The 72,089-nt window shown below is 33.0% G+C and overlaps 3 protein-coding genes across 4 annotated transcripts; 2 read left to right on the forward strand and 1 right to left on the reverse strand.

Annotated features, from left to right (window-relative positions):
- Nucleotides 1–5,667: 5,667 nt before the first annotated feature.
- LOC134711522 (serum paraoxonase/arylesterase 1-like) lies at nucleotides 5,668–14,397 on the reverse strand. 2 transcript variants are annotated; one of them, XM_063572154.1, is made up of 9 exons: nucleotides 14,261–14,397; nucleotides 12,962–13,032; nucleotides 12,310–12,365; nucleotides 11,718–11,904; nucleotides 10,409–10,532; nucleotides 9,510–9,710; nucleotides 8,589–8,670; nucleotides 7,650–7,781; nucleotides 5,668–6,902 (listed from the first exon to the last, which is right to left on the reverse strand). In XM_063572154.1, exons 3-9 carry the CDS (start codon nucleotides 12,346–12,348, stop codon nucleotides 6,732–6,734), a joined length of 936 nt encoding a protein of 311 aa, XP_063428224.1. In that variant the 5' UTR covers nucleotides 12,349–12,365; nucleotides 12,962–13,032; nucleotides 14,261–14,397; the 3' UTR covers nucleotides 5,668–6,731. The 2 variants fall into 2 exon arrangements, with proteins under 2 accessions (XP_063428224.1, XP_063428223.1); XM_063572153.1 differs by lacking the exon at nucleotides 14,261–14,397 and adding an exon at nucleotides 13,584–13,694.
- LOC134710797 (E3 ubiquitin-protein ligase RNF8-like) lies at nucleotides 14,008–28,012 on the forward strand. Its single transcript, XM_063571196.1, has 5 exons — nucleotides 14,008–14,091; nucleotides 24,209–24,601; nucleotides 25,244–25,448; nucleotides 26,142–26,516; nucleotides 27,434–28,012. Exons 1-5 carry the CDS (start codon nucleotides 14,008–14,010, stop codon nucleotides 27,472–27,474), a joined length of 1,098 nt encoding a protein of 365 aa, XP_063427266.1. The 3' UTR covers nucleotides 27,475–28,012.
- A 7,105-nt stretch (nucleotides 28,013–35,117) lies between these two features.
- On the forward strand, nucleotides 35,118–48,158 carry LOC134710798 (collagen alpha-1(XII) chain-like). The gene is made up of 7 exons (XM_063571197.1): nucleotides 35,118–35,220; nucleotides 35,631–35,666; nucleotides 37,983–38,024; nucleotides 38,969–39,526; nucleotides 40,750–40,797; nucleotides 45,387–45,413; nucleotides 48,109–48,158. Exons 1-7 carry the CDS (start codon nucleotides 35,154–35,156, stop codon nucleotides 48,156–48,158), a joined length of 828 nt encoding a protein of 275 aa, XP_063427267.1. The 5' UTR covers nucleotides 35,118–35,153.
- The last annotated feature ends 23,931 nt before the right edge of the window (nucleotides 48,159–72,089 follow it).

The raw sequence follows: 72,089 nt of genomic DNA on the forward strand, positions 1-72,089 counted from the left end.
GAAATGTTTTAACTATTGAAAATGATATGCGTTACATAACCATAGCATTGGTCACTATGACGTATTCGGTTAAATATTGTAGGCACTGCTAACTTCGTCAAGGAAATAGAAGAAAAATGCAGTTACGATAATAGATAAAAGTTGTGTAATTAATTACAACTTCGGTACTTAGTTCATATGCTTGACTAAAGCCATTGTTGGTTTGCTCCTACATTTTAATGTCTTTTCATTATCCTTTTGGATCTTTTTTTATTGGAAGGGGAGTCTTTTGTGTATAAATCATTTAATTTTGGTGCCTGTTTCGTTCCGCCGAATGGCTATATGTACTTCAGCAATATAAAATGTACTTATTAGATAAAAATATAAGCCAATTAATCGTAAGAAAAAATTGCCGAAATAATTAACCGGCGGACGGTCAATTTAATTTGACGTGCCTATTAATACAATTAAATGCACAGAGATTAAGAAATTAATATATGTATTTATGAGGACAGAAAATAACTATAATCTATTCCATGGTTGTATTTGTTGAATTGTTTACAAAACATAATGATCCAGAAAGAAGCATTACAAGTAAACTCATCATAGATACCAGGACTAAATTTTGTACATACGCCAAACGCGCGTTTCGTCTACAAAATACTCATCAGTGACGCTAGAATCCAAAAAAGTTAAAAAGGCCAAATAAAGTACGAAGTTGAAGAGTATTGCGGAACAAAATTCATAAAAGTTTTGTCAAATCCAGCTAAGGTATTCTATGCCAGATGTAGAAAAGACTTAGTATTTCAAAAATTCATTCTTGTATGAATGTTGACACGAAAAATACCATATATATATATATAATATATATATATATATATATATGTACCATCTCATTCAGACATTATTGGTGTATACATCACCGGTTTTACTAGATTCTTAATTTTAGGACTATAAAGTCGTACAGGTGTTTCGAAAATGTCTACAAAAGTGTGTAATCTGTGTCGTTAAAAGTTATACTGAAAGTGAAATGCTATATTGTAGGCACTTTTGTCAACTAGTAACTAAATTCATATGTTACCCTCCGGTCAGTGCACTTTCTATAGTTAATAATTGTTCTTATTGATCCAGTAAATGACCTGCGTAATTATATTAGAACTGGTCCCTACTTAACTTTTACGTTTTGCATATAGTTATCTTCATATCCGATTATGATGCATAGCATTTAGGAATTATGCCAATAAGTTGAAGGGAAATTCTATTTCTTGATCGATTGAGCTTTTGTTTCGAAGTACATAATCTGTGTGATACATGCAGGGTTCATGATCCCTGCAACTATGTCTCCTTGGTACACACATCTTATTTTGAAAGGAACACAGTTCCTACACGAAACTTCGGATTAAACGTCCTGATTCCGGTCGGACATGACAGCCTTTATGGCTAAACGGCTAAACGGTTCCTTGCCCAAAACAAAGTTTTTACTATCGGATCGGGAAAAGTCCATATACCTATACACTAGTCAAACAACTCTGTATTCTTCGAAAAAACAATGACTATAATGTTTAATCACTGTATCATTAAAATATGGTTAAGAGATTAAAATTCGCATATATATATATATACGATCTTATCTGTACATGTCACAAAATCTTCTTTCTTCCTAAGCACTGGATTTTTATTAGAATGTTATATGTTCACTTGGACTGTCCACTAAACAAAGGATGAGAAAGCAATTCTCCTGTAATGGACATTTGATGCACTATTGTTGGAAAACGCACTCTGGAATCCCTCTAATGTCAGGGCTTCTTTTGTAGCTGTTGTGATGTGGTTCCACTCTTGTATAGTCCGAAAGAAGTACGAGTACTCTCTGGTTTGCTGGTGGTTGGTATCGACGTTATTTGCCTCTAGTACGTCGATCGCTTGAGCGTAAGATGTAACTATGCTCTATTAATTTACTTTTTTTGATTGAGTTAACCCTGCCAACTGATATTTTATCGTGTGTTTTTTTATGTTGTGATGTTATTCTGTTGTTTCGGAAAAAAGGAGAAGGTTTGTTACCATTAACGTTTAATCCCGCTGCAAATGTTTGCACTGTCCTAAGTCAGGAATCTGATGGACAGTAGTTGTCGTTTGTTTATACGTGTTTCTCGTTTTTCGTTTTTTTTTTTTATAGATAAGACCGTTGGTTTTCCCGTTTGAATGGGTTTACAATATTAATTTTGGGGTCCTTTATAGCTTGTTGTTCGGTGTGAGCCAAGGCTCCGTGTTGCAGGCCGTACATTGACCTATAATGGTTTACTTTTTTAAATTGTTATTTGGATGGAGAGTTGTCTCATTGGCACTCACACCACATCTTCCTATGTCTATCTAGCCCATACTAGATTTTTTAAAGCATGACGAGTCGATGGTTAATTAGTCCGGAAGCTAGTAGTTTCAATCCTAATGCTTGATCATAGTTGTACACATCCTGGTGTTTTGTCAGTGAAGTTGAATGTTAAACACTCAGCGGTCTTCCTTTGTACTTGTTCTCGTCGAGTTATGTACTCAGTGGTAGGAGGGTCCAATGCCGCACTTGTGCCGCATATTCTTAAGTTGGTCTGACTAGAGAGATAAAGTAATCCGAATGATTTGGATGCTTTTTTGGTAGTGACTTCAACATGATGTTTCCATTGTAAGTCCTCGCTGAAATTTATACCTAGATATTTGCTGTATAGTGCAGTTTCGAGAGTGTGGCCGTCTAATTTGTAGTATTTTTTTTTTTATTTAATGCTGGTCCTAATGAAGTGACAGGGCATATTTTAGGTTTGAATTTCATCTGGCTTCCCATTCTTCTAGTTCTGAAAGGTCCTTTTGTAATTTGGCTTCGTCCTGGGAATTCTTTATGTGATGGAATAGTTTGATAGTTGTCGACGAATAGTTTGAATGTTTCTGGTAAGTCATTAATGAATTATAAGTGACCTAGCACATAACTTGTGGAACCCCTGATAGTACGTCTCCCAGTGAAGACTTTCAGCCTTAAACTACCACTTGTTGTTTTGGGTTTTCTAAGAAATATTTTTTTCATTTTAGGTTTTCGTCTCTAATGCCATAGTGGTTCGGTTTATTAAGGAATCTGCAGTGTTGGACTTGTAAAAGACTTTGCACGATTACGTCCACTTGATATTTCGCTTATTTCAGTTATTTGGAAATTCCTTCGATTGTTGAAATCAGTTGTGTCTCTCACGATCTACGAGCTCTTAACCCATGCTGGTTGTCTTTCAAGATATTATTCTGTTCCAAAAATGTGACGATTGAGGTGCACATGATTTGTTCGAGAACTTCGCATGAAATAGAAGTAAGTGAAACTGGCCGTTTGTCAATGGAGGCAAGTTTGATAAAGATAGAAAAGAATAGGATCTATTTCAATTGCTGCTTCTTTTAGTATAAGTGCTGGTATGTTATCATGGCAGGTCCTGTAAATTTGTGTTGTTTTAAGGTTTTCTTATTTCTGTAATTTGAGCTTCACTGATGAGTCTTGTGCAGACGAAACGCGCTGCCGGCGTATTAAATTATAATCCTGGTACCTTTGATAAGTCTTTACAACACTGGGTCGATGCCAATGCTGGTGGACGTTTCGTCCTCGAAGGTATCACCAGCCCAGTAGTCAGCACTTCGGTGTTGACATGAATATCAATTATATGGTACTTTATATAAATTTCCTGTTTACAAAACGTTTTTTTCGAAAACAAAGGATTTCCATTTTCCAGGAATACATTACCTTTCCTGTATTTGGCACAACTTTGTGAAATTTTGGGTCCTCAATGTCCTTCAACTTTGGACTTGTTTGGCTTTATAACTATTTTGATCTGAGCGTCGCTGATGAGGGTTATGCAGACGAAACGCGCGTCTGGCATATTAGATTATAATCCTGGTACCTTTGATAACTATTTATTCCCCATGGTGGGATATGGGCTTGGTCCTTTGTCTTGTATGCTGCTCATGTCTTCTTTGGTAGACTGATTAAAATTGCAGCATTTTTGAGAGCTTTCGCTAGGCAAAAATCAATCATTGTTGGTGAGGGCAGAAACACTTGATGATTATTGTATTTGGAGAAGCGCTTATGATTTTCTTTAAAATAACTGCCGACAAAATCTTGAATTTACTCTCCATGAGCTATTCTGTCTCTTTTCAGGTGTTGGCTTTCAGTCTTTTAAAATTTGCTGGTACGTTAAGCTTTATAGTGAGCTCTTTGTTTTCTTCTCCGGCAGTGTCCTTCTTGTCTGTGTGTTTATCCATGCATGTGTGCATCTGCTCATTGTAAGTTTTGTTGGAACGTCTTTTTCGATTTGATTTTTTCAAGATTGATTTAATTGCTTTCCACATCAGTGCTTCCGATGTCTGGTCATTTGATTGATAGAAGTGTTCACCGAAGGCATTAAGGGAAATTTTAATTGCTTTCTTGTTAACCTTTTTCCGCAAAAAAACAATCTATATTTGTGTTGGCATAACTCGATTTGGTTGTATGTTTGTGTCATACAGTACTATATCATGATCACCTCGTGGTCAAATAGGAGGAAGTGGCTTCCCTAGGTTTTTGTTAATGACCCGGATTTGTTTTTGTCTATCGATTTATGAGTTTTGAACATCGGTATACTACAGTTGCCTTATTGCAACGTATCATAAAGGAAGGATGACTTGTAAGTATAAGGTCGAGTGTGATTTGGAGACTCTTTTCGAATTTTACCATTTGTTCTTATGCCATATCCACATTGAATTATCTTTTATACCTGTCACGCACAATTACCAAGGGTCACATACGGAAACCAAAACTGATCTTTAGGGCATCAAGGCTTTAGGGCATCAACACGAGTTCAAAGTCATATGGAGTTTGACCAGATTTAGGACATGAACTTACTAACCAATTTACATATAAAAATTTCATACCTGTCTTGTAAATAAACTGTGGATCAGACCAAATCCGTAATACTTTACCTGCTGTTTGGAGCATGAAAATGAGGTCAAGTTTAAGACCATCAGAAATGTGTCAGGATACAGATGGACATATACTAACAATAAAAAATCTCATATACTTGTCTTGCATATAATATATACTAAGGAATATACCCAATCCTCACACAGAAAGGACTTATGAGCATGAGATCCCAGGTCAAAGGAATGGAGGAGATTCAGATGGACTTTTACTTTCATCAAATTTGATTAATTTCCCCTGCAAAGCATTATCCTGTAAAGTAAATCAGACTATTGTAGTGTGAAGGAAATCATAGTCATATGAGGATAACTGAATTATATTCAAATCATGCAATATGTTTCAGTTAACTCTTTGACAATCAAAGCTTTCACCCAATAAGAATGAAAATAATTAAATCTTTTATTTTCTTTAATATGCATTCCTAAATAACTTTCATTATGTGACATAAAAAATAATGTTTAAATAATGTGATTTAAGAAATATGAATTCACTAACATAACAATCTCTGATTATTGCTTTAATAACACAAAACTACTAAAAATCTAAAAAAAATACACAAAGCAAAACAATTACCTTTGTCATGGCAACTTTTCTACTTGTCAAAAACAATCTGTAAGAACTTTAATCAAAAAGTAGTGTAAAAACTCATTAAAAAAAATATAACTATAAATCAATTAAAAAAAACTAGAAATGTATTACTATACAAATAAAAAAGCACCATATATAAGAAAAAGAAAGTTAAGAAAATAATGCCACAAAAGTTGGATACATCTATGGTAGGCAATGGTTACAATTGGGTCACCTTGTCTAGAGACACAGCTGGTGGACTATGGATTAAGCAAAATAAAATATTTATTGCAAACTGCATCCATGTCTTATGTTTTTCATAATTTGACTTTTATTAAATTCTGATTGAAATTCTGAGCTGTATGTAATACAATATTTGAATCTGCCTAAAATCAAACTTATCACTTTTTCATGTTCAGTAAGCCTCAAAATCTTGGTCAAATCCCCAAAACCTTCATAGTTTTAACATTTACCAACTTTTCTAGCATTGCCAAAAAATGTAATCTTCTGGTAGCCTATTTTTATAAATTTATTTTTGCAGTCAATCACCAGAATAGGGCTTCTTTGAACATACAAAAGCCACCCACTGAATCTATTGATCCATATAGGGGCCTAAAAACAAAAAAAAAGTACCCAACCCTTAAAAATGGGGTCTGTAAAGTGAGGGTAAATGTTTAATTCAAAAATGAAAAACCATATACATGTACATAAAAGTAAAATTCGTTCTCATTGTTCATAAAATAAAAGGCAAACTAGTAAATAACAAAATTATACTTAATTATATATAAGGTGTCAAAACTTTTAGGAATTTTGGTTCTCAATGCTCTTCAACTTCGTACTTTATTTGGCATTTTTTTGGATTTGAGGGTCACTGATGAGTCTTTTGTAGATGAAACACGGGTCTAACATATATACTAAATTTAGACCTGGTATCTATGATGAGTTTATACAGTATTAAAATGGCAGCTGGTGTTCTTAAAAAACATCAGCTAGGATTTCCAAATACTCACTTAGGAATGGGATATACTGAAACGAAGTAAAATAAAAAGACAATCAAAGTTTGATTAACTTGTGTCCTACACTTCATTCTATGGTTTTGCAAATAATATATGTTGCAGTATGAAAAGGGATTACTTCTTAGATTATATTCATTTTTCACACACTGAAACTAAATTTCATTCATGTCAGAATTGCATGCATAAATAGTGCATCACACTCAATCAATCCAACGTACTTCACAAAACATTAACTTGTGGAGCACTGTTCCTACTAACATGGCGTCCTTATACAAGGAGGCCACTGATGATCCATACAACGTATGACCATCATCAGCGAAAACTTCTGTCATCTTGGTCACGGCACCATCTTTCATGTGAAGTTTAATTACCTGGAATAAATAAATCATTACTTGGATTATTCAGTATTGTGTATATTAGGCATCAATATAAAAAATCAAAGCTAAGGTTCAAATCCTCATTTAAGGACAATACCTCTTATAAGGAGTCATCTGACAGTTACTGTATTTGGCTAAATATAGATAAAATATTTGGATGATTCTGAAATACCAGTAATGGTTTTGCATGATTGTAACCAAGAAAGTGATTAAACAGTGAATTCATAGAATTTTCAAATGATTGAAATATACTCGTATTGATTGTCCCCAAGATTAATGGTTTGTCATTTTCATTTGTAAATTTATAGATTGGTTTATGTAATATTGGTGTTTCTGTTTAATGCATTACTTATCTAAACTCATGGCAACTAAGAGCTGGGGTTGAAGTCATAAAACTTTGCTATGTGCTTGCATCACAAAAATCAAGCTCAAAACATGAAATTCAGCATTTTGATTGGTTGATTTTGAAGTATGAGTGAAATAAACTGACTCGAACATTTTGACTTTGAAGCGTTGTAAAGATGCTTGACTATTAAACTGCATGTTGTATTTAAGTATTTTGTTTTCTTTGGTTATAATGTCTGATTGACATTTACATTACTTCCTCCTTATTTCATACCACTGTACTTCCTGAACATAAAAGGCTATTTAGATGTGTTCTGATTTTCCATGTTGTTTCGTGCAAGAGATTTCCAGGTATTTAAAAAGTATTTCATTGGATTTCAACACACTTAACATTACCTGTGAGGGAGCTGGTGTTTCTGGGTTATCCATATGTCCCATAACTTGCCATATTATTGGATGAGTGCCAAATAGAACATTGCCATCTTTATCTAAAGTTGGATTGTCAATTGCTGTTTTTACATTAAATTCCTGAAAACAAAATATTTATTATATATTCCAGAAATAAAGCAAATGTGGACACATAAAATTGATTCACATTCATTATCTAAATGTCTTTTTAGACAAGAATAAATGACAGAGGGAACACCATGCCCAACTCATAGTTTAAACTGTTGTGACTGTAACAATATACCTTAAACCAAAACTCAAACATGATACTGTAGGAACAGAAGGATACACAGACAGGTGTTTGGAATTTTAAAACTTTCATTTGGTCTTTCCCCCATCCACCTAACCATGTGTTTTTAAAAGTTAAAATGCCCTGTGAACACGAACAGCATCTATTCATTTAACTTACATTTTTTATGGATATCTTTTCCTACAGAAAAATGACTTCTTGTGAATCCTTGAAAATGAAATTTTTCAAAACTACGTAAAAAATTCATCTATATTTAAAATGTTGTCCAACTCAAGGTGACAAACAGTCTACAATATCATTAGATTCATTTAAGTCATTGATCATGTGACCAATCTAAAAAGTTTGATTTCTGATTTTTGGTGTTTTAACGCCACTTTTAAGCATGGCATTTAGGCTATTTCGTGGTAATCAATTTTTATTGGTGGAGGAAGCCATGATGTCTGGAAAAAACAATCAACCTTTGATAGAAAAGCTGACAATCCTAGTCAATTAAAATTGGAGTCAAGTGCACCCACATGAGTGGGGTTTGACCTCACAATCTCAGTGTTGACTGGCTAGTGATTACAGTAGTAACTACTTAGACCACTCTACCACCGAGCTTCCCCCCCCCCCCCCCAAATCTGAAAATAATATAGTACCTGGTATCTACTTAGTGTTCCATTCTTCTGTCTTGTAAAAGTATGAAATTTCTGAGGGACTGTTTCTCCTGTATACAAATACCTAAAAGAAAAACAAATTTGGAAAATACAATATTTTATGTCATGTTTGAAGAGACTTAAATTTTCTAAAAAAAGGAGAAAAGTACCAAGAAATTAGGTTTTATTAAAAATTAAAAAAAAAAGTTTTCAAGTTTAATCATTTTGAATCATAAAAGAAACAATTGAAAATGCATCTTTTCTGGATATATCAGTTTGACGTTGTGAAAATAACATTTTATGTCAGCAACGTCATAACCTCCACTGTTACTGTTTCTTATACTCTTAATTTATGCAGTTACATCACTTGATTATACCAATCTATTATCCAGTAAAACTACAGTCAAACCTGCTCAAGAGACAACCTGTATAAAGCAAAAACATGTGTTATAATACCATTAATTTTAGCTCCCTCTGTAGTGTATTTCATATAATCTAACCTCACTCACAGTACTTGTATTAAAAGACCAGTTGTCTTATGAAACATTTTTTTTGCTTTCCCTTAAGGTGATACCAAATACTTTAGACTAAAATTAATTTGGCTCGTTGAGTTTTGACAAAATTTTGACAAAACATTAACTTGATCCTTTAATATAAAATATAAAAATTTCAAAAAACATGAACCACACACTTTAATAATAAATGTTCACTGGATACATAGCAGTTTGACAAACACTAATTCTAATCAATCAGTAGCTAATAATGTTTCCTTTATAACAATAAATTGTGATCAATACATTCAGATGATTTTTACAGAGTTATCTCCCTGTAGTAGTATGTCACACCTTTAGAGATTTCTTCAAACAGATTTAACTGTATATATACATGTATTATCATCAAAATTTAAAACAATGTACTTCTTACTTTTGATCATGTGATAACACCAGACCATTTATGGTAACAAATCCATCATCTTGTTTGTGGTATGCTTTCCCGTCATAATACATCAGATTTGCATAGGCTAATGGTATGACTGCCTCTAATAATTTAAAAAGTCCACTCTTATAGTAGGCAAAATTTGTGAAGTAAAAACTTTTTTCACTGTCCATTGCTACATCATTTACCCTGAAACAAAATTTAAATAAAATTGAGAATAGAAATGGGGAATGTGTCAAAAAGACATCAACCTGACCAAAGAGCAGATAATCGCTGAAGTCCACCAGCTGGGTCTTCAATACAGCAGGAGGCGTGCTTCAGCTTGCCACTAAACAAAAATATATAATAGTTCAGTGAAAGGATATATACCATAATCTAGTGTATACATTTAAATTGAAATATAATTCACAGCAACTTGAAGTTTGGATATTTTAATGTAGCATAAGGGCATCACCAATCAAATTCGAAATCATGACTTCATTTCTATAAAGTTTTGAAGTAAATAGGTATATTTGCATAAAAAGTTGCATTTATTCAGCACTTACAGGAAAATTGAATCTCCAGCATTATAACAACATGGTTTCCTATTTTATTGTGGTGAATAAAAGCAAATTTAACCCTATTACCTTCTTACACAATCTTTGAAGGGATGGCAGTAAGGATTTTCTATTAATATTTTGATAACGCAAACAAATTGTTTTACTAGTCCATCAGTCATACTGATGACAAAGTTTTGATTGCCTGAGGTCCAAACATAGGGCCAGTGGATTTTTTAACCCCTCAGACACTTGTCACTGTAAGTAATGCCCTTATCCCTAATAATAATAATTGTAACTGAATATAATACTTGAACTGTTTTTATCTTAAAAGCGGTAAAAAATACTTACATATGTATAGTTGTGTCTCTGTAAGTGTGAACATGCTTCAGCTGTTTATCTTTAGCTATGAACAGGAATTTTTCTATAGTATCTCCTGCTGATCCATGATTAACCACCATAACTGTCACTTTATCTTCAAACACATAAATGATGTAAATATTTTCAGGTTGATCTTGACATATAACTTCAGATCATATGTTTTTATACGTCATATATGAATTTGTAATATGCATGCTTTTGTTTAATAATGAAAATTGTGACATCACAATGCATTCTTAATAGTAGGAAAAATCATGAGACGATGATATATATTAAGCACACAAGTCTATCACTAAAGTTTTTATGTTGACATCATAATGTCCATTCTTTTTTTATGTTGTGTTGATGGGTTTGTTTATCGTTGATGCTTACGACACCTTCTACTATTTATATAAAAAGATAAACATGAACCATTCAAATTGTAATGTATTAGTAACTTCCAGTTTTTCTTTTAACATTGTACATGTTGTATATTTGGATGGCTGTTTGAGTTCCCTATATGTTAAACTCTTTTTAATAAAGTCAGCATCAAAATCAAATCCAACTACTAGTCCGAAAAAAACAATGTCATTTTTCTTATGTGTCCAAACAAAGTTTGCAAATACTTCACCAATCTGAATTTTTTTTAACCAATTTGTCTTATAACTTATTCTAACAAGAATGTGTTCCCAGTATATGGATGCCCAACTAGCACTCTCATTTTCTATGTTCAGCAGACTGTGAAATTGGGGTCACAACTCTTTAGTCTTATTTGGCATCAAAGTTAGAAAGATTATATCATAAGGAACATGTCAGTGTACTAAGTTTCAAGTTGATTGGACTTCAAAAACAACCTTGACCAACAACTTTAACCTGAAGAGGGACAAACGAACGTACGGACGGACAAATGAACAGACAGACAGACAAACGTACAGACCAGAAAACATAATGCCCCTCTATTATCGTAGGTGGGGCATAAAAATTGCCTTTAATGATAGTATGTGATAAGTATTACCACAAGATAAAATAGTACTTAACATCTTACTACCAAATCTCAGTAACAAACATTTTATGTATCAATGCACATGGACCTATTGGTATTTTACAATGATGACACCTCAGCAAAATTATGTTAACATTTGACAGTAGGTATGAATGATAAACACTTGACTTTTGTGACAATGAAAAGCCTAAGACTATTTTCAATAGGTTCCCCTTTGAAAAGTCTAGTACTAGTAATTGAATTAGACCCTACCACTAGATCAAATGCAATGTAACTGAAGATGTTTGCAAAATCTACCTTTGTCTTTCCACAAACTAATGCCATGAGGACCAAAATCAGACTGGTTGAACTGGTCTCCTACAATTTTTAGTTCTTCTATGCCTTTATCTGGTTGATTAAAATCAAACAAATAAATTCTTCCTTTTCCATTGTGCTTCTTACGGTGTTCAGAAACTGTAGAGGAAGCTCCTGGCATAACAAGGCCCTAAAAAAAACCAGCAGTATTATTAATGAAGAGCGAGTATTTCAAACTAAAGTAGCAATTTCTATAGCAGATATCACCTGTGCACTTTATTGTTGGACCACGTACTATCATGAATGAAAAGTTTTATTGAGTAACGCAATTGCTTGAGGAATAACATGTAATGTGCAGTTAGCCAATCAGAATAAAGTATTATAATGAAACATACATCTAATGTAATTATTACAATATAAGGTATAAATATACAAAGGGAGTGAGTTTTACTCATGTTAATCTGGAATGAGTCCACTTCATTTTGTTTCTGTACCTAGTTATGCTATTGGCACCAAGTATTGTCTCCATGTCTCATCTCCAATTCCTGTAATTATGTGAAACAAGGGCAATAACTCAGGGTAATACTATACTTACTGATGTAATAAATGTTAAACCATTAGGTAATGTTTCCATGTCTTCATATCCAATTCCTGTATTCAAATATATAATAAATAGAAAATTATTAAAGCTGTTTTTAATGGAGCAAAATACCCAATTTCAGGGTACAGAGTAATAGGAAAGAAGTTTTTGATGATTTTGATCATAATATTAGATAACTGTATTGTAATTTAATTTTGCAGACACAAGTTTTCTTTAATGTGTAACTAAAAGTGTTTTGATTCTTAGCTCAATGAACAAAATTCCAAACAAGATCAATCATAAAAGTATATATATATATCCCATTAATTAGCAGTGTAACATGTTTTGATAAGTTAAGATACACAATTTTGATAAAATTAAAGGATGCTGGAGTTGGTACAGACTGTCAAATAACTACATGTTTGTACATGTATGTACTATTTTTACACACCTACTGAAAATCCTTTAAAACTTATTAAGTGCACATCAATGTCTTTGACAGAAGTTTGATGAATGAAGGTCCTATTTAGAAGTTAGACCAAAGTTTTTAAACAAAATCTATGATTCCTATGAAGACTTCAATTTACCAAAATACACAGGAACTTGCATGTAGGCCATACCTTTTTGTTGAAGCAAGTTTTTTTTTTAAATTTGATAAATACATTACCTTCTCCAGGAACAATTCTACAGGGTCCGGGTGTATGGTTATACACATGTTTAAAAAGCTCAAGTTTATTTCTGAAAAAAACAAAAGAAAAAAATATATTTATGAGAATGTTAGTTATGTTTAAACACTGGAAAATAAATTATGTACATATGTTTATTATACACACTGTTCATGTACCTTGTCTGTTGTTAAAAAAAAACTATATCTAATGATTTCTCATGCTATCTGTATCATGATTTCGCTTTGTGGAGATATAAATGGCATCCCTCACCCCATCCCTGGAGAATTTAAGCTTTAGCTTAATTGTTTTACTAAACTACTATTTCAACAAAAGCACTTGTTTTTTATAACCAAGAAGGTTGACTATCCATTGATAATTGAATGCTTCTTTTCATGATTAAATTGGTGTGCAAATTGCATTTATTGAAGCCAAATTTTGGTCTTAAAACTATTTAGGCACACAATCAACATTATTTCAATCCTATTAAATTGTACAAATATGTGAAAAGGGAGACAACAAACACAGTGTGAAGGAACAGATATATACCATAGCAATCTGATAAACAATGTGGTCAGATTTGACCATTACCTAAGCAGATTTTGTACGTTTTTAAAATCTTACAGAAATTTTACAATAAACTGAATTATCAGTAACCCAATAACAGCCGCAATTGCTTTCTTGATCATTGTTTAACGGCCAGCAAAGAAGTTCAGTCATGGGACTTTTAATAGGTCACGGGGATTAAAAGTGAAATGGCGGGAAATAAAACGTATAGAAACACAAAGTAATGTATTAGCTTTGTAAAAAGCATGTTGACTTTAGAACCTATCAAATATATTCGGAACAGAAGTGCACAGCTAGAAACGTAGTTTTAGAAGTTCAGTTATAAAAAAGAGTTACAACTTTTCAGCGAATAATTTTAAAAAAGCTATATTTATAACTCTTGTTATTATTAAAACGTATGAAAAACAAAATTTCATTTACAACGCAGCAAGCTGTTATAAATAAAAAAGAATAGATAATGTATTAAAATGTCTCTCCTGGCATGCAGATCAAAAACAGTCCAGGACTGGACAAGATTTCTAAAATATGTGAAGCTGTTAACAGCCATGATGTTTTGAAGCTGTCAGTAACAGTCATGATGTTTGTGTCATTTTGGTCTTTTGTGGATAGTTGTCTCATTGGCAATCATACCACATCTTCTTTTTTTTTTTTATATGAAAAGGTCCTGTAAACTATTTCATAAAGAAGCAGCATCAAAGCTAAAAAGATTTCTTTCCATATGAGGTAGTTCTTACCTGTGATACTTCCAAATTGTAACTGTATCTAAAATTATATTATGGTGTTTAATGTGAAATAAATTTTGTAAACATAAAGCCGGAGCCAACTTATTACTCTTTTGTAATTTCTGTCAAAGTTTTTTACTTGTTTCTCTGCCGGTACAAAAATGCCAAGCTAAAGGGCAAAAATCAAAATTACTAACCTTAATGAAGGTATAGACATGGTAAGTATATTCTATCTGGGTTTTCTTACTGAGCTATCGATCCAATTTTCATGAAAACATCAAAGTGTTCGATCAGGCTTAATGTTCAGAAGAGAATTGGATCCTATGATGATCTAACCAGATTGAATAGACTTACCAATTTCCATAGTAACCAGTGAGAAATTCGTTACTATTGACTTGAATGAAAACAGAGATATGTCTCTGGTGAAAACATCTCCAACGAAAGTAATAAAAACATACATATATATATCTTAATAATTTTATAAGTGGATACGACAGTAAACGTATAATAATACACATTGCCACAGGCCCGGCAAACATGAGCCAGAAGAATACATTTGAACCAATTATCTCATGCAGGAAAAGATGAACTGACTCCCTTAGAACGAATGGAATATCAGTAAAGAACATGTCTACGAATATATATAATGTTTAAAGAATCGATGGCCGTGAGTGATGGTCAACAGTAATAAAGGCGAAGACACTGATATAAATATGGATAACAATTAATAATGCATAAAAATGTACTTAAATTGGGAATACAAGTGGTGAATTTAAAGACTACGTTACCATGTTTGCGGTATACTTACAGAAGCGTCGGTTATGATCGTGTTCGGATAACGGGAAAATGTGAATAGCAAGCGAATAAGCAGTACCAAGTGACTTAGTCGAGGAAAAATTATGTCTATAAATAGTGTCTGAAATTAAGGAAAGTTAGGAACGCACAATCGACTAACCAAGAAAGAAACAAAGAAAAGCCAACATTCGTATTATATGCAGAGCTGAACCCAACGACAGTCATGCATGCCTGTAAAAAAGGGATATTGGTGTATTTATTCATACAAGCACAGTGCACTGTAAGACCGGTTTAATAAATTTAATAGGATGATAAGGGATGCTACATTACAGTTTCAGACTTTAAAATATCAAAATATTAAAGACTAGTTTAGGCAAAACAAACTACCGAAACACACAGACTGAGAGAAAAAAGTGAAGCATAAACACATTAGAGATATCTCGCTTTAAAATAAAAGGTTTAACTTGCAGAGATGTTAGACAGTGTCTATATTAAATAATATATAGTATTGAACGAAGTTTACAGAGATTTTGAAAAAAAAATGGCATACTTAATCGAAATATTAAGGGTAATTAAGGCGGTGTTGTTATTGTCTGCTTGCTCCACAATATCTAATCCCCTGATATGTTGAGTGGTACATATTCGGATTCTTTATTGGTTCAATTTACTATGGAAGACAAAAAAATGGACTACATAATCAAATACCTTCTGCATAAGAGAGGCGAAAGATACCAAAGGGACATTTAAACTTTGTTAGTCTTGTATTATTTTTAATTCTAGTTTCTTGTGTACAATTTGAAGTTTAGTACATGGCATTGTCATTAAACTAGTATATATATTTTTTTAGGGGCCAGCTGGAGGACACCTCGGGGTGCGGGATTTTCTCGCTGTATTGAAGACCTGTTGGTGACCTTCTGATTTTTTCTGTTCCATGCATGGTCGGGTGTTGTCTCTTTGACGCATTCCCCATTTTCATTCTCAATTTTATCATAAGTAGAAAATAAAAATGAAAGAGACAAACAGACAAACAACAGTGCACTAAACACAACGTAGAAAACTAAAGACTGAACAATACAAACCCCCAACAAAACTGGGGATGATCTCGTGTTCTCCGAAAGGATAAGAAGATTCTGCTCTACGTGTGGCACCCGTCGTGATGCTCTTTTTAGTACAAACCCGCCACAGTAATAATTATAACTCAGAGTGTCAAATTCGGTGAAAAAGGGGATGGGATTTTAGTTACGAAAGCAACATGGAAACAAGGATACTTTCAAACAATGTCTGAAATACAAAAGGGTTATACCATGCCCAACACAAAAAAACTCAAATGATTAATATGCACAAAAAAACTTCACCCGGTTCTCATGACAATGGTGACATTGCTTAAATTCCTATATGAATTATCAAATAAATTAAAAACGTCCAATACAACTCATACATGAGGTCATATATCGGCATAAGAATACATGACACTCGAGTGGACCATTTCCGATACAAGTTATCAACAGAAGTACATGATAGAATTAGCACGGCTGATTGTTTTAGATAACAGTACAGTTTATTGATGTTCATAATATCCTTAATCCGCTACGAATACCAATCAGAGTTAAACAATAACCTGCGAGAAAACAAAGAACTCAAAAAAGGGCGCTACTGGGTAAGCGTCTTCAATGCACAGCCATGCAAGTCAAGTCTGTCTGTCTGTCTGTCTGTCTGTGACCAATCAGAGTTAAACAATAACCTGCGAGAAAACAAAGAACTCAAAAAAGGGCGCTACTGGGTAAGCGTCTTCAATGCACAGCCATGCAAGTCAAGTCTGTCTGTCTGTCTGTCTGTCTGTCTGTCTGTCTGTCTGTCTGTCTGTCTGTGACCAATCAGAGTTAAACAATAACCTGCGAGAAAACAAAGAACTCAAAAAAGGGCGCTACTGGGTAAGCGTCTTCAATGCACAGCCATGCAAGTCAAGTCTGTCTGTCTGTCTGTCTGTCTGTCTGTCTGTCTGTCTGTCTGTCTGTCTGTCTGTCTGTCTGTCTGTCTGTCTGTCTGTCTGTCTGTCTGTCTGTCTGTCTGTCTGTCTGTCTGTCTGTCTGTCTGTCTGTCTGTCTGTCTGTCTGTCTGTCTGTCTGTCTGTCTGTCTGTCTGTCTGTCTGTCTGTCTGTCTGTCTGTGTCTGTCTGTGTCTGTCTGTCTGTCTGGTAAATCTGTTTCCCACACTTTTTTCTTCATGCTTGAAGATATTAATTTCAGTTTTGGTGTTTTGTTTTATCATTACAAGTTACAGATCAAGTTTGAAGTTTGTTCCAGTCTGATGATTGTGTGCAGAGTTATGGTCCTTTGGATTAGAAAATTAACTAAAATAATCAGTTTTCCGCAATTTTTTTTTTGTCATTCTTGAAGATATTAATTAATTATTGGTATATAGTTTTATCATGACAAGTTACAGTTCAAGTTTGTCTGATGTTTTTGTGCAGAGTTATGGTCATTGGGCTTAGAAAATTCACTCAAATGTCAGTATTCCACACTTTTCATCATGATTGAATATATTGATTTCAAAACTGGAATATAGTTTTATCATGACAAATTACAGATCAAGTTCGACTTTTGTTCTGGTCTGATGTTTTTGTGCAGAGTTAGGGTCCTTGGACTAAGAAAATTCAGTTAAATAATCAATTTTCAACACTTTTTTTACTTGATATTTGTTATATAGGTTACACCATGACAACTTATAGATCAAGTTAGAATTTGTTCCAATACTATTAGTTTTTAACCGGAAGGGGACTATTTATTGCCGTGCAATACTCACAGAATGCTTGTTGTCTTTTAGCAGGTTCTGAAGATACCACTTCATATGAATGCAAAAATAAATTTTCCAGTAGGTCACAGCCGTATTTGTGAAATTACCTCAACTTTATGTGCATAACTATCAGAATTTTCGATTTTCATTGATTTTCAATTTTATTTGATCTGGCCATTGGTTGTTGTTGATTTAACTACAATTATGACAAACTAAGGAGGATAACTTCAATTTTAAAGATTACTTTTCTAATGACATCATTGATATTTTTAGAATAGATACAAGTGTGGACACAGATGAGTGTGGATAGTGTGTTTGGATGTTTGACAGTGTCTTATGACAATAAAGTTCTATGTTTTTCCTATATGGTGTTAATAACTGTGTTGCACGGTGACAACCGATCTGAGCATTAGGAGTGTTATTTATTTGATATTTTTTTATGTTCAATACAGACATGGGGAGACAGTAATTACATTAGTAACCAAATGATTATGATAGAACATGTTCTACATCTTTGGTTTTGGATACATTTTGTAGCTGGGAATTGTTAATTTCTGTGTCGATTTGGTCTCTTGTGGAGAATTGTCTCACTGGCAATCATACCTCATCTTTTTTTATATGTATTTGCTTACTATTGGTATGGTTCTATTTACATTACTTTGTGGTGGATCGTCAGTATCATTAGTAAAAAAAAAAATTAAAATGTCGAATTTCTTCCTCAGATTAGAATACATTTATTGGTTTTAAGTAATGACAATGGCTTAAGTCTGACATGATTATTGGGGCTAAATAAGATCGGAAGTAAACCTCTGTGCTGATTTATATCAATTCTTTATATCTCCTCCAAAGCTGGTCGAAGCAAAGACAAATTTTTACCAAAATAAAAATGATTTCACCAAAAGAACCTTTTTGAGCATGCTTCAAAGACTCATAACTGCTCCAAAAGTAATCTGATCGAATTTGAAGCATGTCTAGCAGATATCATCAACATCTACTTAATAAGTCTTAAAATATGTCTAAATACCTAAAAAGCTATTTAGTACTCAAAAGGTATTGCAAAATTATTCCTTTCATTTTTTGTTTTGTTATATGGATACAAATATAAGTGATACATGTACCAATACAGTATTTGTTGTGGTATGCAAGTGTAGTAATTAGCATTTACTGTAACAATGTTAATTCACACAAATTAAGAAAAAACAAATGAATGGAACAGATACTCCGCAGGGTGCTGCTTTATACGACTGCAGAGGTGGAAACCTGAACAGTTGGGGCTAGTATGGACACAACATTCAAGCTAGATACAGCTCTGAATTTGGATTGTGGTTAAATAGTTGACACAACATAGGTTTCTGACACAGATTGAATGTGGTCTATAAAGAACTTCAACTTAAAAATTTTAAATTGGACATTTACCTATTTTGGTCCAATATCCAAAATCTAAATACATGGTTAAATTCAGAATATCATAGAACCCGAAGAATTCAATTTTTGATCGGACCAACTTGAAAACTGGGCCCATAATCAAAAATCTAAGTATATGTTAAGAATCACCATATCAAAGAACCCCAAAAATTCAATTTTTGTTAAAATCAAGCTGATTCTTTGGATGAAGACGATGACGCCAACGTGATACAAATGTACAACCAAAAAGTTTTCAATTTTTGTGGTGCTATAAAAATGATCTCAAATCAAATTTCTAATGGAGTTTGCAACAATAATTATTCAACTACTCATTTTAATAAAACATTAAGTATTAAAATATAAATGTCATACAGTCATGGTGATGATGCCCCCGCTAGCAGCACAGGCACTTGTCTCAGAAAAAAATTTCCTATATACCTTATTATAACACAAGGTACTTAACTTGCATTTTAGAAAAATGTTGGGTGGTGACGAAGTTCCGTTATATGCCGCTTTATAGGTTGTTAATCCCACTAAAGCTTGTTTTATCGTAAATCTAAATTGATTTATCTTTACAATGGTGTATAACATGCCTACATTTATTGTCGGAATCATCCGTAGCAATCCTACCAAAGTATGTCAATCGTTATAATTTTGCAAACCGCTGAAGAATTGGCAATAAACGCGTCATGCTCCTTGTATATCTCGGTTTCCGATTGGTCAATTCTATGGGAAAGTCTAAATGATTCTCGGAGTTATCTGATCTTGTTTCATTTCATACGTAAAGTCAAGAGAGAGTCTGAAAGACATTGACGTCATGGGAAAATTTGTAACTTATTAGACATACCACAAACAACACTTGTTAGATTTTTTTCACGGTATATCATACAATTTTACTAACTGTATGATAAGTTCTATTCATACGAAAACTAACAGTTTTTTTTAAAACGATGTTTATAATAAATCATTTACTGCGGCCGTTTATTGCCAATTCTTCAGCCGATTGCAAAATTATTACGATTGACATGCTTTGGTAGGATTGCTACGGATGATTCGGACAACAAAAGTAGGCATGTTATACACCATTGTATAGATAAATCAATTTAGATTTACGATATAACAAGCTTTAGAGGGGTTGACAGCCTATAAAGCGGCATATAACGGAACTTCGTCACCACCCAACATTTTTCTAAAATGCAAGTTAAGTACCTTGTGTTATAATAAGGTATATAGGAAATTTTTTTCTGAGACAAGTGCCTGTGTTATAATAAGGTATATAGGATTTTTTTTTTCTGAGACAAGTGCCTGTGGCTAGCAGAGCTCCAGATAAGCTGTGTATTTGCGTGATCACGCAATACAAATAATAAAAAACCCAATAAATTCAAAGGAAAACCCAATTATATGCCAAAACCATGAGTTCTCAACCCTTTTATTGGCTACCGTTTGCGTTATTTACCCTTATCTGTGTGGAGTTGTCGCGTAAACTATTCTTATAATACATGTATCTATAATTGGAAATTTCTTTTCGATCTAAAAATAGATCCTTGCATCAAGTAGCTGAATTGGAGTTTTCCGTTGCGTTCCGGTACACATGTTTTTGATCTTCTCTGTGTTTATCCAATTAGCGTGTGTCATGTAGTCAGACTTTTTTCGCATTGCAAAGGATTTATCATAACGCACATTGAATTAAAACGAAAGTGAATGTCTGGTAAAAATATTGAATAGCAGCAGAAGGTTTGAAACGGGACGCACATTAAACCTAAAATTTTGAATTTATCAGTTGGTAGTAAAGTGAATTTTGCATTGTATAGTGTATATACATGTATAGCATTATTTTAAGTTGATTCAACTACTATTATGGACAGAGAAATCTAAACTCCAATTTTTAAAGAAGATTTCATAAAGCATTGGTTTTAGGTAATTTAACAACCATTCTGGACAAAGAAATAACTCAAATTTATTGTCTGGAATCTACAAAAATGTTTGTTTTTGGCCCTTAATTCCTAGACTGTTTGACCCATAACCCACAAAATAGACCTTCTACTTATGGTATTCAATATTATGGTACAATTTCAGAACAATTGAAATACTTATACACAATTTTTTGTACAGATACTAGATTAATGCTTGTTTTGGTCACCTTTGGAACCCTTATTCCTAAACCTTAGGGACTATATATATAACCCCCCAAAACAATCCCAGGCTTCCTTTTATGATTATAAATATTACTGTGGATGCATTATTATTCTTTGGATACCAATTTTCGTGGCTTTTGTGGCTAGAGTCTAACCACGAAATTAAATGTTCAACGATTAACAAATTTTCTATAGGCTTGTATGCAGACTTCGGCAAAACCACGAAATTAAATATCCATGAAAATGCAAACTTTCTTTAATCCACGAAAATTGGTACCCACGAAAATAAATGAATCCACAGTATGTTATAATTTTAAGGCTTCCTTTTTACTTATACTGAAGTTATTATCTGGAAACCATCCGTCTTGGGAAGACGACGACAGGATACATACATGTATTTCAACTGCAAAAATTTCTGTGGTTGTTTAAAAATTTCAAACATGTACGATGAAATATTGTTTTAGAAATTGATAAGCCTAGATATGCCTTATAATTTTTCCCTGCATAGTTGAAGGACCATTTACACTCAGAACCGAGTCATCAGTAGGCAGCTAGTACAGATGTATTAAAACAACCTAGCATCATATTGCTAGTAGTGGTAGTAGCATTCTCGGGTAAATTTGTTCTTTTTTTTTATAATATATTTGGTTCAAATCAATATAGAATGCTTTTATCTCCCTAATACTTACATTGTAAATAGAGGTGATACTACTTTGACAAATCCTTGTACATGAGAGTTTTCTGTCAAATCTTTATTTCACAAAGAATGATTAGCATAACAATGAACTGAGCTCAAAGCAAAGTATTCAATAATACACTTAGACAAAGAGCTAAATTCAGTGATATACTTTGTACTACAGGATCTTCATTAACATCCATCGACCAAAACCACATCTCAAAAACATTCCATACTACATGGTTGGATTCAGAAGTCCTGAAAAAGACATGACTGTTTGTCTCTAATATTTAATTAACTGTGCATTTGTATTCAGATATCGCAGATCAAATTTATTCGTTCTTTGTGTAATCATACGTTTTTTGATTGAGTTAAGTCTGCTAATTGATATTTTATCGTATGTTTTTATATGTTGTGATGTTATGCTATTGTTTCAGAAAAAGGGAGAAGGTTTGGGCCCATTAAAACGTTTAATCCCGCTGCAAATGTTTGCACCTGTCCTAAGTCAGGAATCTGATGTACAGTAGTTGTCGTTTGTTTATGTAATATATACGTGTTTCTCGTTTCTCGTTTTGTTTATATAGATTAGACCGTTGGTTTTCCCGTTTGAATGGTTTTACACTAGTAATTTTGGGGCCCTTTATAGCTTGTTGTTCGGTGTGAGCCAAGGCTCCGTGTTGAAGGCCGTACTTTAACCTATAATGGTTTAATTTTTAAATTGTTATTTGGATGGAGAGTTGTCTCATTGGCACTCACACCACATCTTCCTATATCTATGATTTTTTTTATCATATTTTAAGTATATACACACAGGTTTAAACTTTCTTGTGGTACAATCATTCCGTATCTAGCAACTATCAATTTGCTTCATGCACATATTGATATGTGTTGAGTTTACCTCTGTTGGAAATAAGAACACACAAACCTCCACCTTATTTTAGTCAACGGACAAAACATTCAAAACTATAAAATATTATATAAGACTTGTCAGTGTCTTTTACCATTGCCACTGAATCAGTGATATATGTACACATAATTATGTACATGCAAGACTAAAATTATAAAGTACACTAGAACAGACACGTGGTATCGCAGGTCCATGACTGAGTTAACGTATATAACTATGTGCAAGCCTTATTTTAGTATTAGTATTTTTATCTGATAAAGTTATGCCGATTAAACGATACACAGTTTTCTCTGCTTTCAAATCTTTCTGATTGAAACCATCGAACTGGAACTTATCAATTATTGGTAATATTAATTATTTGAAAAACAAAAGGTCCTGGAATGTAGTATTTTTTAATCAACAGCATTGTCCTATATTAGTTATAAATAAAGTTGAAATCTTTGATTCGCTGTTTTACATCATGCCCGCTAACAAATTGAAAGCTGTACCTATCATACGCCTTATTTTTAGTCCAGATTTTTAGTATTCGTAGTGTTATCTTAGAAAGTCTTACTGATTAAAATACTACAATAGGTAACAATTTGACAATTTAGTAATGTCAACCCTGTGATTATGACCCGTGTATATAGCATATTAATCCTGAATACACCGTTTGTTGGTGCGCCTGTCAGATGCGGAACGTACAGATAAGGTAATAGGTAACAGGTGAATATACTATTGGTATCGGTATCAGACTCGACCCGGAACTTCTTAATTATTGGCAATATTAATTACGTGGAAAACAAAAGGGCCTGGAATGGTGTAATTTTTAATCTACACCTTTGTACTATATTAGTTATATATAAAGTCGAATTCTTTGATTTGTTGTTTTTACGTGATGACGGCTGACAAATTGGACCTCGTAATTTTAGTATTATAGATATATCTCAGGGCACTCTTGCTGCCTCTACCAACAGTACTGAAACACCAATCAATTATTCAATATATATATACAATATGTATTTATTTATTTTTTTTAAAACATGTATATACATGTATAGAGCCTGAAAAAATACATGTCATTATTCATTAATTTCCTTTTCATTATATGTACAACTACAAGACGCTTGTTTCATATGACTTTACAATGTAAATCTCCATCTATCAATGTTGATTTCAAGGATAGTAATTTACAAATATGTGAAACCCCATCAATTAGTACTAATATACTAACTTAACCAAATAAGATCTCATTTTAATTCTGGATTCAGGAAGCAGAACAACAAATGAAGGAAGAACTGGAAAATAGATTGTTAGAAAAAGAAGCTACACTGCTTGAACAGTTGCAGGTGCAGAAAGAAGGATTAATTGAAGAAAAGGAGAAAGTAGAACAAAGTTTGCGCGTAGCTATGGAAAAAGCTTTGGAAGAAAAAAATAAAACTTTACAAGAAGAACTAATAAAGCAAAAAGAGAAACTAGAAACAGTCATTTTAAAGAAAGAAACTGAACAAAAAATGTTAGAAGCACAATTAAATGAAGTGAAAGAAGAAAAAGACAAACAGACAGAGGCAGTGTTACATGCGAAACAAGACATTTTAACAAATTTTGCTGATTTAATGGAAACTGAGTTACAGTGTAGTATTTGTAATGAACTTTTTGTACAGGTAGGCTCGAATTTGATATGGAAGTGTACATGTATGGAGTAGAGTCATTGTTATATATGGGATTTGTATTCTATTTCTAAGACATAAGTAGTACTAAAGTGCATGATGCAAACAGGGTTCATATAGCAACTTTGTAAATTTGTATATTTCATGGACCTCTGGTGATTATAACTATTAACTAGTAGTCCTAGTTCTATCATATCTCTTGTCTTCACTGTCTTGGCAGAAGATTACTGTATTACAGTTAATATTGCAATGTTTTTATTCATGTTAAAAATGCTGCAGTTTTAACCTCACAATTGTAAACACTTGTGTTCATCAATTTAGCAGTATACATGTGCATTTTCCTGTATGAATATTTGCACATGTAGTTGGCATAAATTAGATTTCACATTTGTACCAGTAAACAGGGATTCACAAGAATCATGATAACAAATGAACACATTGATTTCTGAATTAACATTAATTAAAGCCACAGCAAATTTCTTACCTTTCACCATTGATAAATGTTTTGAGGTTGATTTTTCTTAGCCTTTTAATTGGATTTTAAGTCGATACTAGAGAAGTAATTTTCATGCTGTAGTGTTATTATACAAATCTTTCCTGTTCTAACATATTGTTTATGGCTTTTGACTTTTCTAGGCGACATCACTGAATTGTTCCCATTCATTCTGTGCATTATGTATACAACAATGGATGAAAATCAAGAAAGAATGTGCTGTATGTAGAGCTCCTGTAACAACAACAATGAGGGCAATATCTCTAGATAATTACATAGATACTATGGTTTCACACCTTAGTGATGAGCTTAAGGAAAGAAGAAAACAGTTGGTGGAAAGCAGAAAAGGTAACAAAAGAAAGTATGTTGGAATAGAATCAATAAAATGTCTTTACTAGCATATCTTTTAAAGACATTCTTTTCTCACCTGGTGGGTATTTAACTATTGTGTGGTTATATCTTATCATCAAACCTAGTTGGTGAGATGGCATGTTCATGTTTTGAATAATCTTTGAATCCATTTTAACATTGGATGGGTGAGAAATAAAATTAAACATAAGACTAAGAAGACTGGCCTGGTGATACCACATCTTCTTTTATATAAGTACCAGACATCAAGCAATCTTTCTGAAGTTGTTTTTCATACTTGACCTATCAGCAACTAGAGAATTAAAGTAATAATTTTGATTAGTTTGTGTAAAAATTATAAGTCTTTATTTAGATTCAGAAGGACGATGAGTTGAAATCTACAAACAACAGATGTTTATATATGTACATATGAGTTGCCTTCAAGTGCAAAAAAACTTTCAAAATAGTTCATATGTATTTGAAGAAAAAAAGAATTACATGTAGCAAAACATGTGGATGCTTGACAAAAATATCTACAGATGAATATTGGTATCCAAATAATAATGAATCTACAGTATACCCCATAACTTCTTTTATTTAACATAAAAAAATGCTTGATATTTTTTAATATTAGACATAAATGCACAGATTTTGATATGAATTGCAATTCATTATTTATATATTAAATTTTAGTTGAACAACAAAAGTTTAATGAAGAAAACAAACCAAAACCTCAAGCTCCTGCAGCACGAGGGCGTGGCCGAGGTGGAAGACGAGGGCGTGGTGCAAGAGGAGGAAGAGGTGGTGGGGCCAACAACCCAATAGTTGTACCTGCTGCTAATCCATTAACCAATGCTGCAGGTCATCATCCTATAATTGTTGAGGATGATTTAGAAATAGATGGCATTGAAATCACAATAGGAGATGACGATGTAGTGGAGAATAGTAATCCATATGCTGATTCTGATGAAGATTCTATGGAGAATTCTAATTCATCGGATGATTCAGATTATGTACGAGGGGATGAGGATGCTTATAATGGTGGTTATGGAACTTGTTACAGATGTGGTATGTTATCATACATGTACATTAAAAACTGAAAGGAGATGTGATTTAAACCTTAATGAGAAAGTAACACAACAAATTAAGCCTAAAAAAAAGCAAAAATAACAAAAATCTGAAGAAATTATTACAGTCAGGAAAGTGGGTAAACAAATGGAAAAATCAAAAGCTCAAACACAGCAAGGGAATGGATAACAAATATTGTATTCCTGATTTGGTACAGGCATTTGTTTTGACAAAAATAGACTTTGAGAGGTTATCATATAATTTTTAAAGACCTACAAGAATCTATTTGATAAAATCTATTTGCTATTTTCAGTTTGTAAAGACAGTTAAAAACATTGACAAAATCCTAAAAAAAAACCAAATCTACAAGAATTACATAAATGTAAAAGACATTCTTGTATGTCTTGTTAAATGTATGATAAGGTTATTTCACAAATTTAGATATAATGAAATGTAGTCTAGTGTGATTTTTGAAGGGCCAAATTCCCGAATTGTATACATTAAATACAGAATATTTGGCTTGTCTTTATTATTGCAGCAGACCTTATCCTTATTTTGGAATCTGCGACACTTGACTTAAGAATCACTGACACTTGGAACTATTGAAGTCATACAACAATCACTTTTTGCTTTGTAGTGTCTGGCGTGAATCTTTGTGATGTCCAGTAATTGCGAACAAATAGCAATAGTGTATTGTTAAACATTTAGCTAATTCTTTTTGACTACAGATGCATTTAAAGGCAAGATTTATCTTTTGGGAAATAATACCAGAGAAGTATAAAAAACATTACAAAAGTTTCTGAAATTTAAGTTTGATGTCAGAATGTAAACTTTCCAACTTATCAAAAGGAACAATTTTAATATTTATTAAAGAAATCTACCTAATGATATTATTGTAATATTTGTTTTATTTGTAGGTTCACGTGGTCATTGGGCAAATGGATGTCCTTTTGGATGAAAAAGTTGTACAAAACTATATGTGCTATGAAGTTACCCAAAAGTGTTCAAGACTAAAAACTTCATGCTCAGTATTACCAAATGTGTTCATTATTAACATTACATATATTTACAATGTGAAATGTTTACAGATAGTTATATAGATTTATTTCCAAATGATTGTTAACATGTGCCAAAACCAAGTTTCTTAGTATAGTACAAAAAACTAGACAAATACATTTTACTCTTATATAAATCCTTGTTTTAAAAAGTCCAAAAGGGAACATACTTTACATTATTGTATTATTAAACCAATTTTAAGACGTTTTGGCCATTGGCCTTCTACAGTTTCTTTTATTTTTCTTCTCAACTACATGGCATACAATTTTTCTTTTCAAAATCATTTAGATGTTATCTTATATAAAGGTATGATTTATTGGTAGTGCGATTTACTATGCATTAGCACACATAAGTAATAATAGAGTTAATCTTCAAATAGCTACTGGTTTTCTTTATTTGTTGTTTTATTTACATTGGCAGTTGATTGCAATGCAATCAATACATGTCGTTTGTTTATGTAATATATACGTGTTTCTCGTTTCTCGTTTTGTTTATATAGATTAGACCGTTGGTTTTCCCGTTTGAATGGTTTTACACTAGTAATTTTGGGGCCCTTTATAGCTTGTTGTTCGGTGTGAGCCAAGGCTCCGTGTTGAAGGCCGTACTTTAACCTATAATGGTTTAATTTTTAAATTGTTATTTGGATGGAGAGTTGTCTCATTGGCACTCACACCACATCTTCCTATATCTATGTATAACATTTTTATATTTTTTCAACATGATTATACACTAAATATTAAATTTTGATGTATGGTAAATGCTGTTTTAAGACTGAAATAAAAGTAAAAGAAATTGATTTTTTATTTAAAAAAAAAAAAGGACATTTAATAAATAGGAAATTTAGACAGGCTTTACTCAAGAAAAAAGATCAATAAGTCAAATGGTTACATGGTTACAATTCTTGCCAGCAATTTCATTTGACCTTTAAGATTCTTTATTCACAGACCTATCAAAATGATGAGAATAAAGGACTTGACTGTAGATATTATTATATGTAAACATGATTTATATATTGTTTTATTACACAAATTGACTTAAAAATTTTGTAATGAGGATTGTACAAATATGTTCTTTATATATTGTTTCCCTTTTTTTTTTAAATGCCTGTCATATGAATTTGTGGCTATTGAACTATTTCTAAGGATAACTATAGTTAAAAACTGCAATATTCAGCATAATTTTAGATTCTGTGAAGGCACTTGTCTAAAAAAAGAATCCTGTAACTTAATATAACACATTGTGTTTTAACTGATTTATCTACAAAATGGTGTATAACACTACTCCTTTCCTTTTTGAAATCATTTCCCAAGTTTGTCAATTGCAATTATTTTGTTTTCCAATTTTTTTGGGGGGATATCTTCCTATATAAATGTAAACACATTACCGGTAAAATTTACTTTTTAAGGTAGTCAAATATATTCAATAGAATGCAATTTAAAAGAGATGATGTATCAAGTGGTAAAATTTATTATGCAATGGGTCATACATTTTCATCTTCTGTAAAAATGTCTGTTAAATCTATGAAATAAGATGTCATGAAGTTGAGAAATATATGTATAAATTGGTTGTGAATTTCTTATGAAGTATATATGAATGGGTTGGGATTTGCATACTTCAATAAATGAATGAATGATTGTTTTTCCAACCACAGCCAGATGTCTGTACTCAAAGTTGTAGATGAGAACCCCACATAAACAAAAAGTACATAGGTTGTTGGAGTTAAAATATTAGATATTTAATGAAAACTAAAATTTCATTTATCAGATCTTCAAAGTTTTTTAAGACATGTTTGATTCTTTTTTGTATGTGTTTAAAGGATGGGGACAAACATGTATGTTTTTTTTTTTAGAGCAGCTGTTTATTTGATATATAAAAAAGAAACTTAAAATTTGTTTTAATTGTTACAAAATAAACAAATAAACTGGAGAGTTCAATGCTCCTGTAGTACAGTTTTCAGTGTTATTCTTTAGAATTTCTTTAAAACTTTGCATGACAGACTGAAAATAGTTTGCAAGAAAATCCATTATATGTTCAGGAATTTCTATTGCACTTGTCCTCAGTAATAGAGTAACCTCTTCCCATCTCATAGTTCCAGGATTTCAACTGACAAGACATTGTAAACTATATCTGATAAAGTGAAGTTTTTGAAGCTACAGACAGTTTAATTTTATATATGATAAAACTCTGAAATAGTTTTTATAGGATCGCACAAATTTTTGCGGTTGTATATTGGTATCACATTGTCGGTGGTGGCAGCCGCGTTGTCAGCGTTGTCTGAAGAAGGACGGTTTCCAAATTATAACTTTAGTATAAGAAAAAAGAAATCAATAAGATTTTAGAACAATGTTTTAACCACAAAAGGAAGGTTAGGATTGATTTTATGTGTTATGGTCCTATTAGTTTAGTAATTAGTAATTAGGGGCCCAAAACATACATTTATCAAGTTTCAGGACAATTAGTTGTGTACAAGTATTTCAATTACTCTGAAATTATACCACAATGTTCATACTATAAAGTAGAAGGTTGGAATTTATTTTAAGGGTTATGGGGCAAACAGTCCAGGCATTAAGGGTAAAAAAGGGGCCAAAAACAAGCATTTTTGAAGTTTCAGAACAATAATTTATGTTTAACTGTATGGATCTCTCTGACATTGTACCACAAGGCTCCATATTATAAAGGGAAGGCTTGGTATCAGTTTGGGGTACTTGGTTGCCAACTTAATTCGAAATTTTAATTGAGATTATTTTTGGAATAAGGGATTGGGGGATGTGGAAAAAAAATGGGGAGTTAAAATTTTTCTCATTTCAGATTTCAGAAATTAAAAAGAATTTTTCTTCAAATTTATATTCAACAGCAAAGTGTTTTGCTCAAAAGCAAAACAAAATTAAGTTCATTAGACCACATTCATTCTGTTTCAGAAACCTTTGCTGTGTCAACTATTTAATCACAATCCAAATTCAGAGGTTTATTGAGCTTGAATGTTGTGTCCATACTTGCCCCAACTGTTCAGGGTTCAACCTCTGTAGTCTCATATAAAGCTGCACCCTGGGGAGCATCTGGTGAAGCTTATAATTATCTGACAATGTCAGTCTGTCAGAGTGCAATACAAATGGTTTCCATATGTTAATTTGATGATCCCACGCTTCATTGGATGTCTATATAGCTATGGAATATATAGGATTTCAGGGTCCAAGGTTAGGGTTCAATGGTACTAAAATAGGAAAATTAATAACTTGCTTGATTGGAATCAAAAATTTGAAAGGAGAAGAAGTCTATTATTTCCTGATCAACTGGTCATATATCAAGGTCAACTGTTATATGAAATGAAAAAAAAAAATGTTCCTGGATGATAATTATAGAGTTTCCCTTAATTAATTTGAAAGAAGCGTCAACAGGTGAAAGATAAAAGAGAATTTGATTTTGATTTTACTTTTAAACACCGCACTTGGGCTATTTCAAGGCAGCCAGTTTTTATTTATTTGAGAAAGCCGGAGAAAACCACCAACCTTTGATAGGAAAACTTGCAATCCTAGTCAATTAAGATTGGAGACCAAGCATTATGAATTTAGGTTTAAATGGTCTGTGGATACAATTTGATTTTTAATCAGATATCAAAAAGAAAAATATCTGTTATTAGTTGGGTGATGTACGGAGGATGTGTTATAATGTATGTACAATTTCCTTGGTCAAAGATTGAGATCAAAACTTTGGTTTCAGTTGACAACTCTTTATCCTGTGCTAAAGAAACAAAGTTTTACCACACGTTATCAGAGAGATGGCTTCCATATCAATGATGTCTTGTTTTCACGACTTTTAGCTTTATTGTTATTGAGCTGCCGACCATTAATACTAATAGCAAATGGTTATCAAAAGTACCATGATTATAATGTAATATGCAAACCACGCCTTTCATCTACATAAGACTCATCAGTGACGCTCAGATAAAAATAGTTAGAAAGCCAAACAAGTACAAAGTTGAGGAGCATTGGAGACCAGCCATTCTAAAAAGTTGTGCCAGATACGGCTAAGGTCATCTTTGTTTGGGATAAGAAAATAATGATGCTTAGATTGGTTTTGTCTTTGCATCTTCAAAACCTTACAAAATGTTTTTTCTTATTTGACTTGTTTTGGGTTCTTGATTAGCAAATATCATTTTATGCAGGAAAATCCGGTTTATAAGAAAACTTGAATATATGAAAAATGTTAAGAAGAAAACTTATCCTTTTGATGTTTAGGTTAGGATGAGGTTGGCTGATAAAAGTTGACTTAAAGTGTTCAAAAATTAATTGCAATAAGAAATTTGTGGCTGATAAATATTTTGTTGTACACGTGTTTGATTTTGATCAAATTTTATACGGTTTAAGAAGGTAGGCAAAGGTAAAAAAACGTATTAATAGTTTTAATGGCCATTTTCTTCCAGACATTTCTGGTTAACCGGAGTCACTAGAACGTGTATATTTAATAATTTTTATACGACCGCAAATTTTGAAAAAATTTTCGTCGTATATTGCTATCACGTTGGCGTCGTCGGCGTCCGAATACTTTTAGTTTTCGCACTCTAACTTTAGTAAAAATGAATAGAAATCTATGAAATTTTAACACAAGGTTTATGACCACAAAAGAAAGGTTGGTATTGATTTTGGGAGTTTTGGTCCCAACAGTTTAGGAATTTGGGGCCCAAAGGGTCCAAAATTAAACTTTGTTTGATTTCATCAAAAAATGAATAATTGGGGTTCTTTGATATGCCAAATCTAACTGTGTATGTAGATTCTTAATTTTTGGTCCCATTTTCAAATTGGTTTACATTAAGGTCCAAAGGGTCCAAACTTCAACTTTGTTTGATTTTGACAAAAATTGAATCCTTGGGGTTCTTTAATATGCTGAATCTTAAAATGTACTTAGATTTTTAGTTATTGGCCCAGTTTTCAAGTTGGTCCAAATCGGGGTCCAAAATTAAACTTTGTTTGATTTCATCAAAAATTGAATAAATGGGGTTCTTTGATATTCCAAATCTAACTGTGTATGTAGATTCTTAATTTTTGGTCCAGTTTTCAAATTGGTCTACATTAAGGTCCAAAGGGTCCAAATCATAATATGACATAAACCTATGCTGTGTCAACTATTTAATCACAATCCACATTTAAAGCTATATCAAACTTAAAAGTTGTGTCCATACTTGTCCCATCTGTTCAGGGTTCTACATCTGCGGTCGTATAATGCTGCGCCCTGCGAAGCAACTGTTTTTTTTATTTATACTGTATTGATAGTCTGACACTTAAGTATATAGTTAATTTTCTTAAATGTTAAATCTTGTGATTAGTACGTCTGACAGAGACACAGATAGACTTTTTCAAATACTAGTACATGTTATAATATTACCACTTTTCAATATTGAACAACAATCTTAAATCTGAATTTTGAAAGAAATGTTTTCTTTTCAATGATGCATTCTAGTTTTAAATAACAAATGTGCAATTAGGAAAACATAGGTTAAATGTGAGCTTTTCATTTGTGGGAAAAAAGAGTGTCGTGTCTTTTACCGAATGTGAACAGACTCTAAGATAATTTAAGTCCAGTTCATTTAGAATAGGTTGAGGGTGTGTGTTTGATCAAAAAGAAACAAATTATTACCCTTATCGAACTAAACGCCATTGTAAATATGCTTTATAAATGGGAGTAGTTACTTATTATTCAGACAGGGTATTGGAGACAATTGTGACACCCAGAAGATGATCAATTTCAGAAGCAGATTCACAACGAGATAGGGGAAAAAATAATAATAAAACGACAACGAATCTATGAAAATCAATAAATAAATGGCGATGAATAAAAAAAAAACCAACACTGTACGACCCTTGAATTGTTAAGTCTTTTTGTTTGCTTTAATAGTTTTTGTCTCGCCTTGACGGAGTCAAAAAGCGAGACATAGGTATGCTGTTTCCGGCGTCGGCGACGGCGTCAACAATGTATTAGTTTGTGATAAGCTCAGTTTTATGGGGAACCACTAGTGGTATGTCAATGATAATTGGTATGCAGATGTATTACTATTGCCACATCTCATTGCCATGGAGATTATTTGGCTCCGCCCCCTCAGTCATGGTCTATTGACTTTGAATGGTTTTCTTACTTTACATGTATTAGTTTGTGATTAGGTCAGTTTATGGAGATCCACTTGTGGTACGTCAATGATAATTGGTATGCAGATGTATTACCATTGCCACATCTCATTGCCATGGATATTTTTTTGCTCCGCCCCCTCAGTCATGGTCTATTGACTTTGAATGGTTTGCTTACTTTACATGTATTAGTTTGTGATTAAAATTACAAAAAGGCGAGACATATCTCTGTGATAACAGTTTATTAATTAAGATATAAAAATAATATCTTTCATTTTTGCTAAATGTACTTTGTCTGTATGCCTTTTTTTATAATGCTTTCTTGTGACATATGACGTGGCTCTGAACATCCCATCATCGTGTTTTTTTGCTATATGTCTATATACAATGGCAACAGTAGTATACCAGTGTTCGAAATTCATAACTCGATTGAGATAAGAAAAAAAAAACACAAATCCGGGTTACAAACTAAAACTGAGGGAAACATCAAATTAAGAGAACTACGAGACAACATAAACACAACATTAAAATTTAACACAAATAGGAATGCGTTTTTGTGTAACATATTTGTTTGTTTTATAGGGATGAAGACTATAACACAATGTTGACAGCTACTCAGCTGTTCCCCTATTTTATACATTTTTACCTATAATGCCTATTACTTTTGTTCACACATTGTTGCCAATATAATGAAATTTAGAAAATAACTGTCATAGAAGGGAGAATTTTATAATTAACAAGTCAGAAATATGACTGTTGTTATCAATTCGTTTGATGTATTTGAGCACTTGGTTTTGCGATTTTGGTTAGGGGCATTACGCTTGGAATTTTAATCGGAGTTCTGCATATCTGATGTTCAATTTTTTGCATGATGCGAATTCATTAGACTGAACTGGTCATTTTCACTTGATCCTGACCTTATTTTTGAAATTTCAAGTTTGCATCGTTAAAGCTATATTTCAATATTAAATATGATATTCAAACAGTATGTGGTACGACGATGAATTGTTTGACATAATTCGTATTTACTTGTCCTAGCGATCTGATAAGGGTTTTAGAGTCATATATATTCCATAATAATTATGGTTAATATTTGAACACTATTTGATATGTGAATTTGCTGTAAGGAGTACCTACGTCTTTCACTTCTTTTGCTTCATTGGTCATCTTCCTATTGTCTATTTATTCATGAATAGTTAAAAAAAACAAATTTAAGGAATTATGTCAAGCAGCTCATACCTGTTTGATTTCAATCGATTGTTTCCTATTCCCTATTAATATATTTTAGGGAGTCGATTTACATGGCGGATATGAAATCCTCAAAATACATTTACATTTAATAATTCAGATTACAAATCTTAGACACAGTCATATACACAACTGAATTACTATCAATAACATGTAGTGCTTATCTTGGTAAATATGCATGATTTGACTAAACGATAGATAAATCAGACCTCAAAGAATGGCCGAAGGAATCATGGTTTTGATATTTATCCATGCGCTCATACTTTTACACACAACCGAAGCAGGTAAGATTTATTTCACTTCTTAAGCTATTGTTATCAACATAGTTGCCGAGAAATATACTTTGCGTTATGTTCAAATATCAATATATTTGAAATAACATTAAATGTAGGGTTCATAAACATTAACCAAAGTCGCGCAGTTTGGATGAAGAATAACAACAGAAAGTAACTTATTACATTGTTCTTACTTTGTTATCTTGGTATGCAGTTATATTTGATTGGCACACCTTATTTCAACAAAGATTTTTTTGCCCTACGTCTATCTAATGAACTTAAGCTAAACGTTAGTGATAAGGCCATGGTACGTAATGCATTTTTTTTAACAATATATATATATATATATCGATTTAATGAAATAAAGCATATATAGCGCTTCATATAAAACATTATTATATTCTCACTTTAACTTCCAGCCACTACGTACAGGACATCCACAACAGGAGATGCAAGTATGATATGTTCTCTTTATTTAGTATTCAGTTCTATTAACATTGGCTTATATCATATCCATGGGAATCATATCACCCAGGCTAATTATTCATGTTTCATTGGTTCATCGAATTTAAAAACGTTTGATTAGCTTACATGTTAAAGTAAGGAAAACCACTTATGTTTAGTGAATACATTTGGTTAACATATACATAAGCAATTGCAGTTTTCATTTCCATAGAGACTAACTTGCCGTTCACATTTGGTCATGGTTTATGAGTTTAAGGGTGTCAAACGTTTACTTGTTTAAAGTTTTGACATTTTCATTTCATCATTTGCATTATACTATGGGAGGGACTTATTTCCTTGTTAACAGTTCCTGAATACTATCACTAGATCTGAATTTTAAAGAACCATAAATAAATACTTTTATTCTCTTTATTTGCTGCATATGTGTTCATTAACTACAGATGACTGTGTTATATTTGCTTCAACATTCATTTTGTCAGAAATACATTTGAGGAGCCATGTCTTGGATGAAGCTCCTTGCCCTTAAACATAATAATAGTATATGAGTGGTGAATGATACCAGAGGGACATTCAAAAACATTGAAACTAGAAAATAAACTGTCAACGCAATGGCAAAAAAAAAAGAGTACACAAAACACAATGACAATTCAAGGCTAAGCAGGGCGTAACTCTCAAGAACTGGGGTTGTTCTCCGTCAAAACTAAACACATGAAGCATTTAATGTAACAAAACATATTTAGCGCTTTTATAAAAAAAATATAAACAATTACATTAGCCACTACATACTGTCATACCCAACAAGAGATGAAAGTATGATGGTTTCTCTTTACAAATGAATTTTTCTAACATTCTAACTGTTTAAGTTTATCTTACCGTATATTCTACCACCACTGTATCGAGTTTGATACAAAATTTTCCAACTCGAGACCGTTAAAATTACAAATTTAAAACGTGAGACTCGCTAACCGGTTAGCTGTTCAGAGTGGACAAATATCGAAGTAAACAAGATATAATGGCGGATTCTGTTTCTCTATGATTTTTAAACGATATGCAGACAAATTCAATCCTTTCTTTCAAATGATCATACAAAGGATGTGATCTTTCTATGTGATTTCAATAGGCATGGTCGATTTTTTTCATGACATCACAATAGACAATTCAGAAGAAAACAAGAAAATTTGATGTTATAAGGAAAAATGGAAAACAACACGTTTTATAATTTATTGCGTCCGAAGCGTTTTTCTGGATTTACCTTCATCAGGAACGCTCAAAGCCAAACATTTGATAACCGAAGAAGCATAATTACCGAGAATCGTTGAAGAGCTATATGTCAAAAATACCAAAAATAAATAGCAAAATTCGTCTAAAGCCAACTTTGCCTGAAGGAGTTGAAACCTTAGTTTCATAATAATTTCAAAATTTATAAACAGAAAATTTTAGTAAAGTTTGTTAAATCATGTCAGTACCGAAGCACTGACTACTGAGCTGATGATACCCTCGGGGACTAATAGTCCACCAGCAGAGGTATCGACCCAGTAATGCAAAAAATGGAAAACAGCACGTTTTATAATTTATTGCTTCCGAAGCGCTTTTCTGGATTTACCTTCATCAGGAACGATCAAAGCCAAACATTTGAAATCCGAAGATGTAAAAGTACCGAAAATCGTTGAAGAGCTATATGTCAAAAATACCAAAAATAAATAACCAAATTCGTCTAAAGCCAGCTTTGCCGGAGGGAGTTGAAACCTGAGTTTCATGATAATTTCAAAATTTATAAACAGACAATTTTACTAAAGTTTAAGGGCTAATGCATTTGGTAATGTCATATAGAGGCTAGAAATGAGACAACCTATGGTATGGAACATGGTCAACGACTGTCAGTTAACGTGGGAATCATCGTTTTATCTGTATTAACTTTTTTCTGTCTTTTGGTGTAATAAACTTGCTGATCACACGCATAATTCCAACTAATGGTGCTTGAATAATCTCATAAAAATCCATGACTTGTTTTTTTATTTTATTTCAAACAACAATCTTTTACTTTTTGTGAAAGACAAACGAAACGCGTATCTGACGGATCAAATTATAAGCCTGATACCTTTCATAGATATTAGTTTTAAAATAATATTAATATTTGCCTTTTATATTGTAAATGAAATGGATTCATTACAGTTAATATTTCTCATTTTTAATTTCCATTTGAAATTCCTTTATATCCTTATCATAATTTTATATCTGGTAAAATACATTTGTGCAGTATGAATATACAGTTCAGCTTCCTCTTATTATATTTTTTTTAATTCCAGCCTTAATCAACATAGCATCAAGCACTTCAACAGTCTTGCCTAGTAAGTGTTTCTAAGCATATTACAAAAATAAAGAATGTTATTAGTTCACATTTGTGTTGTAGACAAGGTGATAATAAAACCAGTCGACATAAGTAGACAATATGCTCAATTATTTACACATATACGGATTGAGTTGTTTTTATTATGCCCTACCCACGATAGAAGAAGGGCATTATGTTTTCTAATCTGTTCGTCCGTTTGCCCGTTCCTTCGTTCGTTCGTTCTTCCGTCTGTCTTTCTTCAAGTTATACATTCTTTTTGTCAAGGTAGTTTTTGACCAAGTTGAAGTCCAATGAACTTGAAACATAGTACACATTTCCTTTTGATATTATCTTTCTTATTTGGTATCTAAATTTGAGTTCAATTCAAAGTCCGCTGAACATAGAAAATGATAGTGCGAGGGGGACATTCGTGTACTACGGACCAGTTTTTGTTGTGTTTAAATTTAAAAAGAAACATATCATGAATATTGTAACGGATATGTTAACAGGTATCACTGGTGGAGCATGAACTGCAATATGTTAAAGACTTTTTTATTTGTACTAGATTTAGGACAATCATTGTCAAATTTTACAATTGATCAAATACAACAGAAACCATCATGATCTATGGGAAAAAAACACCAGACAATTTACCATAAAACACTATAGAGTTGGAACTCAAAACCGAGCCAATGTCAGGGCTCTCATTTGGTCCCCATATCATTAAGTCATTTCGTGTATGATTTTAAAAACTAAAAATTTAAAAACATCAAATGTTTGAATCTAAGTTTTGATACACCTTAATACTATAGAAACAACTGTTCTTATATTGTTGAAAAAATAGTATGATTTAGCCGTTAAACGTCACAGTGGACAAGAGTTTACGATATTGTAGTACACAATTTTAGATTTATTTTTTATGTTTATATAATTATTTTTCTAATCATCATTTGAATATTACAGAGTGCCATGACAAAATAGATTTAGCTTTCATGATTGATGCTTCCGGATCTGTTGGATCTGCCAATTTTAGGAAGATGAAGAGTTTCGTTTCGAATTCCGTCTCCCATTTTACAATTGGACCTAACGATGCACAAGTTGGTGTTATTACATTTTCTTCTCAACCCCATTTTCAATTTGCATTAAACAAGCACACAGATAAGAGTTCTCTGAGCAATGCCATTCAAAACATCCCTTATCAGTCAGGTGGTACAAACACTGATATAGCACTGACTTATATTGAGAAAAACACTTTCACCTCTGCCTCTGGGAACAGAATAGATGCCCGAGACATTCTAGTGATTATTACTGATGGTAAATCGGCACACCCTCCAAAAACTGCTTTTGAGGCAAATCGACTTAAACAAAGAAATGTTGAGATCATTGTAGTTGGAATTGGCCATGCAGACAAAGCTGAACTAAACAAGATGGCTTCAGACCCAGCCTATGTTTTGTATGCTACTGATTTTGACTCGTTGAGTCATATATATGACGCAATACATTCAATCGCCTGTAATTTAGGTAAGTTTGTTTTGACAAATGCCATTATGTCTGCTGAAACAGTGTCATTTAGTGTAAAACATTATTTGAACGTTCTCCACTTGTTATAACAACAGTGAAAGTATATCTTAGAGTTGTCATCATTAAAGAATGCTTTGACTCTATACGAAAATGCCTGTACCAAGTCAGGATTATGACAGTCGTTGTCCATTCGTTTGATGTGTTTTATCTTTTGATTAGAGAATTTCCGTTTGACTTTTCCTGAATTTTTGTGAATTTTACTTTTTTTAATGTGCATTACTATGATAGAAGATTAGGTGCTTATACATCATCCTATTGATAAACTTATCATGTCGTGTGCTTCAACAATAGATTAGGCCAACGAAGAAATGCATTACCCGAATGAAGAAACTATAAATCATTTATACCTATTTGACGAAGGATCCAGGGCGATGGACACTGTTGATGTTACAGTCCTTCCCTAATATCTTCTTGTCTTTGAATCTAAAATATTGTTTTTCTTGGAACAACTTTTATCAAAATGTTCTTCTTTGTTATATCAGAAATATTTTCCATATTAATTTTATTCTTCATTTCGAGAACATAGTTTTTTTTAACTTGTATTATCCCATTGTTTTGTATTATTTTTGTATATCAAAACTAAATTATAGATCTCTTTTTGTCAAATTATGTAATTGGTTGACATTACTCACATCTGTTTGATCTATGTTCAGAAATATCAAGCAAAGATTCCCTCTCAAACATTCGGCAAGGATTGTCTCGAACTTGCAATTACTAGATATAGGAAGATGTGGTGTGAGTGCCAATGAGACAACTCTCCATCCAAATGTATTTGTTATCTTTTCTACATTAAACTGAGCTGGCCATCATATGATACAGAATTTCACCAAATTTGACCTCAATACATTTTTTGTCTCAATTTTCCAAAAAAATATATTCGTCACTTCATTATCATAATGTACGTGTCACCTCTCTTTGCTTGCGTTGTCTCCTTTTTGATAGATTTTGTAATTCCAGTCTCTCGATTGATATAGTTCTCTGATTTTAAAGAAGTGAACGATTTATTCGATTTACTAAAGAAATACCATTATTCATTCGGCATTTCTATTTATCACAAATGCCATAATATCTGCATGTTTTTGTTCTAGTAATTTTGATACAATTTTGAACAATTCAATCAGGCCGATTTATTTATTTGCGTTTTTATCTTATATTTTTTGTAGTATTTACAACACAAACACCGCCAACGACAACAGCCTCAACAACAACATGTAAGTTATAATTTGATTAGATTTTTTCGAATCGTGACCTACACGACGGATGCCAGTTGTAGAGCACGATCTGTCTTTTCTTTCTGAGAACCTGCGACCATCTGCGGTATATTTGTATGGTGGTGTTCTAGTTACCCATCTTTATTTTGATGTATTGTATTGTAAATTCATTTGGTTTTTCGTCGTCCTTTGTTCCGTCATGGCGTTGTTAGTATGTCTGCAAAAGAGGGACGAAAGATACCAAAGGGACAGTCAAACTCGTAAATCTAAAACAAACTGACAACGCCATAGCTAAAAATGAAAAAGACAAACAGAAAAACAATAGTACACGTGACACAACATAGAAAACTAAAGAATAAACAACACGAACCCCGCCAAAAACCAGGGGTGATCTCAGGTGCTCCGGAAGGGTAAGCAGATCCTGCTCCACATGCGGCACCCGTCGTGTTGCTTATGTGATTACAAATCCGGTAAATAGTCTGATTCGGTAGGTCAAATTCATGAAAGGGAAGAGGATTGTAGTTACGACGTAAGGAACATATCCGATATCATTTGTGAAACGGTTATTCCATAACGGTCAACCAACTCGTGATAGCGTCCGTAAAATTTACGAAGGGATGATTTCAAATTCACCATTTGGAACTCTTGGTTTAATAGCTTCTGTGTGAGCAGTAACCCTCTATCAAGAAAATCATGATAGGAAATGCAAGCACGGGAATATCGTATCAATTGGAAGATATATACCCCGTATGCAGGTGCTGCTGGAATGTTGCTACTTAGAAATGGAAAGTTCACAATTGGAAAGCTGAAATCATCTCTTTTGTCGTAAAGTTTTGTCTTCAACCGACCCTCATTGTCAATTTCTAGATGTAAGTCAAGATATGAAGCCGACTTAACTGTATCTGTAGTATCCTTTATCTCCAATTCGATGGGATAGATGCGATCCACATAGTCACCAAATTTTGAATTGTTTAATGAAAGAACGTCATCTATATATCGGAAAGTAGAGTTAAAGGATATTGCTAACTTCTTATCTTTCTTCCTAAGAGGTTCCTGCATGAAGTCAGCCTCATAATAATAAAGAAACAAGTCAGCAAGTAGAGGAGCACAGTTTGTTCCCATTGGGATGCCAACAGTCTGTTGAAAAACACGCTCTCCGAACGTAACAAATATGTTGTCAATCAAGAAATCAAGCATCTTGATAATATCGGTTTCAGAGAATTTTTTGTTTGAATCAAAATGATTCTTCACAAAGTAGGATTTATCCCTCCCTAAGACAAGATACTTGTATCTACGTTGGCCATTCATTTTTTATGAAGCAAAGTAATACCAACTCTTTTAAGTTGTCTTTTAGTTTGGAATGTGGAATACTTGTGTAAAGAGTAGAAAAGTCAAATGTTTTAATACTGTTACAAGGTGAAAGAGAGTTAGATTATATGTACTCTAAAAGATCTTTGGAATTTTTAAGTATCCACATCTGATTCACGCCACCTCTAGAATAGGCAGTTTCACAATAACTTTGAAGCCCGTCTTTGATTGCTGATAAAATTGATGTTAATAATTTAGAAAGGGGTTTCGTGGAGCACTTGGAAGACCCAGCAATATACCGTTGTTTGTAAGGACACTTATGTAGTTTAGGTATCCAATACAGTGATGGAAGATCCAGTTCTTCATCTTTGGTTGAATTACCAAAGGAACAAAGAACAGACCTATGATTATCCAGGATTTCCTCTTTGGTAAGTGTCGTGAGGGTATATATTGGGTTTCCAAGTGAATTGTCTATACCTAATTCGTTTATCAAGCAATTAATGTAATGACTTTTACAGACAAAAACGATGTTATTTGGGGCTTTGTCTGCGGGGACAACAACATATTTATCATGGAGGTCAGATAGGTGTTTAGCAACATTTGGATCTTTGAAGATTGACGTAGCATGGGCATTGATGAACCCATTCAGTTTCTTAATTCTGATTTGTATTAACGACCTCACTGCCTTAATCCATTCGGATAGAGTGTCTACGTCTTCCTTCTCGCGCTTAGCCCATTGCCTGGCATAATCCTCGACTGAATCCATCAAAATTTTAAAATTGTATTTCCAATTGATGGATTTAGGCTCACGATATTTCGGACCTTTCGATAACACGTTTCGTAGAGAAGTGTTATTAACAATGTTAAGGTCACCGGTAATAACGTGGCCAGCAGGATTATGCAACTCATGTGTTTTAAATGCCCGCATGGTGTCGTAAACTTAAAATATGATATAGTTGAAATCGAACTATTTCGTTAAAAATACAAACTTTATCATATCACAATACAGCTGGTCTATGTCATAAACATATTTACATTTATAAAATCGAATCAAACATGGTCCATTAATTTTAGACCTCAGTCCTCTTCTATCGAAAAACTAAAAGTTTATTTTTTGCTAATTTTGGAAAGACTTATTTCAATATAAACCTCAAACTCTGTTGTACATCATTCACTTTTTCGTTGTATTCGACTGCCTAAGAATTGAGCCTTCATGAATGGTTATAAGATTAATTTTTCTGCCTGAAATATAATAAGGTATGGTGGAGTTTTTATTCCCCAGGTATATCACCAGCACGAACCAAGTGTCACTGATAAGTCTTCAAGACGAAACGCGGATCTGGCGTAATTACAAAATTTCAACCCTGGTATTAATGAAGAGCTAATTTGTTAATCATAAGAGAATAACAACTTCTCTTTCAATGAAAATCACTATCTCCAGATAGACGGTACTAGTATGGGCACAAAAATGGCACCGTCATATGCCAACATATTTATGGGCCAACTTGAAAAACGCCTCTTGGCTAGTGCTCCATATCAGCCCTTATCATGGTTCCGATTCATTGACGATATTGATTTCAAATGGACAGATTCACAAGAACATCTTAATGAATTTCTAGAACACTGTAACTCTTTCCACCATTCAATAAAATTTACATCTGAATTCTCTATGGAGAAAATTAACTTCCTCGATACTACGAGTTACATCAAGAACGGAACCATTATAACGGACCTTCATACCAAACAAACGGACAAACATCAATTCCTTTCTCCAAAAAGTTGCCATCCTAAACACTGCTCCCGTGGTATCCCATTCAGCCAGGCATTACGAATCAAGAGAATATGCTCTAATGAAAATACGAAAGATGCTAGACTTGGACAACTTCGTAAACATCTAGTTGTTCGAGGATACAATAACAACATCATTGATAGCGCTTTCGAAAGAGCAAACAAAACTAGTCGCCAAGAACTTCTTGAGTACAAAGATAAGAATAAAGCAGCTAACAGAACACCCCTTGTACTCACTTACCATCCTGATTTTAAAAATGTGTCATCCATTGTTCAGAAGCATTGGAAAATTATAGAAAATGATTTAAATCTAAAAAAAGTATTTTCATCACCACCAGTCATGGCCTTCAGAAGACCTAAAAACATCCGTGACAAATTAGTGACTTCTGTATTAGTAAAGCAGCCTACTCCATCGCCCGGTTGCTACAAACAATGTGGTCGAAGGAATTGTTTGTGTTGTAAAGCTGCCAAAACAAGCAGTTCTTTCATCAGCTCCGTTACTAAACAAAATTATACCATCTACTCAAATTCCAACTGCAAAACGGAGAACTCAATTTATATATTAACATGTGACACTTGTGGCATTCAGTATGTGGGAGAAACAATGGACAAATTTAATATTCGGCTTAATAACCATCGTTCATCGTACAAAACCAACAAAAACTGTCCTCTCACAAGACATCTTCGTTCTACGAAACATCCTTTTGAAAATGTCACTTTCCAAATTATAGAAGTCAACACCGAGTGGGACACCACGGCGAGAAGGAGAAGAGAAAACTTTTGGATCCACCAACTCCACACTTTAGAACCTGATGGTCTTAACGAAAAAGACGAGAAAAGATACAGGAAAGATAAAGAATAATTTAAAAACAAAGCATCGTCCTTTTTATCCCGTAATATCGGCCAATGGACGTTGCTAATTTCAACTCCCAATTATGTATTTTTAAGGCAGCTAAATCCAAGAGCAACATATACATGGAGCTGCAATAATTTATTTATTCATTATTTTTTTATTTTTAAGGCAGCTCAATCCAAATTCAACATAGACATTGAGCTGCAAAATTTTCTTATTTTCAAGGCAGCTAGGTTCAACATATACATTGAGCTGCAAAAGTTTCTTATCATCTACATCCGATTTCACCTGGATAGATGCAGGCTTGATAAAGCTAGTTGGTCTAGCGAAATATTGCGTTTATTTTCATCATTTTGTAAATATTTTAAACATTCTTATATTTACATATTAAATAGTGTGTTAAAATTACATTGTTAGGCAATCTATAATTTTATTTGTGTAATTGAATTAATCTCTGTACTGATTAATCCACACTCCCATAGATTTGTATGTCATGTGCTGCTATTTATAGGCACTTATATATATATATATATATATATATAATGCCAACCACATTATCTCGTCCTTATCCTAATTAAAAAAATCTTTTTAGTTGTTTCGTATTTCACATGCTTTTCTGTATTGTTACAAAATATTTCAGTATTGACGCCACCGTTTATTCCAGCAGGTACGTACATAGTTTTATTTGAATTCTAACTAATCATTTGTCCACCGAATTTCTATTTCAAGAGTTTTAAGAGCACAAACGTAGACAAAAAAGAACAACTATAAAGAAAAGAGAAAAAGGTTCAGAAGTAAAGAGTTGAAAAAAGACTAAAATAAAGACGAGAAACAAATTTCATAAAAATTAAAGATGACACAGAAAAGAACACATCCTTTCTCAACTCGCAAAGATGATACCGGTGTTTTCTAATGCAATCTCAGATAATACACATGTATATGCAATGCTGAACATGAATTGTACATATCATTCAAATTTAGCCCTTTATGGTTTGATTCTCAATTTACAGTCAAATTTGGTAGAACATTTTAAAAAGCTTATTAAAAGTGGGGTTGCATTTTTCGATTTTGAATTAGAAGTTCTGTAGTATGTTTGTAATTGTTTGGCTTTATAACTATTTGATCTGAGCGTCACTGATGAGTCTTATGTAGACAAAACGCGCGTCTGTCGTATTAAATAAAATCCTTGTACCTTTGATAACTATTTACACCATTGCGTCGATGTCACTGCTGATGGACGTTAAGTCCCAGAGGGTCACCAGCCCAGTTGTCAGCACTTCGGTGTTGACATGAATATCAATTATATGGTATTTTTTTTTTTTATAATTTTCCTGCTACAAAACTTTATTTTTTTTTTTAAATGAAGATTTTCTTATCCTAGGAATAGCTTAAAAGAGGGACGAAAGATACCAAAGGGACAGTCAAACTCATAAATCTAAAACAAACTGAAAACGCCATGGCTAAAAATGAAAAAGACAAACAATAATACACATGACACAACATAGAAAACTAAAGAATAAACAACATGAACCCCACCAAAAACTAGGAGTGATCGTAGGTGCTCCGGAAGGGTAAGCAGATCCTGCTCCACATATGGCACCCGTCGTGTTGCTTATGTAATAACAAATCCGGTAAATAGTCTAACTCGGTAGGTCACATTCATGAAAGGGAAGGGGATTGTAGTAACGACATAAGGAACATATCCGATATCATTAACTTACCTGTATTTGGCACAACTTTTTGAAATTTGGGTCACTAATGCTCTTCAAATTTGTACTTGTTTGGCTTTATAACTATTTTGATATGAGCGTCACTAATGAATTTTTTGTAGACGAAACGCGCGTCAGGGATTTTTAGAGTATAATCCTAGTACCTTTGATAACTATTATTATATATGATTCGAGAAACAACAGTCCATAACAATACAAAGAAATCATTCTGCTAGAATTGTTAATTGCTTTTGAATTCCGCTAAAATGTGACTACTCATATATTTTCATGCTTGCTTATAGTATTATAATTATGGTTTACCTTTGAATGTAACCAATTTTATATAACCATACATACAATGAATACCCATTTTTGTAGAATGATTCGATATAAAATAATTTTTTGATACAATAATTTAAAAAAAAAATCCAGGTAAACACAATTTACATCAAATATATAAAAAAATAATAATTAAAAACATTTCATCCAGAAAATTTTTGAATCATAAGACAACCTTTTAAACCTTTTATTCGTGCATATATAATAAATTTTCTTTCATGTTCTTTACACAGGCCCTTGCATTCACAAAATTGCAAACTGTAACCAATATGGGGTAACAATTTGCCACGGAGCTTACAAACCATGGGCATCGGCAAACTGTGCACATTACTGTGAATTCTGTCACGGTAAGTTCAAAATCAAACAGTCAGTTTTCCTTCAACTTTGTACTTTATATGGTTTTATTAACTTTTTTAGATTCCAGCGTCAGCGATAAGTCTTTAGTAGAAGTAACGCGCGTCTGGTGCACATACAACATGTCAACCCTGTAATAAATTTACTGCCACTTACAACTTTTTACAGGAATACTGTAGCAGTGATTTTTTAATCCTTTTTGCATCTTTATGACTCAATAAAGGCAACATAAGTATACCGCTGTTCGAAATTCATAAAACGATCGAGAAAGAAAAAAAACCGGGTTACTAACTAAAACGGAGGGATACACATCAAATAATAGAGGAGAACTACGACACAACAGAAACACAACACTAAAATGTAACACACACGGAACCGAACTTTGATATAACAATGACCAGTTGACTGAATTGGTACAGCACAGCATTGCAATTTTTTGTATGAATGATATGCAGACCAGTCGAATGTATTAATGATGAAAAATATTCCGTTTACCTGGATGGATATTTCAGAAAATCTGACCTATTTGGGCAAATAGATATTTCTTTACTATATTGTTGTTAATAAGAAAATCGGAAACAATTTAAGAACAGCTTGAAGTTTGTGATTGGTACCAGTCTCTTATTTAAATGTCAGATGGTAATACTAGCAATTATTTTGTACGTACAGGGTCAAATCTTGGGAGATTCCTGTCGAATTCACTTTTATGTGGATGTTTAGCTCTTTCTTAATTGTATAAGTTCAGTTAATTTTGAGAGAGTAATGCAGCATAAAAGATTTTAATACCTTGTTGATAAGATAAATGAAGATGTGGTATAAGTGCCAATGAGACAATTCTCCATCCATGTTCCAATTTATAAAAGTGAACCATTATAGGTCAAGGTACGGTCTTCAACATGGAATCGAGGCTCACATCGAACATAATGTTATAATATAAAATGTTTCTTTATTGTTTTTTAGAGTCAGGAGGTGCCACTGTACCCACATTTGCACCTGTAATTGGAAAGTAGAAAATTCGGTAAAGTCAAAATAAAATGTGGAAATTTTCAAATAAATAGTTTCGATTACTTGTTTATATTTATTTTCAACATAGTGAGACAAAAACATCAGCTACAACTGTATGCTTTGGTAAAGACTGGTCTTCAAGACAATAGCACGGCTCTGTAAATGATCATGATGTTAGTGTATTCACTATCATATTCACAATCAGTATATCTTTTAGTTATCGATTATAAATGTTTATGAGCAACTCTTTGAGAAAAGATGCATTTAAAAAAACGTAAGACACAATGCAAGAATTATGTCATCGTGTGGTTTTGAAATTGAATAAAATTGAGAATGGAAATGTTGAATGTATCAAAGAGACAACAACCCGACCATAGAAAAAACAACAGCAGAAGGTCACCAGCAGGTCTTCAATGTAAAAAGAAATTCCCGCATTGAAGTTTATTTAAATTGTCAAATATTAATCATATAAACCACATTCATTGGGCATTCAATATGTTCAGTAAAAACTACTTGACATCTCCATGGCTAAATGAAAAAAAAAACAACAGACAAACGATAGTATACAAAACACAACATTCAAAAATAAAGAGTTAGCAACACGAACCCCACAAAAAACTGGAGATGATCTCTGGTTATTAAGTGATATGTTTTGACAATAACATATACACGGACAAATGAATAAAACATTTGAAATAATTGAAAGAAATTTATAAAAAGAAGGAGAGTTTGTATAGATTACCATCCGTTCTATCCTACAACGTGCAAATATCATACACGCAAAAACACGATGTTATCGTGAATATACGAACTATACTGACCGACTTTAAAAACGCAACACTAGATTATGTTTGTGTTATTTTTGAATGAATGTGTCCCCGTCAAAAGCGATGACTGCATGTTACAATCGCCAAAATATTTGTCAGAAAGGTCAACAAATTCTGTCTGACATGTTTTGGGTTCTGTTTTACACCTTCTGGTTTTGCATTTGTTCAACCCATTAATTGGTTTTGGCAATTATGCGGTTGGAACTTGAGGGCTTTTAAAGTTTTCATTCAGTCGATTCTTTGGCAATTCAGTTGATGGGAAACATTTATGGCATGAATCTGTACTCAATGGCACACGGTAATTTAATTAGCAGTTGACGTTGCTGCCGTAAAACTGTCTGGCAAATGACGTTGCGTAATCAAATTCTGTGGACGTTTCATTGTCTCTAAACGTTTACCTGTTCATTGATGGCCAGCAACAAATCTTGTCTACTTGTATCGTTGTCGGAAGGACAGTAATTCGAGTTTCTGAAGTCATACAGTATGGTTGCAGCAAGTTTATGTTTTAATTGTTTGCAGTATTCTTAAGGAGAATTAAGTATTTTGTTTCTCAGTCTTCGCAAAATGAAGATGCAACATTTTTCAACTGGTTAAAGTAAGGCAAAGGATTGAAAGAACTGTTTCACAAAGCAAAACAACTGAAACAATCTTTCATGGGTCCAAAATTTCGCTTTAAGAAATTCGTGCGGCTTCAAAAATACGGTATGTTCAATAACCACAGGTAAGTCAGATTTTGATTTTTTGCACGGAGATGGAAGTTTGATAAGCATGCAAAATAGTTGTAAGAAAATCAAACAAGATTTGGTACAAAAAATTCAACAAAATGAGTGTTGCGTTTCTAAAGTCGTTCAGTATATATTAACAGGGAGCGTTTTGCCCATAAATTGTTACAACAAAGTTATGAAGAAGAAAGACTGAAATCGACAGTGTTGACGAAGGGTTGCACGTTACTATCCAACTAAGTGTTTGTGTGACAATATTTCATATCTGTCAATTGGACTAATCACACACAATTTGAAATAATTTTTAACAAGTTTCTACACTATAAACATTTAAAGTCGGTACAATGTTATTTTTTTCCATTTTTATGTAAATGGGGATGTCGGAATCTATTACTGAGTACGTCTAAAAGTAAAGGTATCCTTATGATACAATATTCTTTTGAAATTAAAATTAAGAATAGAAATGGGGAATATATTAAAGAGACACCAACCTGCAACAAAGAGTAGAAAACAGCCGAAGTCAACTAATTGGTCTTCAATGCAGCAAGAAAAATACCGCACCAGGAAGCAGGCATCAGCTGACCTCTTGATAAAAATGTATACCAGTTCACTGAAATTGAACGTCATACTAAACTCCAAAACATATAAATGGACAAGAATTAAAAAAGACTAACAAGACTAAAGAAAACCAGAGGCTCCTGACTTGGGACGGGCTAAAAAATGCGGCGGGGGTAAACATTTTTTACCCTCCTTCTAAACCTCTACCCAATGCAGAATGAAGAAACACACATCAAAACGCACAGTAAAACTAAGTTTAAAAGATATCCGAATAGGTAACGAAAGAAATGACAATTGATACATAAACTAACAAAGGACTTTTAGCAGTTTACGTCGTAATTACAACCCTTTTCAATTTTCATGAATGTGACCTACCGAATTATACTATTTACCGGGTTTTTAATAACATGAGCAACACGACGGGTGCTATATGTAGAGCAGGATCTGCTTACCCTTTCGGAGCAACTGAGATCACCCCGTTGTTGATGGGGTTCGTGTTGCTTAGTCTAGATTTCTATGTTGTGTCCTTTGTACAATTATATGTCTGTTTATCTTTTTCATTTTTAGACATGGCGTTGTCAGTTTATTTTCGATATATGAGTTTGACTGTCCCTCTGGTATTTCTTGCCTGCTTTTTAATACTACATACTAGTTCCAAACCCAAACGTATAAAGATGTCAGCATGTTGATGTCCCTGTATCGATGAGTAAATGTTATGCATAGTTTTTTTCATATCGAAAACCCAGGTGTAGTCTTTTTCAGCAATGCAGAGATTTCTTTCGTTGAAATCAAATTCGTTGTTACATATCAAACAAGTTTAGATGTATAAATACCAGAAGATGGTGAAAAGGAAACGTCACATTCTAGAAATGGATAATCATAGAAACAATAGGAAATAAAAAAACTCATATCTGTCATCATACGTTTCCCGTTAGAGTTGTAGGCTTAGGTGGAGGGCAGTGCTCATTGCTCTTATGAGCTATACTAGTATTCAAAGCAATTAATAATAATTTATAATGGAGTTTCACATGCTATAACCAGAAAAATGTGGGATGCAGAAATATCGAAAAATTGTATTCTTTTTTCCATATCCACGCTTTAGTTTATTTTAGATGAATGAAAGGGTAATTGGTACTGAGAATTTTTATGGGAAAATGCCGTAAATAGGGTTAATTTCTAAATGGTCCACATACATTATTTAAATGTCTAGGTAAATTTCATTGACATCCACGCTTTGAATTCTGACCTTACGCATACCAATTTTACTGCATCTGATAATTAAAGTCTGTTCAATAGGTTCGAGGCCAAATATCTGTATATCAAAAACAAATACAAACTTTGATGAACTAATCAAACTTTATAGGATCTAAATTGTAGCCAAATACTGACATAGTAGTCCAGTCGATTTGTGCAGATTTTAAGCAAAATTGCTCACAATGTGGTAAAAGCATGAAATTTTGCATAGTTGTAGTAAAGGTGATGGAGAACATTTTCAGCTATGGACCCACTCTGGAAATTGACATTTGCGGGATTGGCGGCCATTTTAAAAATTGCGGACGTTGAATTTGAAAAAAATACTTAAAAAAATCATGAACATTTTATTACTCAAGTTATTGTCTTGAAACTTGGAAAATAAAGAGATAATACGTATTTGAGTAGAACAACATTCAATTTTGTTGATAAAAATTAGTTATACGCCTAAAGAGATGTGTTCGATTTGAAAAAAATCTGATTTTTTTTAAGCCAAAATAGGTTGACCTTCAAAATCGAAGTCGATGAAAATAAACATTTGTTTAGTATTGTTAATCTGAAAAAAACTTTAGTAACCTCCATTGGCATAATGTCAGTATAATTTGTGTCATATCATACAATAATGAATGTAATAACGAACTCAATTGCTCATATGTTCTCAATGACATCATAAAAATCACAAAATAAATGAGTAGAAAAAGTTTTGTCAATTGATATAATAGCAATCCCTGTCTTTCAATCCCTATCACATTGTCCGCCACATTTACACAGAGCAGTACAACTTAATGATGCCTTTACACATTTACATCGACCTCTGCAACCGTTTTCACTTTTACATCCACATTTTATAAGTTCTGCACAGGACTCTGACGCTTGTTGTAGCGATGTCCAGAATGGTTCCCATAGCCCTTCTTTGTTTCGCTTCCAACCCCAGATGGAAGGCGATGGTGATTCTTGGAGTTTAACAAGAGCTTGTCCCCAACAAAATCCTGCTTGGTAAGCAGCTCTCTTTATGTGTTGGTGTAATGCGGCAGAGCTTGGAGGAATGTTTTCTATAGATCGTTCTTTTCTCGTGAATAGATCTTTTCTTGCCGCATCTACACCCAAGCACTCGCTAGTCCTGTCATACATTAAAACGACAAAACGCTCAATGTTAAAAACAGCTTCGTTAACACAGTCTTCATTTGGTTTATCACTCAATAGTTTGAAATCTTCAGTCACTGCATTAAAGGATAACCATGTGTCCCATGCAGTTTTCTTTAGTGCCGTGTGGAGGCAGTAGAGTGCCTCCCCGTGCTTCAGGTTTATGCTCTTATAATATACTAGATTATGGAGTGTGTGTCCGAGCGAGAACTGCTCTAGTTCATTACTTTAGGAATGTTTATCAAAAAGTAGTATTTCAATATTCAGCCCCATTCTACTAATTGGTCAGCCATCAGTCATACCCTTATATACACTATCTTTTTCGGGTAATTAATACTGATAGCGTTCGACATTTTCAGCCGAACAAATTTATCACTTTTACTTAACTTAATTATTGTATGCTGGTTCATATTCTGGACGCCAATCTTTGCTCCTTTATTATGTAATTCACTAACAAAACAATTATGAAACTAAGAAACGGAAAAATACTAAATACTAAACTTGTTCAAAGGGTATCTACACGTCTCAATTTTCAAAATCGGTTATCTAAAAATACTACCATCGCTAACATTTTTAACAATAAAAATCGTGGTTACCCTTCTATCGATAAGTGTCATGCCAAAAATGACTTACATGTCCCCGTCTTTCCACCAACAATACGGTAAGGTCCACGTTTAATGGTCGCACATTTTCTTTAAATTTTGAAACTGATATTACTTGAAAAACAAACAGTATTATTTATTTACTCACATGAAACAAACCGGGATGTGGTATTCAGTACGTAGGAGAAACTGGAAGATATTTATCAAAACGCACTCAAGAACATCTGTATCGTTTTAAAAGACCTAATAAATTCAAAAGTATCATTTACCAACACCTTAAGAAGCACAACCATCCTTTTAAATATTTAACAGTTCAACCTTTAGAAGTAGTAAATAAGCAGCCTGGTGAATCGCATTCAAAGTTTGTACGATCACGGAAAATAATTGAATTAAATTGGATTAAAAAATTACAGACAGTTTACCCTCTCGGTCTAAATGATAATATCATGGGAATTGGTAATATATCTAGAACCAATTCCGTTAACATTTTGGATATTGTTTCTAAAACTGTTCGTAAAAACCGTTCTCACGGTTGTAGAACAAATCGCAATCAAAGAAAATTTCGGGCCAATCATACCAATATTTCGGACCTAATTTCTATTTCAAAAAACAACGGCAGACATTATCTGTTAACAAAACTCTGTTCGTTACCGGTTAATAAGTTAAATAAAATTTTGGAGGATTGCAACACAATTTCATATAGCAGTCCTAAGTATGAAATTGTTCAAATTATTATGGCATATTGTTATTCTAAATTATTTCCCAAAATTGATCGCCCTGAAGATCATAAAAAACATTTTATTAAAATTAAGTATGTCAATAAAGGCTTTGATTTTGTAAATATTGCCGGTATATTTAACGACCATTCTGTTAAAGAACAAATTCCTGGATATTTTGACAATACTGAGCTACCTCTTATTTGTTATATTTACAAGAAATCTACCCGGAAATTTGTGTTTAATTATAGTCAATTGTGTAAAGATGTTTATATCAGTGAAAAAACACCTACTTCATGTAATTGCAGTAATTTCGAATATATTTATGGACCCATTTCCCATGTTATAACAGGAGATCTTAACATCGTTCAAGACCGAGAGTTAAAATCATTTCTCAGTAAAGGACCTAAATATCGTCCCCCGTCAATTATTAATTGGAATGAGTGTCGTAATATCATCCACGACTCACTCCATACTTACTGTATGAAATGGATAAAACGGGAAAAAGCTGACAAAAAATCTTTGGACTCTTTTTTTAATTCAGTAATGAAGATAGTTGATATACGTATTCAACATTTTAAAGAACATTTTACTATTAACAATAACCACAATAAACCTATTTCTCGTATCAAACATAAACTAAAAGAACTAGCCAAGGAATTTGTTTTTGTCCAGGCCGATAAAGCTGCTAATAATATTATTATTGTTTGACGTAAATTTTACATCGAGGTTCTGAAAAAGGAAATCACCAATTCACCAACATTCCAACTGACTCCATTTTCAGAAAACGAAATCTGTAACAAACATAAACTTTTAGCCACCGCTTTACAAGCAGAGCCAAATACAATGAAAGTTCCAACTATGTATTGGCTTCCGAAGCTACACAAAACCCCTTACAAATATAGATTTATTTCGTCTTCAAGCCATTGTTCAACTACTAAATTGTCTATTATTCTTACCAGCACACTTGGTACAATTAAAAACCTTATAATAAATTGTTCAAATAAGGCCTTCGAAAATAGTGGAATAAATTACTTTTGGAGTGTCAAGAACTCGTTGGAAGTACTTGATAAATTGCATGCTTATATTGGTGATTTTGAATCTGTTCAAAGTTTTGATTTTTCTACCCTGTATACCACATTGCCTCACATTCTCATTAAGAAAAAAATCACACACCTAATTAAATGGGCATTCAAAAAATCAGAATGTGAATATATATGTTCAAACTCTTTTAGGTCATTTTTTAGTAGCAATAAACAAAAAAACTATGTTAATTGGACATGCTTTGATACTTTATATGCCCTTGAATTTTTACTAGATAGCATTTTTGTTCGCTTTGGGGATTCCGTATATCGTCAGATTATCGGAATTCCAATGGGGACTAACTGTGCACCACTTATTGTGGACCTCTTTTTGTATTGTTACGAGTTACAATTTATGACAAAAATAAGCAAAGACCCATCAAAACAACATCTGATAAACAAATTTAATAATACTTTTAGATATTTGGATGATATTTTGGCTCTCAATAATGACGACTTCAGTATGTATATTAATGAAATTTATCCTGGTGAACTCACTTTAAATAAAGCTAATACTAACAATGGCCACTGCCCTTTCCTCGATCTTGATATCTATATCACTAACGGAAAGCTGAATACTAAAATTTATGATAAAAGGGATGATTTTTCATTTCCTATCGTTAATTATCCGTTTTTAGATGGTGACGTTCCCTTGTCACCATCTTACGGTGTTTATATATCTCAACTTGTACGATTCGCTCGTGTATGTAACAATGTTTTAGATTTTAACGAGAGAAATTTATGTATTACTGAAAAATTATTACACCAGGGTTTTCGATATCACAAACTAGTCAAAACATTTACTAAATTTTATCATCGGTATAAAGACATCATTCGTAAATATAGCTCAACATGCAGACTTTTTATACGTTCAGGTATTTCACATCCAATTTTTTATGGAAATATTCTTTATAAAGCACAAAGGTGTCAGTATTCACCTCATAAACTTACAAAACCTTTGAATAGACTTATTAAGAAGGGATATAATTACGATACTGTTGTCAAGTCATTAAAGATTGCATATTTTGGCGTTAATATTGAGTCACTGATAAGGTCTTTGCGTCGGAACTAAACACATTTATTCTAAAAACAGTTGTTGGCATGACACGGGTTATGTTCTTCTCATATATGTTATGATGGTATGATACTAAACCCCTTACGGGAAGGATTGTGCCTGATGTTCATATGATGAAATCATAATCTTTCAGTCAGTTTAATTGAAGTCTGGAGCTGGTATGTCAGTTAACTGCTAGTAGTCTGTTGTTATTTATGTATTATTGTCATTTTGTTTATTTTCTTTTGTTACATCTTCTGACATCAGACTCGGACTTCTCTTGAACTGAATTTTAATGTGCGTATTGTTATGCTTTTACTTTTCTACACTGGTTAGAGGTATAGGGGGAGGGTTGAGATCTCACAAACATGTTTAACCCCGCCGCATTTTTGCGCCTGTCCCAAGTCAGGAGCCTCTGGCCTTTGTTAGTCTTGTATTATTTAAATTTTAGTTTCTTGTGTACAATTTGGAAATTAGTATGGCGTTCATTATCACTGAACTAGTATATATTTGTTTAGGGGCCAGCTGAAGGACGCCTCCGGGTGCGGGAATTTCTCGCTACATTGAAGACCTGTTGGTGACCTTCTGCTGTTGTGTTTTTTTTATTTTGGTCGGGTTGTTGTCTCTTTGACACATTCCCCATTTCCATTCTCAATTTTATTCTTTCCACGATTCGAAAATGATGAAACTTGGTCACAACCACTAAATGCGTGGAAGAACAGAAGTGCATTGGACTTAGAAGGCCCCATAAATAGAGCTATTTCATGAACAGGGATGTACCTGAAGTTTTTTCCAACTCCAAATGCCATCCATAAGGACGTTATGTTCAACTTGTGCACTGCTGACACTGCAATTACAACAACGTCGGTGTCAACGGTTCTAATCATAATTTTCTGAATTCCACTTTTCACCGCATCTGCAACATGTAACAATATACGAGTGTCCGCCTCTTCATGATTGCACGGTGATAGGTTGCCTTTATTTTTATCTGGTTTGTTGCAAACAACTTCGCTTCCCTTTGTTGAAACTACTGTCGTCTGAACACATGGAGTAAGCGTCAATAGCTGTTCCGCTAGATAGGCAAATAACTCTGCCTGCACACGTCTTTTGATACCTTTTCCTCGCTTGCCACGAGTTGATGCCTTCAAGCTGTCCTGACGGTATTCATCCCATATAACATCTATCCGACTGCATGACTTTAAATAATTATTAATATGAGGAAGGAAAACTTGCTTAGAGTAATCCTCAAAGGTTTTGCAAAACCTAGGCTTCAGTATATTAACAATAACAGCTCCGTCTAAAATAATGGCATCTACATCAGGAATCTCAGTAACAATTACGCACATTTTCTCTAATGGCACTAACAAATCAGACTTGGAACCAAGTCTCAACTGACCAAACTGGGACAGTGAAGGTGGGTAAGCTTGGTTCTCATGACGAAAAAACTCATCCAGATCACTATCACGAACCTGGCAAGACACATACGACTGGGAAAATAAAGAGCAATTCTGCTTTAAGGAGCTAATTTGTCTTTTTTCCTTTGATTCACTTCTCAATTCCTGGCGACTGAAGAGGTGTAATTTATTTTGTTTAATTGGATCGGATAGTGGTGTTGTCCTCTTGCCAAGACGTTCCCTCACGTACTCATGGTACTTATCATTCCCTATTTGTTCAATATTTCTAACTGTATTTGCAACTTTTGGATCTACTATGTCACGTGTGTCCAATACTAAAAGATCTTTTGATTCCTCCAAAAACGCATTTCCTCTATTGTAGCTGTCAATGCTATAACTTGTTTCACAAAAGCCTTCTTCTTACTTTCAACCTGTTCATGGTGTCTAACATTTGGACCTTTACTTTGTTCATGCTTAATCAGTTCTTGTGATAACTCGAATTCATTGACCGCACGAGCCATTTCTGGACCACACACCATCCATTGAAGAAGTTGAGATGCATTCTCTGTTAGTCCAATAACTCCACCTTCACCCTTTACTAGCTTGTTGTTCTGTTCATGAGCATGATCAATGGCTATGGCAGAGAATGTGCTGTGCGTTTTGTGAACAACGAAATGTCCGCTCTCAAATTCTGTAGCAATACTGGGTGATATTGTGTCCAATGCAAACATATCCCGAACATGAATAGGAAGTCATCGATCGTAATTAGGGTGCTTTAACGCGAAAAACCAAGGTATCAACATAGTGAGAGAGTCTTTGTACAGGGTGAAATTCCCTTCACGGAGAGATCGAACAAATATAAAAATGATCAGTTCCAGCTTCAAGGTAAGTGACCAGAAATGAAACAAAGGGCTCTCAATTTCTCTCCTTTCTTTCCACTCTTCGAAGCTGTTTTCCGCTTGATCATCAACTGTGTCTAAAAATTGTCTGTAGGCTTTATGCATTAGCATATGTAAGGAACAAGCCGTCACTTGATGTGCATGTCGAGTTCGGGTCACATGGGATGCTTTGAGGAATGATTCTGCTGTTCCAGCAGATGCAACGTTTGACTGGCTCAAAGCATTCACCCATCCACTATTTTGTAGCCAATCTCCAATTGTTCTCAAAGCAGCAATTTCAATATGTAGACCACCAAACATTATCACAATATGATTTCCCCCATATCTTGCAGGCCAATTCCACTGAATGTTTTTAGCAAGGGCATACAGAGGTTGATCACATGCCATGACTGGTATTTGTCCTGGGTTCAAGAAAGACACACACTCTTTAATAATTGTCATCGAGTGGCGAATCATTGCAGTGGACTTGGCTTCCTCCTGAAACAATGGCAAAACTGAACTAATGTCTAAAGGTGGTAATTCAACTGCATGAGTCTGAGAAAGATTTGCATGAAATGCAGACCATGTCACATTCTTGTTATCTGTGTCATCATCTTCTATCTCCTGACGTACATGATTAAGCCATCTGCAAATCAGAAATATTAAATACATGCATATTTTTAATCCTTCGAAGATTTCAATATGTGTCTTGTAGGCTGCAAAATGTTGCCATCATGTATGATAGTATAAATATTTAGAATGTGTTCTGCATGTCTATAGCATAGGCGTGAACGGTAAGTATAAGCAGATCGATGGGAGCAACCATTTGTATTTTTGTGGGGGCTATATGACCAATTATCTTATCCTATTATGTTCAGTCTAAAAAATTGTAAACTTTAAATAATCAAAATAGAGGGTTAGTCCTGTATAAATTATTTGAATTGGCATCTAGTCAATAAAAAACAAATGTTTGTTCCCTTCAAGTGGTTATTATGGTTTTTACTACATATGTTTGTAATCAATAAGAGATGATTATGATGGAAGGTTAGTGAATGAGTAAATGCTGTGCAAGAAGTTGAAGCGTAGTAGTAGCTGTAATCGAAATATAACAGATATATACATACTTGTTGTTTATAGTTATTATTATATAAATATATGTACAAGCATTGCTCCTGCCGTGTTCTGATATACAAGTAGTTACTATTAAATTATGATACTTATGATTATGATCTTTGTATATGAAATACCTATACTCTAATTGCTGTGCACCAGAGAAGAAACCACGTTCACTGAACAGCAGGCTATCTACAGATGGAATAGCTGTTGGCTCTTTAGGCAGTACAACTGGTGGAACTACTGAGTATCTTTTTGGTAACGGTTTTATAGTGTCTCGTTTCTCATTTTCACTTATAGATGTCATTGCTCTAACTGTACCATAATTGTCCTGACTCGGGTGTTGGAAAAGAGAAATGGCAGTTCCATGCAAAGAACCCTTAGCCGAAGTGGAACTAGGATTATGATCAATGTTATCAACTGCTGCTGTCGTGAATACATCGCAACGTAGTTTAGCAGGACAGACTACATCATCGTCTTTGAACATCTCGCAAATAGAATTCCCCATAGCTGTTGATATATTCATCACTCTGTCATACGAGATACTGAGTCCTAAATTGTATAGTTTATCTACAAGGTCTCTTTTTCTCGTTTCTGCATGAATGACCATACCCAAATATATGGGTAGCGGAGGCTCTCTGTCTGAGGTGTGATATGTTGCAGCTGTACTCTTTCGTCGACGAACTGCAGAATTAAACTGTAACAACTGAGATATGGTAAGTGTTGTCTGTGACTCAACAACATTACTAGACTGTGTCTCGATATTTGGCCCACCTAGAATCATTCTCACTAAAGATACTAATGTCTGAGGAACTGATTCGTGTTGGCAGCTCTCAGTGAATGTCCCTTTAAAGCTATATCGAGTATCAAACATATCTTTTCGAACTATTTTGGCCGCTTTGGCTATAATGAGTCCTTCATCGTCGCAACTATAAGAAGTTGCTTGTTTCAGAGCTTCACCTACGTCATCGTTGCAATTTAAGAGAACGTCTCTACCTTGCTTGTGCGCCTGCAGATCTGGTATGGCAGCTAGTATACGATTTTTCAGATGTGTCGTATTGATCTTTCCTGCAATCACAATTCCGAGTTGCTCAATGCGTTTACTATACAATTTAGCCAGATCGGCAAGTTTGAAGATTGGTAAAATATCTGTTTCAGATCGTGAACCGTCAATATATTCAATCCATTCGACAAGCACAATTCCATGAATTACAGATTCTTGGTTTTCTTTTTTAGTCTTTGGAGTCTGTCTTTTTGCCTTGTTGTAAAGTTTTATCAAACATTTGGCATGATACTTGGCCTCCTGTGATATCAAGTCCCCAATATTTAATTTGGCTAGAAGAACACTGTCCTGTTGTTCAAGGGCACATTCTCGTACTCTTTTGTCGATCATGAATGTCGAGGCATCGTGCAGATCATCGGATATATCTCCACAGAAAAAAACACCCTTCAGGTGATGCTCTTGTTAAATACCCACAACTCTGTCTTGTGACTTTACTGGCAAAATCATTCGATGTATCTTCAGTTTCAGGCGTTTGCTTTCGTTTTTCTTTACGATATATTTTTAGGTCTGAATATTTGTTCCGACACGATTTGTGCCATTTGGCCTTATGATTTTGAAGTGTTCGTGCAATTCCGTCGCCTTCATTTAACTGTTCCAAGTTGATTGATGAGGGAAACCAATTCAATGCACAGCATCTGTTTATGATAGCATCAAAGGATTGATAACCAGCTCCTATGTCAATGTTAATTCTTTTGTTATCTGCTGGGCATTGTAGGTCCTCGTGTGCTCTCTCTTGACAGATCATACATTCATTCCAGTCTATATGTTCACTACTAGGTTTTACAGTGTTTCCAGCGTTTTCAATATCTACAAGTTTTATCTTTTTCGACATAGTGTGGTCATATATCTATATGTTATATTCTGTTGTCAATGTTATTTAGGCAAATCTGTAATTACAAGAAATTATGCATTATATACCTTCATTTCGTTTATGGTCAAATAGTGCTTATTTGACCACATGGTGAATACCAAATACAAATTTTAAATAGCAATATAAGAATGATTTCATAAGCTAAATTTAAATATATATCAGTTCATTAGTTTAAATGCAAATGATAAAATAAAATACAACAGCAAAAAAAAAAAAATATTTGAAATTTTTGTTTTCAAAATGGTCACCATTCAAAATGGCCGCCATTAATTCAATACCCGATGTCCTCAGATTATAGTCCTTATCATAAGTGATAAATATACCAAGTTTCATACCAAAAGGTAAAGTCAATTGTTTTTTACAAATTTTATTCTTATTTTATCATAAATTTTCAGGTAGCCATTTTAAAATGGCCGCCCAAAGCCGCCATTTTGATTTTTAGAAATGGGTCCATAGCTATAAATGTTTATTATGACCTAAACTAAAACTCTGCAAAGTTTGATGCTTTTACCACCTTCTGAGCAATTGTTTCACAAATCGATCGGACTACAAAGATAATTGAAAGATATGATTTTGAAAGATGATGCAAATATTTCAGTACACCTCCTCTTAAAAATTAAGATTATTACATTTTACGATTTATGTAAAATCGTAAGACGTCGTTATTAATTATTCTCTTTGGTGTTTACATTCTCTATGGTTTTAAAACATTCTTATGAGTACCCTGTATGTGATTTCTATAGATATGAACTGCAAGAGTATTATCAAATGATTTTTATGTCATCTTTTTTACTTGATTTAATAAATTTGGTTATTATTTTTTTTCGTAAATCAACCACATAGAAACCAAAAGCCTGAGCTAAATGAAACCTACAACAAACTGTTGGTCGTCTAAGGTGCTTCAAAGGGGTGATAAGATCCTTCTCCACATGTGGCACCATTCGTGTTGTTCATCAGTAGGTTACATTGGGAAAAATTGATGAATCAACCTTATCCATTTTATCAATAATGCATAATCCTTTTTTTGTTTACAATTTCTAACAGAAATGTTCTAGTTGTGACTTTGCAGAATACATGCATTGAACATCATTAATCATCACATCAGAACATTGTTTTAACTAATTGTAATGAAACATTTCTTTTGAATTCAAATGAAATTATCTTGTTATATCAGTGTTAACTTTTATAAAGACATGACTAGTTTGGAATAAAAAAAAAAACGTTTTATTTTAAATTTTAAGCAAATCATTTTATACGAATATATTGGAGTGTTACAGTATCGTCATTTACCTAATTAGTCTAAAATCCGGTATACTTAATGAATCTAACACGGTATCATCTTAGAGAGGTATTTCAGGACCTCCAGGTGTAACGTAGAAGTGTAATTTTGTTTGTTTTGCATGTTTTAAATTGAAAAGTTGATCTAATGTAGTATTATATTTAAATAAAATATATATATATATATATATATATAAAGTTTGAAAGATGTCTGCTTTATGTAAAGGGAATCTCGTATCTTTAAATTATTGCAAGTTTTGGTTTTAGCATAATGAAACTGTAGAATACTAAATTACATGAATACTAAATAAAGTCTTTATCAAATTTTGCAGAAAAATCTTAAAAAACACCCTGTCCTGTATTTATTTGTTTACACCATTAATATACTATATTTGTATGCGAAGTATACACAAATATCCTGGTCCAATGCACTACAATAACAAACGCTGTATTATTTACCTATTGATGCCACTCGGATATGCATCACAAATTGTTGATAAAGTTCATAACGGATACTTTTGATTGTTGAGGTCTATCTGTAGATTCACTTTTCGTAAGTATGATATAATATTGAATACTAATATCAGAAATAAATCGAATTTCAAGAACAGACATTTTTAATTTACAATCATGTCAAAGTGACTGCGTTTGTTAATTGCGAAATTAAATGTATTTTTAAAAGTTTATTATCATGAATGAATAGTTTTCACTGTCCTGAAAGAGCTGTATTTTGAGTATACAGTATCTGTGGTCGATATATTCTAATTATGGATTTCAATTTAGAAACTGATTTAATCTTTATGTGTTGTATATTTAGGACTCGACTATTTCTGACTTTAAATTTTGATTTATTAGGTCTTTCACCTTTCGGATGAAAGACCTATTGTTTTTGTTCTGATTATTAGGTCTTTCCACCTTTCCGTGGAAAGACCTATTGTATTTGTTCTGATTATTAGGTCTTTCCACTTTTCCGTGGAAAGACCTATTGAATTTGTTCTGATTATTAGGTCTTTCCACCTTTCCGTGGAAAGACCTATTGTATTTGTTCTGATTATTATTAGGTCTTTCCACCTTTCCGTGGAAAGACCTATTGTATTTGTTCTGATTATTAGGTCTTTCCACCTTTCCGTGGAAAGACCTATTGAATTTGTTCTGATTATTATTATTATTATTTTTTTTTTTTTTTTTCTTCCGCCTAAATTTTTTTCTTGCGTTGTATTGATGTTTCAAAAGATGTCGCTTAGATATTTGGAATATGATGTCGTATAGTTAATATGCTTTAAAAATATACAACTGCGTAACAAGATACTTTGCGTTGTAAGAGTTATCTCTCCAAACACTGTTTTTCTTGTGACCACTACTCCTTCGCAACCATAAAAGATTACGACAAATTTATTTTGCCAAATTGCTCGTTACATCTTTAGGATTAGGATATTCATTTGGACAGAAGCTTTACGGAGACTCCATATGAGAGTTATTCCCCCTTTTCCATTTAATTAAGTGATATGCATTTCTAAATGAAAAACCATAAGTGATAAAGACATAGGGTCTTTAGATTTGAGGTCCTTGGTCCAAAAAAATAAAAATGAGGTCAAGGTCAAAGGTCAAGGTCATATTCTAAATTTTGATTTTGGCTTATTTTCATTTATTTTCAAATACCTTATGACATATCGACAAATAATTTTTCATAAATTGTTAGTTGCGACATGTCCTTACTTGTATATTTTGGTTGAAAAGGTGCGCAGACAATAAATGGGAGTTTTTACCCATCTTACATTTAGAATTACGCGTAAAGTGATATTACTAATAAACCAAACATATTTAAGACCTAGGGTCTTTTGATTTAAGGTCCTTGGTTTGTGAACTTGAAATTGAGGTCAAGGTCATAGGTAAATATGACGTTCTAGATTTTGACCTTTGCTTTAAATTCATATAAATACATCATAAAACCATAGGAACTAACATTTTAAACTGATTTTTCATATTTCAATATCAAAATAGATCTTTACTAGTGGAAAGACCTACAATTGTTCTCTGAACAATTGGTTTTTAATTATTATTATTATTAGGTCTTTCCACCTTTCCGTGGAAAGACCTATTGAATTTGTTCTGATTATTATTATTATTATTTTTTTTTTTTTTCTTCCACCTAATTTTTTTTCTTGCGTAGTATTGATGTTTCAAAAGATGTCGCTTAGATATTTGGAATATGGTATCGTATAGTTTATACGCTTTAAAATTTACAACTGCGTAACAAAATACTTAACATTGTAAGAGTTATCTCCCCAAACACTGTTTTTCTTGTGGCCACTACTCCTTCGCAACCGTAAAAGATTACGACAAATTTATTTTACCAAATTGCTCGTTATATCTTAAGGATTAGGATATTCATTTGGACCGAAGCTTTAGGGAGACTCCATATGAGAGTTATTCCCCCTTTTCCATTGAATTAAGTGATATGCATTTCTAAATGGTAAACCATAAGTGATAGAGACCTAGGGTCTTCAGATTTGAGGTCCTTGGTCCAAAAAAATGGAAATGAGGTCAAGGTCAAAGGTCAAGGTCATATTCTAAATTTTGATTTTGGCTTATTTTCACTTATTTCCAAAAACCGTATGACATATCGACAAATAATTTTTCGTAAATTGTTAGTTGCGACATGTCCTTACTTGTATATTTTGGTTGAAAGGGTGCGCAGACAATAAATCGGAGTTTTTGCCCATCTTACATTTAGAATTATGCGTAAAGTGATATTACTCATTAACCAAACATATTAAAGACCTAGGGTCTTTTGATATAAGGTCCTTGGTTTGTGACCTTGAAATTGAGGTCAAGGTCATAAGTTAATATGACGTTCTAGATTTTGACCTTTGCATTAAATTCATATAAATACATCATAAAGCCATAGGAACTAACATTTTAAACTGATTTTTCATATTTCAATATCAAAATAGATCTTTACTAGTGGAAAGACCTACAATTGTTCTCTGAACAATTGGTTTTTAATTATTATTATTATTTTTTTTTTTTTTTTTCTTCCGCCTTAATTTTATTCTTGCGCAGTATTGATGTTTCAAAAGATGTCGCTTAGATATTTGGAATATGATGTCGTATAGTTTATACGCTTTAAAAAATTACAACTGCGTCACAAAATACTTTACGTTGTAAGAGTTATCTTCCCAAATACTGTTTTTCTTGTGGCCACTACTCCTTCTCAACCGTAAAAGATTACGACAAATTTATTTTACCAAATTGCTCGTTACTACTTCAGGATTAGGATATTCATTTGGACCGAAGTTATCCGGAGACTCCATATGAGAGTTATTTCCCCTTATGCATTTAATATAAGTGATATGCGTTTCTAACTGGTAAACCATCAGTGATATAGGCCTAGGGTCTTTGGATTAAAGTTCCTTGTTTCAAAAAAATGAAAATAAGTTCAAGGTCAAAGGTCAAGGTCATATTCTAAATTTTGATTTTGGCTTATTTTCTCTATTTTCAACAACCGTGAAAGATATTGACAAATAATTTTAACTAAATTGTGAGTTGCGACATGTTGTAACTTATAAATTTTGGTTGGAAGGGTACGTAAACAATAAATGAGAGTTTTCGCCCATCTTATATTTAAAATCATGCCTAAAGTGATATAACTCATTAACCATACATATTACAGATCTAGGATCTTTTTATTTGAGGTCCTTGGTTAGTGACCTTGAAATTGAGGTCAAGGTCAAAGGTTAATAGTACGTTCTAGATTTTGACCTTTGCTTTAAATTCATATTTATACATTATAAAGTCATAGGAACTGACATTTTAGATTGATTTTTAATATTTTGAAAAAAAAATAGATCTTGACTTGTGGAAAGACCTTCAATTGTTCTCTGAACAATTGGTTTTTAATTATTATTATTATTATTATTTTTTTTTTTTTTTTTCTTCCGCCTAAATTTTATTCTTGCGCAGTATTGATGTTTCAAAAGATGTCGCTTAGATATTTGGAATATGATGTCGTATAGTTTATACGCTTTAAAAAATTACAACTGCGTCACAAAATACTTTACGTTGTAAGAGTTATCTTCCCAAATACTGTTTTTCTTGTGGCCACTACTCCTTCGCAACCGTAAAAGATTACGACAAATTTATTTTACCAAATTGCTCGTTACTACTTCAGGATTAGGATATTCATTTGGACCGAAGTTATCCGGAGACTCCATATGAGAGTTATTTCCCCTTATGCATTTGATATAAGTGATATGCGTTTCTAACTGGTAAACCATCAGTGATATAGGCCTAGGGTCTTTGGATTAAAGTTCCTTGTTTCAAAAAAATGAAAATAAGGTCAAGGTCAAAGGTCAAGGTCATATTCTAAATTTTGAATTTGGCTTATTTTCTCTATTTTCAACAACCGTGAAAGATATTGACAAATAATTTTAACTAAATTGTGAGTTGCGACATGTTGTAACTTATACATTTTGGTTGGAAGGGTGCGTAAACAATAAATGAGAGTTTTCGCCCATCTTATATTTAAAATCATGCCTAAAGTGATATAACTCATTACCAATACATATTACAGACCTAGGATCTTTTTATTTGAGGTCCTTGGTTGGTGACCTTGAAATTGAGGTCAAGGTCAAAGGTTAATAGGACGTTCTGGATTTTGACCTTTGCTTTAAATTCATATTTATACATTATGAAGTCATAGGAACTGACATTTTAGATTGATTTTTAATATTTTGAAAAAAAAATAGATCTTGACTTGTGGAAAGACCTTCAATTGTTCTCTGAACAATTGGTTTTTAATTATTATTATTTTTTTATTTTTTTTTCTTCCGCCTAATTTTTTTTCTTGCGTATTATTGATGTTTCAAAAGATGTCGCTTAGATATTTAGAATATGGTATCGTATAGTTTATACGCTTTAAAAATTTACAACTGCGTAACAAAATACTTTACGTTGTAAGAGTTATCTCCCCAAACACTGTTTTTCTTGTGGCCACTACTCCTTCGCAACCGTTAAAGATTAAGACAAATTTATTTTACCAAATTGCTCGTTACATCTTCAGGATTAGGATATTCATTTGGACCGAAGCTTTACGGAGACTCCATATAAGAGTTATTCCCCCTTTTCCATTTAATTAAGTGATATGCATTTCTAAATGGTAAACCATAAGTGAAAAAGACATAGGGTCTTTAGATTTGAGGTCCTTGGTCCAAAATGATAAAAATGAGGTCAAGGTCAAAGGTCAAGGTCATATTCTAAATTTTGATTTTGGCTTATTTTCATTTATTTTTAAATACCTTATGACATATCGACAATAATTTTTCATAAATTGTTAGTTGCGACATGTCCTTACTTGTATATTTTGGTTGAAAGGGTGCGCAGACAATAAATGGGAGTTTTTGCCCATCTTACATTTAGAATTACGCGTAAAGTGATATTACTAATAAATCAAACATATTAAAGACCTAGGGTCTTTTGATTTAAGGTACTTGGTTTGTGAACTTGAAATTGAGGTCAAGGTCATAGGTAAATATGACGTTCTAGATTTTGACCTTTGCTTTAAATTCATATAAATACATCATAAAACCATAGGAACTAACATTTTAAAATGATTTTTCGTATTTCAATATCGAAATAGATCTTTACTAGTGGACAATTGGTTTTTAATTATTATTCTTTTTTTTTTTTTCTTCCGCCTAACTTTTTTCTTGCGTATTATTGATGTTTCAAAAGATGTCGCTTACATATTTGGAATATGATATCGTATAGTTTATATGCTTTAAAAATTTACAACTGCGTATCAAAATACTTTACGTTGTAAGAGTTATCTCCCCAAACACTGTTTTTCTTGTGGCCACTACTCCTTCGCAACCGTAAAAGGTAGCAACAAATTTATTTTACCAAATTGCTTGTTATATCTTAAGGATAAGGATTTTAACTTTAACCGAAACTATCCGGAGACTCCATATGAGAGTTATCCCCCCTTTTGTATATTATATAAGTGATATGCATTTCTTACTGGTAAACCATAAGTGATAGAGACCTAGGGTCTTCAGATTTGAGGTCCTTGGTCCAAAAAAATGAAAATGAGGTCAAGGTCAAAGGTCAAGGTCATATTCTAAATTTTGTGATTTTGGTTTATTTTCACTTATTTCCAAAAACCGTATGACATATCGACAAATAATTTTTCATAAATTGTTAGTTGCGACATGTCCTTACTTGTATATTTTGGTTGAAAGGGTGCGCAGACAATAAATGGGAGTTTTGCCCATCTTACATTTAGAATTACGCGTAAAGTGATATTACTCATTAACCAAACATATTAAAGACCTAGGGTCTTTTGATTTAAGGTCCTTGGTTTGTGACCTTGAAATTGAGGTCAAGGTCATAGGTTAATAGAACGTTCTAGATTTTGACCTTTGCTTTAAATTCATATTAATACATCATAAAGCCATAGGAACTAACATTTTAAACTGATTTTTCATATTTCAATATCAAAATAGAACTTTACTATTGGAAAGACCTTCAATTGTTCTCTGAACAATTGGTTTTTAATTATTAGGTCTTTCCACCTTTCCGTGGAAAGACCTATTGTATTTGTTCTGATTATTATTATTATTATTATTATTATTTTTTTTTTTTTTTTTCTTCCGCCTAAATTTTATTCTTGCGCAGTATTGATGTTTCAAAAGATGTCGCTTAGATATTTGGAATATGATGTCGTATAGTTTATACGCTTTAAAAAATTACAACTGCGTCACAAAATACTTTACGTTGTAAGAGTTATCTTCCCAAACTCTGTTTTTCTTGTGGCCACTACTCCTTCGCAACCGTAAAAGATTACGACAAATTTATTTTACCAAATTGCTCGTTACGTCTTCAGGATTAGAATATTCATTTGGACCGAAGCTATCCGGAGACTCCATATGAGAGTTATTTCCCCTTATGCATTTGATATAAGTGATATGTGTTTCTTACTGGTAAACCATCAGTGATATAGGCCTAGGGTCTTTAGATTTGAGGTCCTTGGTCCAAAAAAATGAAAATAAGGTCAAGGTCAAAGGTCAAGGTCATTTTCTAAATTTTGATTTTGGCTTATTTTCTCTTATTTTCAACAACCGTGAAAGATATCGACAAATTCTTTTTACTAAATTGTGAGTTGCGACATGTTGTAACTTATAAATTTTGGTTGGAAGGGTGCGTAAACAATAAATGAGAGTTTTCGCCCATCTTATATTTGAAATCATGCCTATTGTGATATAACTCATTAACCATACATATTACAGACCTAGGGTCTTTTTGTTTGAGGTCCTTGGTTGGTGACCTTGAAATTGAGGTCAAGGTCAAAGGTTAATAGGACGTTTTAGATTTTGACCTTTGCTTTAAATTCATATTTATACATTATAAAGTTATAGGAACTGACATTTTAGATTGATTTTTAATATTTTGATAATAGAATAGATCTTTACTTGTGGAAAGACCTTCAATTGTTCTTTGAACAATTGGTTTTTAATTTTTTTTTTTTTTCTTCCGCCTAATTTTTTTTCTTGCGTAGTATTGATGTTTTAAAAGATGTCGCTTAGATATTTGGAATATGATATCGTATAGTTTATACGCTTTAAAAATTTACAACTGCGTAACAAAATACTTTACGTTGTAAGAGTTATCTCCCCAAACACTGTTTTTCTTGTGGCCACTACTCCTTCGCAACCGTTAAAGATTACGACAAATTTATTTTACCAAATTGCTCGTTATATCTTCAGGATTAGGATATTCTTTTGGACCGAAGCTTTACGGAGACTCCATATGAGAGTTATTCCCCCTTTTCCATTGAATTAAGTGATATACATTTCTAAATGGTAAACCATAAGTGATAGAGACCTAGGGTCTTCAGATTTGAGGTCCTTGGTCCAAAAAAATGAAAATGAGGTCAAGGTCAAAGGTCAAGGTCATATTCTAAATTTTGATTTTGGCTTATTTTCACTTATTTCCAAAAACCGTATGACATATCGACAAATAATTTTTCATGAATTGTTAGTTGCGACATGTCCTTACTTGTATATTTTGGTTGAAAGGGTGCGCAGACAATAAATGGGAGTTTTGCCCATCTTACATTTAGAATTACGCCTAAAGTGATATTACTAATAAACCAAACATATTAAAGACCTAGGGTCTTTTGATTTAAGGTCCTTGGTTTGTGAACTTGAAATTGAGGTCAAGGTCATAGGTTAATATGACGTTCTAGATTTTGACCTTTGCTTTAAATTCATATAAATACATCATAAAGCCATAGAACTAATATTTTTAACTGATTTTTCATATTTCAATATCAAAATAGATCTTTACTAGTGGAAAGACCTACAATTGTTCTCTGAACAATTGGTTTTTAATTATTATTATTTTTTTTTTTTTCTTCCGCCTAAATTTTTTTCTTGCGTAATATTGATGTTTCAAAAGATGTCGCTTAGATATTTGGAATATGATGTCGTATAGTTTATATGCTTTAAAAGTTTACAACTGCGTAACAAAATACTTTAAGTTGTAAGAGTTATCTCCCCAAACACTGTTATTAGTGTGGCCACTACTCCTTCGAAACCTAAAAAGATTACGACAAATTTATTTTACCAAATTGCTCGTTACGTCTTCAGGATTAGAATATTCAATTGGACCGAAGCTATCCGGAGACTCCATATGAGAGTTATTTCCCTTTATGCATTTGATATAAGTGATATGCGTTTCTTACTGGTAAACCTTCAGTGATATAGGCCTAGGGTCTTTAGATTTGAGGTCCTTGGTCCCAAAAAATGAAAATAAAATCAAGGTCAAAGGTCAAGGTCATATTCTAAATTTTGATTTTGGTTTATTTTCTCTTATTTTCAACAACCTTGAAAGATATTGACAAATTCTTTTTACTAAATTGTGAGTTGCGACGTGTTGTAACTTATAAATTTTGGTTAGAAGGGTGCGTAAACAATAAATGAGAGTTTTCGCCCATCTTACATTTAGAATTACACGTAAAGTGGTATTACTCATTAACCATACATATTACAGACCTAGGGTCTTTTTGTTTGAGGTCCTTGGTTGGTGACCTTGAAATTGATGTCAAGGTCATAGGTTAATACGACGTTTCAGATTTTGACCTTTGCTTTAAATTCATATAAATACATCATAAAGACATAGGAACTAACATTTTAAACTGATTTTTCATATTTCAATATCAAAATAGATCTTTACTAGTGGAAAGACCTGCAATTGTTCTCTGAACAATTGGTTTTTAATTAGGTCTTTCCACTTTTCCGTGGAAAGACCTATTGTATTTGTTCTGATTATTATTTTTTTTTTTTTTATTTTTTCTCCCGCCTAAATTTTTTCTTGCGTAGTATT

The sequence above is a fragment of the Mytilus trossulus genome, chromosome 3, assembly GCF_036588685.1.
Source record: "Mytilus trossulus isolate FHL-02 chromosome 3, PNRI_Mtr1.1.1.hap1, whole genome shotgun sequence".
Classification (NCBI taxonomy): Eukaryota; Metazoa; Mollusca; class Bivalvia; order Mytilida; family Mytilidae; genus Mytilus; species Mytilus trossulus.

Coding starts and splice junctions, on each gene's coding strand:
- LOC134711522 (XM_063572153.1), bottom strand. CDS start 13,648: ATGATCAAGAAAGCAATTGCGGCTGTTATTGGGTTACTGATAATTCAG. Junction 11,905..12,309: donor GTTTAACATTTATTACATCA/GTAAGTATAGTA, acceptor GGTTTTTTTTAG/GGCCTTGTTATGCCAGGAGC. Junction 10,533..11,717: donor TAGTTTGTGGAAAGACAAAG/GTAGATTTTGCA, acceptor ATGTGTTTGAAG/ATAAAGTGACAGTTATGGTG.
- LOC134710797 (XM_063571196.1), top strand. CDS start 14,008: ATGCAGATCAAAAACAGTCCAGGACTGGACAAGATTTCTAAAATATGT. Junction 14,092..24,208: donor ATGATGTTTTGAAGCTGTCA/GTAACAGTCATG, acceptor TTCTGGATTCAG/GAAGCAGAACAACAAATGAA. Junction 26,517..27,433: donor TGGAACTTGTTACAGATGTG/GTATGTTATCAT, acceptor TTTTATTTGTAG/GTTCACGTGGTCATTGGGCA.
- LOC134710798 (XM_063571197.1), top strand. CDS start 35,154: ATGGCCGAAGGAATCATGGTTTTGATATTTATCCATGCGCTCATACTT. Junction 40,798..45,386: donor AACAGCCTCAACAACAACAT/GTAAGTTATAAT, acceptor AAAATATTTCAG/TATTGACGCCACCGTTTATT. Junction 45,414..48,108: donor GCCACCGTTTATTCCAGCAG/GTACGTACATAG, acceptor ATTGTTTTTTAG/AGTCAGGAGGTGCCACTGTA.